General features: G+C 44.5%; 1 protein-coding gene across 1 annotated transcript; it reads left to right on the forward strand.

Annotated features, from left to right (window-relative positions):
* Positions 1-9,512: 9,512 nt before the first annotated feature.
* FBXO32 (F-box protein 32) lies at positions 9,513-45,112 on the forward strand. The gene is made up of 9 exons (XM_045453748.1): positions 9,513-10,119; positions 16,013-16,125; positions 17,000-17,049; positions 18,246-18,338; positions 30,411-30,504; positions 31,379-31,563; positions 37,348-37,530; positions 39,024-39,167; positions 39,616-45,112. Exons 1-9 carry the CDS (start codon positions 10,004-10,006, stop codon positions 39,703-39,705), a joined length of 1,068 nt encoding a protein of 355 aa, XP_045309704.1. The 5' UTR covers positions 9,513-10,003; the 3' UTR covers positions 39,706-45,112.
* Positions 45,113-72,089: the final 26,977 nt, after the last annotated feature.

Below are 72,089 nucleotides of genomic sequence, written 5' to 3' on the forward strand. Positions count from 1 at the left end.
GCCCAAGTCACATCCTGCCCCTGACTGAACCACAGCAGGGAGAGAAGTCCCTTTGGATCCCGGATTTAGAAGTCGGCACAACCTCCCACCATACTTGAGGCATCCCCTGTCCCCCACATCAGGGTGCTCACAGGCGGTACAAATTGGATGGTAAAAATATTTACATAAAACAAATTTTCAGCACCCACCCATTCACTTGTTGGTTTTAGGCAATTTCATTCTTATTTGTAGTGAGAATAGCACTATATATTCATAACATTTTTAAAGACAGGTGAAAAAGGAACATTTCATTTCATGGGACAGGACTGTGTACTATCACCACTGGTAGAAAAAACAATCTTATTCAAGATGGATCAGATAATGGAGGACAAAAAAGAAGATCCCTTTTGAATGTTGTTCCAAATGGAGCTCCTTCCTTTTCCCTGGGCAGGCCTTGGCAATTAGAAATAAGTCCCTTCCACAACACAGGCAACGTCCCCAGGGAAGAGGAAATGCAGAGTTTGTCCTGTTCACAGCCCTAAAATGAGTGAAAGTGAGGTCTCACTCAGAACAGTGAGACAGTCCTCAGACCCTCGCCCAACCGTTGGTTTATTCGTTCACCTAATGTAGAATCTGTCTTGATATTGAAGTTGTGAGTTCAAACCCCATGTTGAGCATAATAGAGCTTACTTAAAAAGAAGGAAGGGGGGTTCCTGGGTGGCTCAGTCAGTTGAGCATCTGACTTCAACTCAGGTCATGATCTCACAGTTCATGGGTTCGAGGTCACATCAGGCTCTGTGCTGACAGCTCGAAGCCTGGAGCCTGCTTCAGATTCTGTGTCTCCCTCTCTCTGCCCTCCCCCGCTTGCATTCTGTCTCTCTCAAAAAAAAAAAAAAAGAGAAAAAAAATTTAAAAAGAAGGAAAGAAGGGAGGGAGAAAGAAAGAGAGAGAAAGAAAAGAAAGAGAAGGAAGGGAGGGAGGAAAGAAGGAAGGAAGGAAGGAAGGAAGGAAGGAAGGGAGGAAGGAAGGGAGGAAGGAAGGAAGGAAGGAAGGAAGGAAGGAAGGAAGGAAGGAAGGAAGGAGAATCTGGAAAGCCTTCCTTCTTCCTTAGTGCTGTCCTTTCTTCATCCCTGATCAATCACCGAGTCCTGGGTGTTTGCCTCCTACAGGAGTCTCAAGTTCGTCTCCTCCTCACCGCCCCAGCTACTACCCTCCTGGCTCTGATGCTCATCAGCTGCTGCCTGCAAACAGTGACATCCTCCTGACTCCTGTCCGTTCTGTGTGCTTCTTCCGTCCTTCCCTCTGCCCTCCCCCACCAAGAGATATCTATTACAGCATAGCCTACCTGCGTCATTCCCTGTTTACAGCTCTCTGCGGCTCCTACTGCTTCAGATAAAGCCCAAGCTTTCTACCAGACCTCACAGAACCCTCTGCAATCTGCCTCCACCCCCTCCATCCCAGCCTTTCTCACTATCTGCTCACACTCTGTCCTTCGAGGCACCCCAGGCTCTTCCGCCCCTTTTGTCAGTGTTCCTGCCGTCTCCTCTACCTGGATGCTTTATCTCCATTCGCTTCATCAGTTCCTACTCATCCTTTAAGATCCAGCTCAGGAGCAACTCCTGGCAGCCTTGCCTGACCAGGCCAGGTTGAGTCACGTGATTTACCCTTGTGGGTAAAGTCCCAACAAACCCTGTGCAAATCCCAATCACTATACATGGCACATAGTTTTAGGAATACATATTTGTATATGTCTCTCTCCCTATGACCTATACATCCCCTGAGAGTAAATGCTCATTTTTGTGTTCCCAAAGTTGCTTCAGAAGAGCACCAGAACATAGCAGAGGCATGATATACCCCTGTTGAGACAGTGAATGAATGATATTCGACAACAGATTTGACAGCCTGTAAAATGATCAAAATCAGAACTGAAGATAACCACTCCTTTTGCTTAGTTGACAGAGGAGAGAAAAATCTAATTTATGCCCCATCTCTTCAACAGATACACAATTTGAAGACATTTAGCAAAAGCTTTTATGCAATACCATTTTTAGCAAAGCAGATGTTTAAAAGACTAAATTATTTCTTAAATTACTATCAACAGTAAACCCTGGTTGAAAATATTATGTCCCTTAAGGGACTGGATTTCTCAGGCTGTAGTCAGAATGGGAAAGAAGATGAACATTCTGTACTTATTTTTAAATTACATTCTTCTTCCTGAAATGAATGTACTGCTGTTTTAAAAAAAAAAAATCACAGGCTCATTTTATTTTTATTTTTATTGAATCATCTGAGACAAAGAGTAAAATGGTTTTCAGTTGATGGACCACAATTTCTAGGTGACGACTTAGAAATTCAGTCCCACCTACACTGAGACCTCCTTGGCACTTTGATCTTTGATATGCACCAGGCATCAGGCATACAACAGTGAGCAGAACACTTCTAGAGACTTTTGCTTTCTTTTTTTTAAAAATTTTTTTTTATTGTTTACTCCTTTTTTGACAGAGAGAGAGAGAGAAAGAGAGAGAGAGAGAGCATGAGCAGGGGAGGGGCAGAGAGAGAAGGAGACAGAATCGGAAGCAGGCTCCAGGCTCTGAGCTGCCCGCACAGAGTCTGACTCGGGGCTCAAACTCACAAACTGTGAGATCATGACCTGAGCCAAAGTCGGACGCTCAACTGACTGAGCCACCCAGGGACCCCTAGACTTTTCCTTTCTAATGGAGGTGACAGGCAGCCACCCAACAAGAAAGACAGGAGAGAGTTGTATTTTTCTATTTCCCAAAGAAAATCTGTAATCATGTTAATGATCACCCTTCAAACAAGGATGCCATAGAATCATACAACCATCTTTATAACGTGTGTACATAAATGTGAAAACTGAACACCAAACAGGTTAAGTGACTTCTCCAGGATTTGACAAGTCAGTAGTTAACTCACATGAGGAAACACACTTCATGACTCACCAACCATTCTAATCCCCAGGGCTGACCAGTCAAAACCTGCAGTGATTACCACAATCTGTCAAAAGGTAACAAGCAGTAAATCCACATTCAATCTGGTGGCCAGGTAAATGCTGATTTTTCAATTCTGTCGTTTCTCTAGGATCCTGGTTGACTTTGAAGAGGAGCATCTCTAGGGGATCGAATTGTTTTTCTTGTACCTTCTGGAACAAACTCACTGATGAGAAGCCCTAATAAGATCTGATCACTGGATCAAATCACAGAGGATTTGAATTTTACTTCAAAGTGTACATTTCTCAGGGACACTGATCAGCAAGATTAATGGAACATTCAAACACTGTGGGTTTGGTATCATGGTGCCCAAAGAAGAGAGTTTCTCTTCTTTGAGACTTAGCTTTTTCAAGGGTAAAAGGAGGGAATTGGATTAGGTAAACTCTCTAAAAGTTTGTTCTGATTTTTAAGCAGACCTTTGAGTAAATGTTTAACATATCTAAGCCTTAGTCTCTTCATCTATTAAATGGGGATAAAAATACTTACCTTGCAAAATTATATGAACATTAGTGATAATAACAAGTAACCATGAGATACAATGTCTAGATGAATTTCAGTCCAAGCTATTTTTGTATATGAGAAATCTCAGAACTAAAATTTGTTACTCAACTATTCAAGATACCATCTGAAAGGTTATAGATAGGATGATTTTAACCAATTTCAGGCACTAATAGTGTATTTAAAACTTGACATCCGTAACAAATTTAAGATCCTCATTTTAAAATGTGTTTTTAGGGGCACCTGGGTGGCTCAGTCAAACATCTGACTCTTCATTTCGGCTCAGGCCAAGATCTCTCAGTTCACAGGTTCAAGCCCTGTGTGGGGCTCTGTACTGACAGTGCAGAACCTACCTGGGATTCTGTCTCCCTCTCTCTCTCTCTCTGACCCTCCCCCACTCACTCTCTGTCTCTCTCTGTCTCTCTCTGTCTCTCTCTCTCTCTCAAAAGTAAATACACATTTGGGGCACCTGAGTGGCTCAGTTGGTTGAGAGTCTGGCTTCGGCTCAGGTCATGATCTCACAGTCTGTGAGTTCGAGCCCCGCATCGGAGTCTGCTGACAGCTCAGAGCCTGGAGTCTGCTTTGGATTCTGTGTCTCCCTCTCTCTCTGCCCCTCCCCTGCTCATGCTCTGTCTCTCTCAGTCTCAAAAATAAACAAGAACATTAAAAATATAAATAAGCATTTAAAAATAATAATGATAAATAAAAATAAAATGTGTTTTTATAAAAACACTGGAAGTCTGGACTATTCGTAAGTGTCGTTTCATTCATTTCTCTATATTGTACAAAAGTTAGCAGCCTTGCCTCCAAATCCTATTTGCTACTTATTAAAAGAAAAAAAAAAGAATTTTCATTAAAATTGAACAACTGGGCTATGAAAGAAGGAGGATTATAGCAAAATGCCCTTGACCCTCTCTCAAAAACAGAACCAGGCCCACATTTGAGGAATGCCAAATGATTCTCATTAAAGTAATGAGAATATTTTCAGTGACATGTGTCTGACCGACTTTAATTTAGTTGGCAGGACTCATGGCATCCAGAGACCCAAAAATACCACACAGCCAGCAGTTCCTGCTCAGACACACCTAACAGACGTATTTCACACTGTTTCAAGGATGCCCCACCCTAGACAGACAGGGTGTAGGGTCATATGCAGATTGTTGTGGCATTAAACACACAGTCCTGCGACAGCACTGACAGGTTGAATTTAATATCCTGAGTTCCTCTAGCTCCCCCTTTACAAAATGCACTCTAACTTGGACAGAGCGAGCCAACAGATTTGGTTGATCCCAGCCCCCGCCCCACCCAACAAGCTATTTTTAACTTACAACTACTGCTGATAAGTATTAAAAAAAAAAAACAAAAAACAAAAAACACAACCTTTCAGAAAGAGAAACTATGAAAAAACAAAACAGCATTGCATTTTAGTGAGAAGTAGTCAGTCCCTCAGCCAAAACCATAAACAAATGTCATTTGGGGCTGGAAACAACAGAGCACTTCATATTTATCAATCCTTTCCACAAACAATTTCTATAAACAGCCTTATGAGGCAGTGGGCAGGCTAAAATTATGCTGGGTTTGCCTTTGGAAATGTAGTCTTCTGAGCAGAATAAGACCCATTTCCATAGTTTAAGTGCAAGAAATTGCAGCTAGTAATAGGCAAGCTATCATTTCATTGTACAACTTGCTCCAGTATAGACGGTTTTTCCCACATCTGGAAATTAGCTGGGTGAGCTATGCTCCATGCCCTCGAAAGTTAAAATTCGGTGGGTAGACATGGACTTAAGCAAATAAAAGCTGGAGGTGCAAATTTTGCATAAAGATAATAATACTCTTTACCATTGGTGCTGGCACCTTTATGGATACTGTATGCACATTAACTCAATAAATCCTCACTACACTCTTTGAGGTGGGTACTATCATGATTCCCATTTTGCAAATGAGGAAACTGAGAGGATAAGTAACTTGTCCAAGGCCACACAGCTATTTAAGTGGGGAACTGTGATTCGAACCCAATCTGGCTCCCGTCGGGGTTGGAGACAGACCCGGGGACGAGCTTGGGTTTCACCCTACTGGCTGGCTGATCTTCAAGACAGGCTACCTAACTTTTCAGAGCCTCGGCTTCCTCATCTGTAAAACAGGGAACGATCACACCCATTTCACAGGCTTTTGTGAGGGGTATTAAACCGGATCACGTTTGCAAAGTGCTTGACACAGTGTCTTCAGCATGGCTAGCCTCTGCCATGGGGGAACAAGTGTTTAAACACTTAAAACGTTTTTTTCTAAGATGTCACCTTTTGACCTCCTTTCCTGTTTGCCTCACTAGCTGGTAAGGCCCGACTCGTGGAGGAATCAGCTATGCGGGCTAGGTTTCGGGGCTGCCCACCCTCCCTCCTCTCTACCCTGCTGTGTCCTTCGGAGGAATTAGGGGTCAACAGGAGAAGACAGGGGAATAACAGCATCCTGAGTACTTCAACACTTATTGAGTCACTTACTGATTGCGAGAGTCACATACTAAACACCATGACAAGCACTGTGGTGACTAAAACACTAAGACACGGCCCTACCAGCAAGGAGTTCACAGCCCCATAGAGGAGAAGCACACATTTTTTAAAAAAAATCAAATACCCAGGGGTGCCTGGGTGGCTCAGTTGGTTAAGCATTCGACTTCCACTCAGGTCATGATCTCACGGTTTGTGAGTTCGAGCCCCGTGTCAGGCTCACTGCTGTCAGTGCAGATCCTGCTTCAGATCCTCTGTTCCCTTCTCTCTCTGCCTCTCCCCCACTCTCACACGCCCTCTCTCTCTCAAAAATAAATATTTTTTAAAAAATCAAATACCCTTGGGGCCCCTGGGTGGCGCAGTCGGTTAAGCGTCCGACTTCAGCCAGGTCACGATCTCACGGTCCGTGAGTTCGAGCCCCGCGTCGGGCTCTGGGCTGATGGCTCAGAGCCTGGAGCCTGTTTCCGATTCTGTGTCTCCCTCTCTCTCTGCCCCTCCCCCATTCATGCTCTGTCTCTCTCTGTCCCAAAAAAAATAAATAAACGTTGAAAAAAAAATAATAATTAAAAAAAAAAAAATCAAATACCCAGCATGTCACATGGGCAATCTGTTGTAGGAAGCTGGTCAGGAGAGGCAGTGGCCCAGTGCCCATGCAAACGTACTCGCATTGTGTGCCCTGCTCAAACCAGGCCATGCGGGCGCTTCTGGTGCCTGCGGGGTGGGAGTGGAGAGCAGGGACAGTCCCCCACCCTACTCTCTCTCTCAGCACGCTAAGCATCTTCAGTCGGAAGCTAAGACACCTTAGCTGATACCTTGTCTTTGCGGTTCTCAAATGCTCAGTCGCGATATGGCCTCCAATCGCAAGACTTTGCAAAGTCCAGCCAGTATCTGATATGAAGCTAACTGTTCTAAAGATAGTCTAGCACTTTCTTTATCCTGAGGGGCTCAGCACTGAAAGGCTTCCTAGCAGAAACCATATGTTTGAAGAAGTGTCGAGTTAGATGTTTAATGGTGTGGGAAATCTAAAGCAGTCACTGACACTTCAGAAGAAGGCTGGGTTAGATAGGATAACCACAACTTTTTTTTCTTTTCTTTTCTTTCTTTTTTCTTTCTTTTTTTTTTTTAGAAGGAAGATAGAGCTGAAGTACAAGAAACAAACAGAGGCTCTCTGAGATTAATTCTTAGCAAAAAAAAAAAAAAGTGATTTCCTACATATGCTTGAATTTTAGAAGTGAAAAAAACTTTGACAAACTTTCAGCCACTCAATCCTTTGTCGCTACTGGCTGTGTAACAAAGACCACAATAATGTCAGTGGCATTCAAGAATAAACGTTTATTTCTTGCTGATGTATCTGTAGGGCAACTGAGGTGTCTGCTCCCTGTGTGCCATCCTGGGACCAAGGCTCTAGCCGTGGCCACCCAGGGTATACCCTTGCCACGGAGACACAAGAACACACAATCAACCAGACAAGCACGCACCCCATATCTCCTCATGTCATATCCGCCGGCATCCCACCGACCAAAGCAAGTCACCTAGCCAAGCCCAACATCAAGAATCAGAGAAGTACACATCACTAGAAGGCCATGGGCCCCGTGGATGTGTAACGTCATCAAAGAGGATGAAAGAACTAGTACGAATAATCCCATTTACAATGCTTTCAATCCAGAGAGGGATGCATTAGAGGCTCTGTTTTTTTCTTGATTGTTCAAAAAACTGAGCCTCCAGAATTTAAGTCATTCATCCACGTCAGACAGTAGTGTGTTGCCCTAGCAGAATTAGAATTCAAATCTTCTGCCTTCTTCGGTTTCTATAGTGATGTAGCTTAGGGACATGTAACTAGCAGGCATCTTTAATAATCACATCCCTCAATTACGCTTCCTTGCAGATATCAGTTCTGTCCAGCAAAAGCCAGACTCAACATTGTCTCATCTGTTAGCACGATCACTGTGTTTATCATTTGTTTAGGATCTTCTGCGCTGTTTTTACAAGCTATTTTTACTATTACCACACTAATAAATTATTTATGGTGGGAAACCTGAATCAGAAAACTCTGGCTACTTGAAAACAGACTTTATTAAAAACATCTCCTTCCCCCTCCACCATGCACCCCTCCCAAGGCTCACACGATCATTTTGCCTACTTTAAGCCTTAAAGATTGCACAGTCTGTGGAACAGAAAATACTTGTAGATGGCTGCAGAGGAAGGAATATTGAGGGGTCAAGTTTGAAACTAATTCTTGAGTGTGGAATTTTTACTTGCTGCAACTGCTATGTGCCTTCTCATTGCCAAACAGATCAGACTGTGAAGCATCATAACTAGAAGTCACGAAGGGTTTCCTGAGCTACCCCGAGCCAGCAGCCTCCCACATCCGATCGCCTATTCCTACAACAAATAGTTATTGAAAGGCTACTCTTGGCCTGGCAAGGTGCTGGGATATCCCTCCAACAAGACCTAGGAGCTCTCAAGGAGTTTATGTTCGGCAGAGAGGGATAGAGAGGAATGGATTATTACAAACAAACTAAAACTAAAACTGAACAGGGTGATTTCAGATGGTACTAAGGCTTGTGAAGAAGTTAGCCTTGCCATCCTGGGTAAGTCACCGGCTTAACTTTCCTCTGGGGCCCTTAGTGCCCTCATCTGGAAAACCCGTGTCGCTCCCACACTGGCTGCTTGCCCGAGGTTATGAAGACCGGGTTAACAAGCTAGTCCCTGAGGGTCTCGGCACCTGCACTGGGGCACTGCCAGCTCACCGCACTTCCTTTAACCCCCATCGGTCGGGTGGAAGGGCTTCTGCGTCCCTCGCCCTCAACGCACACCAAAACTAAAACATAACTCCTGGCCTAGTATTTCCCGGAGAGAAATTAACAGCCCTGAGGATGTTGAACAGCGGGAAGGAGAGGCGGGCACAGCCCCGGAGCTGGAGCGAGGCTCGGACACCTTTAACGTGCGGCCTGGTGCCCCAGAGGTCGGCGCTGCTCGCTTAGCGTGCTGAGAGAGAGAGTAGGGTGGGGGACTGTCCCTGCTCTCCACTCCCACCCCGCAGGCACCAGAAGCGCCCGGCCTCCCTGTCCTTGTCCTTTCTTTGGCACCCTCGGAGACAGGCCTGGCAGAGGACACATTGACGGCGGCTCGGGGGCAGGGTGGGGTGGGGGCTGCCCCTCCTCCCCACCGCCGCCCCGCAGGGGTTGCCCTCTTCCGTCCAAGAGCCGGGGCTGGGGCTGCGAGAGAGGCTCGGAGGCTGTAGTCTCCTCCCCCGCTCTGCTCCTGGCCGCGCTGTGCTCCCCCAGTTCCGGAAGAGCTGCTCTGATCGCGGGGCTCAGTGACAGCTCGGGGATGGGAGGGGAGCTCTCCCTCCTCCCCACCCCCGCCCAGCAGTGACCCAGACGCCGCTCGGGCCTCCTTTCTGCGCCGCGCCAGCCCGGGAGCCGCGGGAGGACGGGGCGCGGCTTCCCGAGGGCCGGGCCCCGCTCTCCCGGCGGCGGCGGCGGCGGCGGCGGCAGCTGCGCCCTGGGGGGCGGGGAGCGGGCGCCGGGGGGCCAGGGGCGGAGGGGCGGCGGGAGCCCCGGCCTGGCAGCGCGGCTTCAAGTTTCCACCGGCGCGCGGTTGTGCAACAGCCTCGGGAGCGGGAGCCGCGGGCGCCTCGGAAAACAAGCCGAGCCCATAAACAAAGCCACGTGGGCTCCGGCGGGGGGGCCGGGCTAAGAGCAGGCGGCTCTTCCGGCAACAAAGGGCCGGGGCCGGCGGCCCGCGATAAATACTGCGGCCGGGACGGCGGCGCGGCACACTGGCCAGCCCCGCGCGCCCTGCGGCCCTCCCCGGCGCCGCGCCCTCTCCGAGCCCAGGCGCTCGGCTCCGCGGCCCCCGAACCCGCAGCCCTCCACGCCGCCTCCCTGCAGCCGCCCCCGCGTCGGCCCCAGCACCCCTGAGGGTCCGTCCAGGGCAGCGCGTCCCCGAGGCCGCCCCGCCGGTCCTGTCCGTCAGTCCGCCGAGTCCGACCGTCGCGTCGCCCCCGGAGCCATGCCATTCCTCGGGCAGGACTGGCGGTCCCCCGGGCAGAGCTGGGTGAAGACGGCCGATGGCTGGAAGCGCTTCCTGGATGAGAAGAGCGGCAGCTTCGTGAGCGACCTCAGCAGGTGAGTGGATCCGCCACCAACTTGCAGCCCCGCGAAACAGACCTGGGCTGGTTTCGGGGGCGCAGGGGCGGGAGAGTGGGGGGCACGCAGGGCTGGAACAGGGTGAGGAGGAAGCCCCTGGACCAGGGCGGGGGGGGGGGGGGGCGGCGGGGTGCAGGGGAGGAGAGAGAAGTTGACGGGGTTTCTGCAGAGGTCGCTAGAGCACGGGATTCGGGGAATTTGGTTTCTCTTATTGTTCAGGGTCTGCGTCTCCAAGTGGGCACAACTCTTTACAGAGCCCCGGGTCCCTCTGGGAATCTGACGACAGACGCAGACCTTGTCCGCAAACGTTCAAACTCAAGCATACAACTTCAGGGGACTCCTGCCTTAAGGACACTGGAGTCGCGCCGTCCGCCTGGGCGGGGGCGCGGGCGAGTGGGCTTCGCACCTTTAAACCGCTGGGGGTGGCGGGGCTCGGAGCACCCTAGCGCCGTGGGCACAAGTCGGGTGACGCGATCGGACATGGGTGCAGCACCTCCAGGCTCTTCCCACGCACGGGCGACCGCAGAGTGGGCAGGGAGGATGAGTAACCAGGAAGGGGCGGCCAGATGGTCCCTGGGGCACCGGCGCTTGCGGGGCGGACTGGCGGAACCAGGGTGAAGACTCGCGACTGCGGAGCTGCGGAGGAGGGAAGGGAGGCGGGAAGGCCACCCACAAGCCTTCTGCTTCTGAAAGGACGAAGCGCTTGCACCTGTTTCTTCAGTGGCCCTTTCGGTCAGTTTTCTGGGCGAAATAATTTCAAGTGATGCCCGTCAGTTGCAGAAAGTACCCCGCGCCAGCCCCCCACCCTGAGCCCCGTCAGTCTGGTTGAAAACCCGAGGTCCGCTCCGTTTGGTTATAACACAGAAGCGCTGTCTAGTAAGTGAAGTGGTCTGGAATCTGTCAGTCCCGGATCGCAACAGTTGACTTCCAGATCCCTGACATTTGGAACAGGTGGGAAGGGCAATGAAAGCGGGTCCAGAGGCGATCAGTGCAGCCCAGTCACCCTTGGATGCCTGTTCGTGCAGCCTTTGGTTGAAACCACTGGCACCAGAACCCTTAAATTGATTCCGGTGATGAGTTCTGTAACCGGACCAGGTTCCCACTTACTGAGATTTACCAGTGGTTTTTTTGGCTGAGCCCCCTGGCACTCAATTTTAAGAAAACTGTCAAGAAAGTGTGGTTATTTTGACAGCTTGACCTCCAGAGCGCCCCCCCCCCCCATCTGATTGTTATTTGTAAAACATCAAACTCCTTTAGTCTTCCAATGGAAAAAGAAACAAAAGCATTTAATCCTGGGGGTCTGTCAGGAGAGACAAAAGCATATATAACCCTTATGTTAAAGATATTTTGAGGCAAACTGTAGAGTTTGGAGAGCAAATAAGAAGTCTTACTGCAAATCAGAGAATTTACTTAATAGAAAAATCAAAAGACCAATTGCTGTCACTAGACTCTTAACCTTTTAGGGATGCGAGTTACCAATTATGCCTAAAGTATTCTCCCTTGACTAGAAGCTTGCTTCTAGTAGAATAGAAGCTTCCTTCCTGCCTCCTCATTCCTAAGGAATGATGATCTTGATAGTTTGTTACTTTTATTTCTGTACAACAGTCCAGATGCTTTCTGGGGAAATACAGCAAGGATCTGCTGAATGATGTCCCAGCGGCTCACCCAAATATGATTATAGGTTGCTCGTTAGGAGGATGCATTCAGCAGGAGAGGATTCAAGATACTGAGCCTCTGGTTCATGTAAATATTCACACTGTATCTGCTCCAAGAGATAAGCTGGTATCACTCCCCTTTAGAAGCAGATAGTGGTGCCTCTCGCCACAGAGTGGGAGACCTTGAAGATGGTTTTAACTTACCACGAAAATTTAACCTAGGCTGGGATCAGGTAGCTTCACACCCCTCAGACCCCTTCATGAGCCTCCTTCTTTCCTCCCATTTCGTGCCTTCTGAGCCAGTGCTGTAGCACCGCCATAGTTACCACAAGTGGTGATCAATATAGTGGCCACCTGTGGCTCTTGGAGGAGTCAGAGTTTAGCAATCAGTTGGTAGCTCCTGGCAAAGCAGCTGGCTGTTTGTTTGCGGAGTATTTTTTTCCTCCACCAATTGTAAACAATCCCTTCCCTACTTAGCATGAGAAGTCTGCCAACTTCTTAAAAGCAGTTGGCCTTCTTGGACCTAGGTCTGGAGTCTCAAATATCCCCACTGTTTTTAGTCTTGGTCATGTTTCTCTGTGATGTAAGGTTTGGGCTGACCGCCTGCCTACACAGGTGAATGCCTCTCCTGTTAGGAGAAAACAAAAGGCCGACGGCCCTTTCCAAAGGGGGAGGGGAGGTAATAAAACAGAGGACAACAGAGGCCTGCTACACTTCTCTAATTCCACATCCAATTCTGTGAGCTGCCTGAACAAGAGTCGGGAATGAAGGGTACATTTGGTGTGTTCCGACCTGGGGAGAGTGTTTACAGTTGACCACAGCCCGTCTGGACAGCACGCCTTCTCTGGACTCTGCTGGCCATTCTATGTTCTGGGCCCTGTCCCCTTCCAACAGCAGAACCTTACAAAGCCCATCCCAGCCATGAACAGAGATCATGGCAGGCTTTAGGATAAGTTTAAAGCAGTACCCCTCATTTAAAAGGGGTACTTGCATAAGACAGCAGAGGAATGACCAGTTTAAATGTGGGTGGGCAGATGAAAAGTTCAGGGAAAGCGCTTGGCATGAATTGGGGGTGGTCCAAGAATGCTTCAAGGAAGTGGTAGTTGAGGTACCTCCAAGCCTCACCAACAACCCTCCAGCTTCCCCCACCCCCAGAATGAGTCATCTCAGCGATCTGAGCCTCAGGCCACTCTTCTCCAAGTCTACAGGCCTGCAGCTGAAAACTCCAATGTTGCTCTGCACATAGCTGAGGCTGAACCAGGAAGCAGGAAGCTTGGTGCCCTGGACGAGTAGTGCAGAAGACAAAAATAATACGTCAAATTTTTATGAGTGCTTACTGTGTGCAAGGCACTGTTCTACAAGCTTCATATAGTAGGCTGTTTGTTTCACCAGAACAATCTGGGTACGGAGTCTGACGATTTGCGTCTGTATTGGAGCAAATTAGCATAGAAATCTCACCAGCTTTAATCCACCACCAAACCCTTTAGGCCCTCCATAGCTTTCTTAAATGGCCTGTGATTGCGGAACAAAATGAGAAATAGGCCTTTCCCCCCACCGATGCCCTTATCTCCTCTGCCCAAACGGTCTTATTTTGAAATCTTTCCATCATTTCTAAAGTTGTCTTTAAATATCTAGGTACGTGTATATTGATAGTATAAGGCTGGGAGAGGTCTTTTTTCTTATTCTGTGCCTGTGCCTATAAAAATCAAGATTAGTAAAAACTAACCACCAAATGGCAACTTCAGTGGCTATTCTTGAATTTAATGAGGTAATTAGCATCCTTAAATAGTTCTACTTAAAAAAAAAAGTTAAATGTCATGGTTCCTAAATGGTGGTGGCTTTTCTTGTTAAAAATTTCAGTTGTAATTTTCTCTTGGCTTTGCATTTCCTTGAAATGGATGGACATAATTGAACTCTCAGAATAACCTCTAACTGAGTATGTTATTGCTTGAAAGAAAAGCTACAAGCAGACAACACAAATAAACCTCCTAGCCCTTCCTTCCAGGCCCCACCTCTGAAGTCCAAAACCTAATAATCAAGAGAAAAATGCAGGGTTTGTCTTTGGTTGAAGTGTTTCTACATTCTACAGTGGAAGAACATCATCAATGATGTCAAATTCTTCTTCAACTAACTTTGGAAATGAGTCGCTCGGACTTAAAGCAGATTATTGTCATTTCTATGAGGAAAGCAGGTGCTCAAATTCCTTTGAGTAATGTTCTCAATTAGAAGAGAGTAAGGTGAACTGTAAATATTTAAAATCTCTGGGGAATGGCCACAATCTAAGGTCCAGGCTCTGGAAACTTTCTGCCAAACCTCAAAAGTGTGACTGAGAATAAGACCGCTTCATTTTATGGTTCTCTACAGGTGGAATTTAAGCTCTAGGTTTTCGTTCATGGTGTAGGAGTGTGTTTTCTTTAAAAATAAGCCTTCGTGTGGTGTTTTTACATGAAAAACGTTCTTAACTTTGCTTTCTAAAGGCTGTTCTCAGCTTTGGTACACCATGGACCAGTCAAGTAACCTTCCATGTTTTCCCCTTCTCAACTTTGATTGAAATTCTTAAGTTGGCTTTAAGGACTCAGAGTCCAGCGCTCCCTTGTTCTCTCTTTTCTTGCTGACCTTGGAGCAGATCACTGACCAGTCGGTGGTTTTGTACACTACTGTCATGCAAGTAGACAAACACACACTCACGCGTGACACAGAGCCTGACCCCAAACACTCACCCTTGGCTCGTTTAAGAAACTGTCTCTAAGAGAAGACATTTCTGCGGTAATCTCTATGAAACCTAAAAATATCCAGTTTCCCCAAATGAAAAGAAGGCTAGAGATGTTAGAAATCTCAATAAGTGGTATTAAACATGGCCTTACAAGGGCAGATTTAACAAATGATAGATTATCCATCAAGCTTATTCCTCTGGGTCCAGAAACACTGAGCACGTTGTTGGTGATATCATGTGTAAGCATTTATGTAGCAAGATACTTATTGTACTTATCAAAGTGCTACTTGAGACGATTGTAGCAACAGGATACTGGAAATTGTTTCAAACCCTCTTTTCTCTTGTACCATTTACATAATGTCTGTGGAATAGAGAAGTGCAGGTGTACCTCATTTTATCCAACAGATGTATGTCCAAAGAAGATGTGAAGCAAACCACATTTTAAATTCAGCAAAGGAACTCAGAAAATTAAAGAGCTCTGATATATCGGTGATACAAGAAAAAGCCCCTGATTTATGTTTTACTAGTGGGAATTCTAAATCCTGCCTTGTACATACATCCCCATGGGGCTTGGGGGATCTACTCACTATACTTCAATATTTCTCCAGCATCCTTTCAATGAAAACTCTTCAGAGATTTACTGTGAAGTTATGTGGTATCACAGAATAGAACTCAGCTCCCCAAAATAACAGCTCAGCCTACTGGCAGAAATATGCACCTGACCCAAGTTGAATCTGTGCATCCTTCAGGGACCTGTGAATTGGGCAGTTCTGTTTTTTCAGCCCTTATAAATTTATGAATTGTGAAATCAGCTGGTTTCATTTAGGACCCAAGGTCTTCACCTCGCAGCGTGATGCTGAGTGTTAGTCACGGAATTCCATGAAATCTAAACAATTAGCACTGTATGCTCAACGTCTCCTAGAAATGGAGTGTGTAAGTCAGATTTTTGTTAATGTGATCATGTTTCAAAGGCATGATGGAAGCATGCTAGTTAAAAGAAGCTTGGGTACACTTTAAATGGGTGGATTGTATGGTATGTGAATTATATCTCCAAAAGGACGTTTTGTTGTGTTTTTTTTTTTTTTTTTCTTAGAAAGCAGCTTAGGGTGGATACTTTTGCAAAATGAAGGCATTGTGTACCACAGTGATAGCAGTAATCATCCCTCTCCCTCCCCCCTGAAGTCGTCATTTTTGCTTAAAGTAATATTGTAGTGCCCGGCATTGCCTTTAGTTAAAGGGTAAAGGGCTGTGTGTCAAACACAATGGCAAGCACTGTTGGGAATTCAAAAGCAGTAGAAGCCCCCATCCCTGCCTTCCACAGAGATGTGACAATATTTCATCCCCAAAGAGGGAGGTCTGTGCCTGAACAGACTTCTTTTGAGGGGGCTATTGTTTTGTTTGAGAAGATGTATGTTTGTGTTTTATAACCCGGTAAGTTATTTATAGAAACAGCTCTTATTAAAATATAGCTGCTATAGCTCATCCCCTCTCCTGTTATTCCTAGTTATTGCAACAAGGAAGTATACGATAAGGAGAATCTTTTCAACAGCCTGAACTATGATGTTGCAGCCAAGAAGAGAAAGAAGGACATGCTGAATAGCAAAACCAAAACCCAGTGTAAGCCATTTGTTTTGAACTTAAAAGAAAGCTGTTTGAAGATCACTAGGATTGGTTCTTTGCTGGGGGGGAGGGGAGAAAATCAGACCTCAAGTGTTAGACATCTGCTTTAATGTTTACTGTGTCACTGACAGAGGTCATTGGGAACTTTGCACTCAGAAACCCGGCCGTGCATTTTACAAGCAAGATCAATGTGTTCTTTATAGTCTTGTTTATAAGTCAGTTGCTAGTCAGAGTGGGGTTTTTTCCCCCCACTTGTCACTAATATTTGACGTAGTTAATTTAGTTATTATGCAGTGATATGATCAGCTGAATCAGTTCCAGCATGTGTTTTTATTTGGCACTGTGTTGTGAGGCTTTGAAAGTAGATTTGTTTCTCCCTCTTTCCTTGTCTAAATACTACTACATTTCTAGATGCTGGGTGTAAGAGGATAAAGTTCTAGAAATAAGCCAGAATCACAGATCTTTAGTTTAATCCACTCATACTACATGATCTCTTCATGTTATCTGCTTTATTTCTACTTTTTATGGCCTTGTATAAGTTGTAGGTTTGACATTTACAACAAACTTGTACTTGGGTATTTGATTTTTTTCAATTTGGAGCTTTGGTATACTAAATCTGATGATCAAAGATTTGGAGAGCTTCAGACCCGGTCAGCATAACTCCGATATGTATACACTGCAGAAACTAGGCATTTGCATTTCTTAGATTGTCAGTAGAGTCTCTGTCTTTTTTTGTTAAAACTTTTTTAACACTTTGGAGTATATGAAAAAGAAACAAGTTTAAAATTGGGGGCATGATGCAAATTTTAAAGCTGTGGGGTTTTTTGTTTTTAATTTTTTTTCTTTTTTTTTTTTTTTTTTGCCTCTGTAGATTTCCACCAAGAAAAATGGATTTATGTTCACAAAGGAAGTACTAAAGAGGTGAGCATCCATCTGTTCCTTAAAGCGTATGCTTAGCTTTATGCCTCTCCCAACAGGAAAGGGAGGGAAAGTGGGCAAGAATATGACTTCAAATCATGGCTGGGTGTGGGGGGTAGTGGCTAGCAGCTCACCACCTACCCAACCATCAGAGAGAGTGAGAAGCCAAAGTCACTAGGTGGACTCCCCAGTCATTCAGTGAGATCACGTATGTAAAAGTGCTTTATAAAGATTAGTATACCCATCTCAAATGTGTTGTTATAAAGCCTTGGCCTTGCCCGGAGAACAGTGCCTCTTTCTTGTTCTCAGATCTCTTCAGACTCCAACTTTGTTAAGTTTTAGCCCTGGAGGGGCTAATCACTAAACACAGCAGAAGTTTTCATGTCTGCTCAGTATGAGACACTGAGCTAGACCTAGAAGGGGACAAGGCACTGTAACAACTACATTTGCGTGGCACTTTATAAAACCCTTTTATGTACATCTTCTCCCTGCACAGGCATCTGCTCAGATATCTAGGTTATCAGGCAGTGTGGTAGAACGATGGAATTTCTACCACTGTCAGGGACCTTGGTGAATACATAAGTCCCTCTGCGGTTTGGAGCCCCACGGAGGTCAAGGGCACACCCGCCATTATCCAGATACTCAGAGCAGAGCTGAGACTGTGAGTCAGGGCTCTCTGCTCCCAGTGCTTGTGCGTTCATAGGTAAAAAATCAAAAGTTCTTTTGCCTCCTCATGAAGCCTTAATAAAAAAAAAAAAGTTTCTGATGATCCCAATGAGAAGAGCAGTAAAGATGCGAGGCAAGGTAGCAGGCAGGATTGACACAAGGAAGTCTAATTCTCCTCCCAGGAGATGCTACAGTGACCAGCTATCTTCATCTTCCATCCTATGTCCAACTCCTGACCTTTCCCGGATAAGCACCTACTTAGGATTTTCCCATTCAAGTTCATGTGGAGAACAAGGGTCCAAATGGCGCAAGTCATGAAGAGGGGTGTTTAACATGTGAGTCACAGACTAAAGCAGCTGCTAGCTGCACTGTCCGTCTTTGTGGCTCGCAGGGGGCTCCCAGAAAGAGCTTATCATGGCCCAGGAAAACAGCATATGGCCACAGGTTACCTAAGACAGGCATCCAGCTTGCCAGTAGAGTCCAGGTGGACCGTTCTGGAGAATGACCTCTGTGCCCCCCGTTTTCACATTCAGCGCCATGGCTATTGCACTCTGGGGGAAGCTTTCAACAGGCTGGACTTCTCAACTGCCATTCTGGACTCCAGAAGATTTAACTACGTCGTACGGGTAAGTCTCTATAGGTTCCCAGGGTCTCAGTTGAATTATCTTTTTCAGGTTCTCTTGAGATAGTTCCCCCCCAAAGAATAACTCTGTAGGACACTGGGAATTTTGAGGAAAGCAGAAAACAGACTTCTCAACTCCCTTCTGTCCAGATGTACTTCGAGTCCTTACGTGGATCCCGTGAGGATGTCCCTGAGATTGGCCGTGACAGACAGGAACGGCCATAGTCCTCATGTGAGCCACTTCCCGCCCCCCACCATAAATGGGAACACACTGCAGGCAGCAAGGGCTCTGGCAGCCACATTAGCAAGAGAGAATTCAGTAGTAAGAAAGCCAAAAAACACCATGTCTTATTTTAAAACCTTCTGTACCTCTGATTGTTCTCACTGTCCTCCTCCTTGTCCTGTTTTAGCAGACTCTAGGTGACCCCACAGCATTCTTGGTTTAGGCTACAACACCAGACAAGTTCAAAGCACCTCAGCGCATCTTTCCCGTGACTCCCTCCCACCCCACGTTCAGTCTTGTTCACCTAAAGCGTGAAACTAACTACCTGTTCAGGTCCGTTGCTTTCCATTTGAAACCCCATGTCGGGGAAAAAAAAATTTTAAGGAGCTGTGGCAAGATATTAATGATGAAGGTAGTAAAGCAAATAAGTCTAAACATGCCCTCCAAATCAGTGATTCTTTTTAATTGGTTTATTGTTGTTGTTTCCCCCCCACCCTTAGCTCTGTTGTGCATTTCTGTCAGTGGTTCAACCTGAGAGGTAGCAGCTGTTTGGGTTTTAGTCTCAGAAGTAGGAGGGACTAGGGGCTCCTGGGTGGTTCAGTCAGTTAAGCGGCTGACTTCAGCTCAGGTCATGATCTTACATTCACGGGTTCAGGCCCTGCATCAGGCTCCGTGCAGACAGCTCAGAGCCTGGAGCCTGCTTCAGATTCTGTGTCTCCCCCTCTCTCTGCCCCTCCCCTGCTTGCACTCTGTCTCTCTTTGTCTCTCAAAAACCAAAATAAAACATTAAAAACAAATTTTTAAAAAACGTAGGAGGGAATTTACCCCTTGTGGGTGTTGGGTGGCTGGGTTTTTATCTTCTTTTTCCTGGGTTGTTGTGCTTCTCAGTGCCCTGTCGCTGAGTCACATGATTGCCACGGCTCAGCCAGAGCAATGACATTCAAGGCCCCTTGAGGCCTGGATCATTCACCTGTCATCAGGGCAGATGCTGGCCTGGCCGTCCCAGCTGACCTGATAAAAACTCAAGCCTCCTTGTAGGTTAGAAGCTCTGAGCTGAGCCTGTGACCACATGAGTAAATCTGTCAGCTTTCAGCTGAGCCCTTATTCCAATCCAAAAGGGATGAAAATAAGAGACCTTCTTGATGAAATGTTCACGTCATTCAGTGTGACTCTGCCATTTCAGGGAGGTCACTGTGGCCTGCAACCCAGCCCAGGCTGGTTGGAGACAGGCCCAGCAAGAGCTGGAAACTCTGTTGCTAAGAATATGAATACTTTCCATCTTCTAGGTGTCAGAGGAGGACACCCAGTTCTGATGTCTTAATTACAAACTGATCAGCAAAACAGTCAGTTTGTAGATGGGTCTTCCTACTTGTTTTCCCTTTCACAAGAAATACAGCAAAGGAACAAGGTCGTAATAGCAAAACTCTATCTTCGTGCAATTATGTGCCTTCACCTTTATTCGTCCATTAACCCTATGAAGTGTGGGTACTTTTATTATCTGTTTCAATAAACGGAAATACGGCAAAGTAAAATGGCTTGTCCAAGGTCACAAAGCTACATAAGCGACAAAATCGGGATCTGAAACCTGGTCAGTCTTAGAGTCCACACTCTTCACTGCTACAGTAAGTTCTCTGCAAGCAGAGGACTGAAGGTACAATGGTCTGAGGTCAGGCCCCAGCCCCGCAACTTTCATACTGTTACAGCCTAAGGCTCAGCCGCCCCTTCCGTAAGAAGGATTAAGAACAACCTCAACTTCACAGGGTAGCTGTGAACTCAGTAATGTTATATATGAAGATACCCTGCAAATCGGAATCAATTATTCAGAGTCAGCTACTAATATTTATTATTGCCTACTCACCTAAATTATCATTGATTCTCCCTAATATACCTTTTCAATTCAGTTGATAAATGTTTTTCTACTTCCAAAAAAAAAGATTAATGGGAAATCTGCCACTTGATTAAGACTCAGCATAGAGGACTTGTATCTGATAGTATCTAATTATAAAATGTGAGCACTTTCCCTCAAATAATCTTGAAGTTAGAGAAACTGCTGAATGCTCTCAGAGCTGTCAGATTCAGCAATAGTGGAAAAGTGTTTCTATTTTGGAAAGAACAATCTTTTTTTTTTCCCCCTTTCACTGTTAAGAGTCCTCTATAATTTGAGAAATAATGTTATTTTTATAAAGAGCTTAAACATTTTAATGATAGGCACTGCGCTTTGAGGGTTTTCTTCTAAGGAAGTCAATGCACATCTCATATATTCTTACCCTTAAGCCAACTTTGCAAAGTAGCTTGCCAATATGTCCTCCCCATCTTACCACTTGGACATAATGGTCTAATATAGTACCATAGTGATTCCTTAGTTCCAGTGAACAACTGAACCAACTTTGAAGGCCTTTAAAAAATGTTCTTTAATCTCTTTAAAGCCAAGTACATTAAAAAAAAAAATGTTTTTATGTTTATTTTTGAGAGAGAGAGACAAAGTGCAAATGCGGAGGGGCAGAGAGAGAGGGAGACACAGAATCTGAAGCAGGCTCCAGGGTCTGCTCTGAGACATCAGCACAGAGCCCAATGTAGGGCTCGAATTCACGAACCACAAGATCATGACTTGGGCTAAAGTTGGACGCTTAACCGACTGACCCACCCAGGCGCCCCTAAAGCCAAGTACATTTTTTACAAAATGTGTTCATGCTGGCTTCCCTCTTCAGAAACAGACAACGCAGAGGGAATAAAAGAGGTGGCCAACACCACTATCTCAAAATTGTCTAATTTTTGTCTGTAAGCACAAAAGTTCTGTGGAATTTATGGAGTCAAAAGTTTTTAATATAAGCTGGGAAGGAAAGGTTTTCATATAGTATCTGTACCTTATTTAATAGGCTTCAGATTATACTCGCTGCCTTCATCCCCTTCTCTACACACACACACCCAATGGCTTAAATACAATTTTAACTGTGGTTTTTAAGGATGATCTAAAACCTTTAGAGGCAACAACTTACCCATTTATGAAAGGTCATTTTAAAAATTGGTTTACACCATGCCTGAAGACCAACACATTTTGGAAACTCCCTTGGGAAGTCGGTGAGCATTCCAGGGGCTGGGCTGGTGGTAGGGCTGGAATTTGGTCCCCATGAGGAGGTGAGTGCTAACTCAGCTAGGGCAAAGAAAGGCCAATGGTGAAAGTGGGTCTCCAGTAAGCTGGGAGAGGGTTTTGGAGACCACACATCAACTCACAGCTGTCTGAACTAAGCCTGCTGTGGCCCACTGGTTCTCATTTGAATTGGCTGCACATTAGAATCACCTGCAAAGCTGGTTTCTCTACAGAAGGCCACCTCTTGGGCATATGATTTAATTAACTGAAGGTGGTGTCCATGCATTGCTACTTAAATCTGCCCTTTGGTGACCCCTGTGTTTTTAAGTTTGGGAACCAGCTCAAAAAACTATTGGAAGCCCAAATGCTGGATTTTACACATTGCGTTTTTAAACAAGACACAGTAAGGCACACATGCAGGAAAGGGTTTTCATGCTTTAATGCCAGGATGCCCTTTGACTGGGTCTTCCAGCTCTCTTTGTGGGATGCAGATGCCACCTCTAGACCAGAAAGGTTCTGGAGAACCTTGAGGACCACCTCCTGACTGGAGAGAACTGGCCCATCTGTGCTAGCAGATCAGAAAGGACAAGCAAAAGCTTGCAACCCCACTCTCTATCCCTCTGCAGCCCAAAAGAAAATCACAACCTAAACCAATGCACGTTATTTTTTCCTGCGTTACCACCCTAAGTCCATTTGAATGTTTCCAGCAAGTTACTGCATTCCTACAACCCCTAAAAGTCTTTTCCAAAAACATGTTTTAGTTTAAGTTGACTGGCGGCTTGGCAAACAAAAGACTGAAATATGGCACTATGACTCAAATTCAAACCCAATGCCTTCAATTAAGGGCATGCTGTTGGTGGGTCGTGATGTGCAGGAGAAGCCTGGCTCCTTTGCTAGGTTCCTCTGCCGCAGTGACCTTGGATTAATTTAGCACTGCACATACTTGGCGCCTTCCTCTGATGGAGGGTGGCCCCTGCCACCTGGGTCTTAAAACCCGTGGTATCTTTTTCTGTTGGGAGAGAGAAGGTGGGTTGGAGGGAGGAAGGCCAGCCACCCCAATGGCCACAGAGTCAAAAGAACAGAGCCGTGAGCCTATTTGAAAATGACTCACAGAAATGGTTGGAATTGTGAGAATCTACTGTGGGGCATTAACATTTGAGGGCACAGGGTGGGTCCTTCAGTGAATGCTGATTAGGCTGCCAGGGATCTTACAGGAGAAAGTCTGTGCCGCTTAGAATTCCTGGTTTTCAGTCCTAACAAGCATTGAGGCAAGTAGATACTGTAATGTCTGAGTACCCACAGAAGAGGGAACACTCACAAACAGAAGCAGGGGAGCACACACAGAAGTGGGGACCTACCTGAAGAAATAGGGGTGCCTACATAACCCACAGAAGTAATGGGATACATTCAAAAGTAGAAAGGTACCCATCGAAGGGGGGGGGCACCTGAAAAAATGAGGAATGGCCAAGAGACCAAAACAGTGGTGTTTTTGACCATGGACTCCTAAACAAATAACATAAGTACGTACTCTCAATTTACGTATATTCATAAATTCATCTGTGAATCACATCCCTATAAAAGGTGCTAATAATGGTATCTGTCCCATCATGTTGCTCAGGGAATTAAAACTAAATTTAAGTGCTTTCCAACAGGACCTGGTATGTGGTAAGCACTCGATGAGAATCAGTTGTTGCCATTAATATCCTCATCTTTAGGGTCCTAATTACAGGCATTAGAAAACACACAAATAGATTATAGAAATAGACAATAGAGATTAAAGATGAAATAAAATGGAGAGATTGATGTTTTATGCTTTTTCTGCCAGATTTCCTTTCCTATCCCACTTTGAAGACCTCAAGATCAAATTTGTTTTGAGAACTCAGAATCTAAGCCTATCCCGCCATAGGCCAGAAATGTACAAAAATATACAAAAATTCTGTCTAGTTTCTACATTATCAGGTGCTTATTATGCAGAGGAATATGCTAAAATGGACAGGTGAGCTGAGTTTTAAATGCCATTTCAGCAGACTTTTCTCCCATACAAGGAGGTAAGCTCCTGAGAGCATTGGACACTGTACTCCAAGTGCTCTGGTTGAGGGTAAGGTTTGTTTTCAGGAACTGTGAGCTAGGATCCGAAGGCCCCTCCAGTCCACAGACAGAGGAGCTCCAAAGGCAAGGAGGTGACAGCATCCCCCTGCTAGGTCCCCATAGATCAAAGACTGCCTCCGGTGAATGCTTTCAAATTCCTAAATAGGTATTTCTGAATGAAATCCATAACATTTACCTAGTGTTGCCATAACCACTCAAGAATCAACGAAGACCTGGTCCCTGCTTATCAGGATCTTCTGGGCTACTTGGGGGACAAGGTACAACTACTGAAGTGGCAGACGGGGTTTTGGTCTTGTCTAGGAGACTGGAGGAGGGGCGGGCACCACAGACAGCCTGTTGGAAGAGGTAGAATCGCTGAAGAAGGACTGAAGAACCAATCCTTCCAGGAGCTGGCTAGGTGCTGAGGCAGAAGAAGGCTTTGCATGGATAAATGCTGTGAGCAGAAACCAGATGAGAAAGAATGGGAGGGGAGTGCTGGTCAACCAGAGGCCCAGGCAATGTGACATCTAGCCTCATGAAATCAGAGGGTAGAGGTTAGGAGTGCTAGGGTAGACGAGAAGCCCAATCTAAAAGCAGGATGATTGAAGCAAACAGAGCTGCTCAAATTGATGCAAACAGGGAGCGGGGCACCATTACAAGTTCAAAAATATCTGGGATGGATAGAAGACAGGCAAGTTTCTCTCAGATGAGAATACAATTAATTTGTGTAAACTTGGCCCTCCTTCTTAGGATTTTAACACTCCGTTAGAGAGAGATGTTTCACTTGCAAATAATATTTACCCAATCTTGACATGCCTGAAGATTATTAATGTAGCTGCAATGTTCTCTCTTCCAACCTGTCAGTGTTCAAGCTCAAAGTCAGGACAAAACTTTCCAGGTTTTTAATCTGTGTTATCCACTGAATAAATAAGGGTCTTGAAAGTACATGGCACTCGGTACAAGCAGAGGCACTGCCTGATGTAACCAAAGGTTTCTTGCAAAAGACATAATGTTCCTATAGGTACCCAGCTTGGGTATTGAACACGTGAGAAATGGCAGGGGCTTCTTGAAGCTTCTTTCCTGCCTTTGATAACCCTGAGGCATGTTTTCAATCGCACCTATAATTCAAACTTCAGAGCCCATAGTCACAGGAGATGGAAGAATTTAGAGATCAGTTATGTTCTTAACAATATCCTATGCAAGACAGAGTATGCTCCAGCAGCAGCCTTATTGTTAACCCCTGTGTGGTTTGGTCTGAAACAAACACACGGGGAAGCTACTGCTTTCTGTTGATGCTTCCGAAGCCCAGTTTATTTACCGTTCCTCTAGATGTCAGCTGCTTGCCTTCCTGGAAAGGGTGATCTGTTTGCACTATAAGTAATTTACTCCTGAAGCATTCGTCTGGGACCAGACCCCATATGAGTTCCAGCCTAACAGTTAAGATGCTCTAGCACTGACCGTGATTGTGTCATTTGACCATCATGAGCCTCCTGATCTAAAGAGGAGGAATTTGGGCATACTCTTTCCCAGGTCCCTTGCAGCTACAATGCTCATTGATTCTAAAAGACAAATGTGTTAGAAAATAAATATTGGTTGACTGCCTACAACGTGCCAGGCTGGGGATAGAGTGATTGGTAAACAAAACAACCCCTGCAGTCTTGAGGTTCATATCCCAATTAGACAGTCAACAAATAAGGAAACAAGATCATTTCAGAGAGTGTAAATGGAACAATGAAACCACAGTAAGATAAAAATGGCGACTGGGAGGTTTCCATAGAGGATGGTCACAGAAGGCCTCCCTGAGCAGGTGATATTTGAATGAGACCTGAGGGGTGGCTCAGAGCCAGCATGTGAAGCCGTGACAAGGGCAAAGGCTGGGAGGTGGGACTGAGCTGAGCCTGTTCAGGAAACCAAAGACGGCCCTTGTGGCTAGAACAGAATGAAGTTGGAGGAGGGGCACAGGCCAGATCAGGGAGGACCTTGCCAGTCACGGAAAGGAGGTTAGATCCTCTTCTAAGGGAAGCTGTTTGAGGGTTTCAAGCAGAGAAGTGACATAAGCTGATTTTTTTAAGTATGAATGCTATGACAAACCGAAGGTGAGAGGAGATAAGAAACCTGTCCTTTCTTCGGTTAAGTGAGATAGGAGGGGAATATCTCTCCTGCCCAGTCATGTTCCACATGCCACTTCAAACTGCAGTTGTAACCGCTCCAAGATTTGCTATACGATATTGCTTGCAACTAGATTTTTCCCCTACTCGACGTCTCCAAAATGAGCACGAGCCAAAGTTGAAGGGCAGGATGTGGTTTCGGCATGCGGTGACCACCATCCCTTCCTCTGGTAGCCCAGGCCCATTCCTGTCACTGCACAACCAGTCACTGCAAATCACTCCGGATACCCAGACTGCCCACGCGGCAATGATACCATGGAGTTCAGGAGGGGCCTGAGAGCTGTCTTGCTCCTCCTTTTCCTCCTCCTCCTTACCCTCCTGCCTCTCCTTAAACACAGCACAGATTACTGGCACCTGGGCTAAAATTTGCCCGGCCGAAAAGAAAGAGCCATTTCCAAACAGAACATTTTCCTTTGCTCTCTTGTGGCTGGGGGCAAAGAATCCAGCCAGCTAAGTCATCTTGGTAAAGAAATTGCTAGATGTAGTCCTGCTCCCCTCGGCACACAGCTCTCTTAACACAGAAGTAAAATTAATCAGTTTAAGTCCTCTTTACCACTAGCTCCACACCATACTACCTACTGGTTTGGGGCTTGCAGTGTTATGCTGATGTGGAAAGTAGACCTAAGTGGTTTACCCAAAGCAATGGCCCCATCCCAGTCATGTCGTTAACACTTTCTGCGGATTATTTCTCCCTTAGTAGTAAAAGCGGATTACCTGTCACAGTGTAATATTGATACGGCATTTCCAGACCCCGTCTCCCAGAATATAGCAATACGTGATATTGCTACTAGTTTTAAAGTTTGGCCGTAGAGGCAAATTTGATCGACCCTGAAAAGCTGAAGTCCTTAACATGTTTTCTGTTAAGACACATCTGGTTAGAGTCCACCACTTAACTACTGCTGGTGTGACTTTAGGTATTTGACTTAACTTCTCTGAGCCAGTGTCCTCTTTTTCAAATGGAGAGGCTAACTCCTCAGGTTACCATTGAGGACTAAGCGAGATCATACATGTGCGGTGCTTAGTGCAGTCACTGATGTGTAGTAAACCCCCATTTATCGTTAGCAAAATAAGACCTCACAGTAGATGCAACTATGTAAGTCGTAAAACGTATCAACGTTAACATTCATCAACAGATAGGGAGCTATTAAAATGTATCACAAACATAATAAAAATGACAGAAAGTGATATTAAAATTTGAAACCATTTAAGCATTTGGTTGACAATACATAAAATTGAAATACAAGGATTCTAAAGATCTTTAAACCATCTGTACTTTACTAATTCACTATGCCCTCCCTGGCATTAATTTTACCTAGTGATATTCTCTGTATTATGATAAAAACTAATAACAATTTGAGTATATTCTTTGTATCAGATACTATTCTGAATGCTTTATGAACACAATCTTCATTGCAACTCCGAAGTTGGTACTATTATTATGCATAGTTTACAGATGGGGAAACTGAGGCACGAAGTAAAGTTGGTAAACTATGGCCCAAGGACCAAATCTGGCCCCCCACCTGTTTTGGTAAATAAAGTTTTATTGGAACACAGCCACATCTATTCATTTACATGTTGCCTAAGGCTGCTTTTGCACTATAACTGCTAAACAGAGTAGTTGTGACAAAGAGCCTATAGCCCACAAAGCCCAAAATATTTACTCTCTGGCCCCTTACAGAAAGTTTGCTAAACCCTGATATCAGCTGTAAACTTCACTAAAAGATTGGGGTCTGGAATAGGAAGAAATAATATTTTATAATAGTAATAATGCCTTGAATTTGGTATTTAGAATGGGTTTTTACACATTTATCTCTTTAACTCTTATAACAACCCTGTAAAGTAGGTAGTCTTTTCATTGCCATTTTAGAAATGAAGAAAATGGGGCTCTGAGAGGTTAAATGACCTATGCCACAGGCTAGACAGTAAACTCCATGCGTCTAGCTATCATGTGACCCTACTGTCATATCCACGTCACCTGCCACAATGCTAGGACAGAGTGGGCACTCAGAAAATACTTGCTAACGAAAGGCAGTTGTAGAGGTCACCCAGCTAGAGAAGCTGGGTGTGCTCCTATTGCAGGGTTTTTTCTCCTGACCCCACAACTGCCTGGCAGTGAAAAGAGGGACTTTTTCTTGAGATCAGGTTAAACATAGCGTAGTTGACATGTCATCCTGATGTCGATGGAGGAATTTTCGCTGCCGTATTACTCTTCTTCCTTAGTCAAACATCATCTCAATCCGACCAAAGGGCTTTTTGTTTTCCCTCAGATGCATAGTCATAGCCTTGCGAGTTGCCTTCTCCGTGTGATTGGTGTGTTTTTAGACAAGATTAAAACTGACACCCTCAAGAGATGGTAGTCACGTGGAATCTGGGTTTTGGATGGATTTCAGGCAGAGCTCCGCCCGCCCTCCCCCATTCCACCACACGATGAGTCACAGTGCACAGCCAACTGCCGTTCCGAGAGCCACTCAAGGCTTTTGTTTTCTTTCATCTTGCTTTATGCTGGTCATGTGAGGCACAGTGTATTAATAGACCATCGGGCTGGCCTTCTCAATCTGGTTGTTGTTGGTCAGGGAGATAAATGCAAGGTCTGGCCGGTCCCTTGGTGCCATTTGTCACTCCTCTCTTGACTATCACGTGCTGGTTGGTGACAGAGCTGAACCAGACAAGCAGAGGTCATCGGGTGTGGTCACCACCCATGGATGTGGCCTCTACGGATGTACTGACTTCTCGCCTCTCTCAGTGGGCACTGGATCAGCTCCTACTTCCATCTTTGGATCAGCAGCACTAATCTTAACAAACCAGCCTCCGCCTTGCCTCACCTCCTTCTCCCTGCATGTGTGAGAGATACAGAAGCCGGGCAGGAAAAGGTTTTGGGGTGGTTTTTTTGTTTTGCTTTGTTTTACTTAAAAGTAAAATTATGTTCAGGAAATTAAAAGTCTGTATGTGGTTTGACAGGCTCCAAAAGGGCTCTGGGAGGACAGAAGTTTTAAACAAATGTCTTGGAAGCAGAGGTTCTTTCAATTGCCTAGGGCTTTGATCCAGAAGTTTCGGTTCTCCTCTGCAGCCTGCTTCTTAGAATGTCACTTTGCTAGTTCCCTCAGCCTTGATTCCAACGCTTCCAACAGTGTCACACTCGATGTTTATTGACCCAAAGTGAAGTTGGGCTGGGGCCTAGCCAGGAGATGAAACGCTCTTGAAAAGTTTCCTAGGAGCAGAAATTCAAGGTTTAATGTCAAAGAGGGGTCTTGGTTCTAAGTCTAAGGTGAGTGCGTTGGGGGCCTGCTGGGCTCTGGGGAGATTATTTTCATTTTACATCAACTTCTTTTGTTCGATAACTCCGTGAAAGCATCAAGTGTGTTGAGGTCTCTGCTGAGTCCTCTCCTTGCTCTCAGTAAATTGATAGTCTCTTGAGCCTCACTTTGTTCATCTGTTAAGTTGGTTGAACTACATGATCTCTAAGATGCCCTTCCAGTCTTCAGTTTCGTTTTTTTAACAATAGAATTTTTAATAGATTTTTTAAAAATATTGCCACATCTGTAAAGAATTTTGCTACCAAAGAAAGACCAGACTAGGGACGCACCAACTTAAATTATTACCTTCATTTCTTTGTGTTTGGCAATAATGGGGGTCGTGGGATTGGGACACAGTCTTTCAATAAACACCAACCTCTATTTTCCACCTAATTTGTGCCAGGCACTGTGCTTTATGGGCATTCCCTCATTCAAAGCTCTCAACAATCTTGACAACTCTGAGTATTATTAGTACAGATGATGAAACCAGGGCACCAAGAAATTTAGTAACTTGCCCATAGCCACAGGGCTAATAGGTGTTCAAATCAAAAATTGAACCCAAGGTTAGGAGCTATAAGGATCCTAGCCTCTAAGCAGAAATATGTAGATATACGATACAACCCTGAATTCCTCTCTTTTCCTGTGATTGGCCTCTTTCCACAGGAATTTAAGTGCAATGGAAGATTCTAATTAACAGACATTTTTACTGAATGCTGCAGGAGCAGGAGACTTCTGGATAAGAATCTCCCCTTCCTTGGAAAGTGTGCATCTTACTGACCATGAGGTTTAATGTGCCTTGAGAGTAGTTGGTGCCGGTGGGGAAGAAGTTCAAGTAGGGGTAGAAAAATTCTTGCTGGGAGTGATTGTGTACGACTACAACATTTGCAGGTCATTGGAAGTTTTGTTCCCTTTAGAGTTCCTCAGCTTCACTTGCTGAAGTAGGACAGGCAGAATGAATTCACCCTGGCTGAAGCAAGACTCTTTATATTGAAAAGAAAACAAAAGCAATTAAATATTCAGCCTGATTCCTGGGTTTTGAATTACCCCCCATTTGTCTTTCACTTTGAGCATCTGCTTTTTATTGCACTGTGGGCCCGCCTGCCATCTATCTCTCCCTGTCGATCTGTCTCTACGTGTCATGTGACCCGAAAGCAAAGATTAGAGGAGAAAAATGTCTCTGTGTTCTAAGCCTGGCAACTTCTATTTTTATCCACAGCTGTTGGAACTGATAGCAAAGTCACAGCTCACATCCTTGAGTGGCATCGCCCAAAAGAACTTCATGAACATTTTGGAAAAAGTGGTACTGAAAGGTGAGCGCTCTCTCTCGCTCTCTCTCTCTCTCTCTCTCTCTCACCCTCACCCCTTTTTATAGAGATGGGGATGGGCAGATGGGTTTTCTGATAGAGTGGACCTGTCATTAGATTTAAGGAAGAGTGAGTGGATGGAAGTGAATGACTCCAGATGCACTTCTGCCAAATTCCAGTTCAGAAAGGAGGGTCACTTGTGAAAAGGGGAGACACTATCACCCTCCCATCCTCTTATTAGGAGTATCCATTTGCCCTGCTATAAGCCTCTCAAACTTCTCAATGTGGGCACACATCCCAACCTTGGCTAACCAAGCCCTCTGGATTCTAAATTCCTAGAAAATTGAGCTATATACGAAGCAGAATAGACTCATAGACTATTTGATCTAAAAGAAACTTTAGATCTTTGGCTCATCTGAGTCGTTGTACACAGAGGGAAACTGAGGCCCATAAGAAAGAGTAATTTATCCATAATCACACAAAGACTCAGCCAGACAGGATCGGAACTCACATTCCTGACGAGTGACCACTTGCTGGGCAGGATGTCACTGCTGGGCAAAAGAAACTGCCTTCAAATCAGGTGAGCCATTGGTGCTGGCAAAACTGTGAAGGGAGAAAGAGTCTTTGTCGAAAACTAGGGAGAAGAGAACAAAGAAGGACCTAGATAATGGAAACTCTACCCAGTAACCTCAAGTGTAGAAGCTTGGCCAAGTGTAGAATAAATAACAGTGAGAAAGAAAACCACATCCCCGGAGGCAGTACCCACGTAACATGAGCAGAATCGAGAAGAAAGGCCCACTTATAAAATATACAGTGTTTCCAGTATCACAACTGTTAATACTTTTTTCTACCCGCACCCCCCCCCCCGCCCCCACTCCAGTCCTCGAAGACCAGCAAAATATCAGGCTAATAAGGGAACTACTCCAGACCCTCTACACGTCCTTATGTACGCTGGTCCAGAGAGTCGGCAAGTCTGTGCTGGTCGGGAACATCAACATGTGGGTGTACCGGATGGAGACCATTCTCCACTGGCAGCAGCAGCTGAACAATATCCAAATCACCAGGGTAAGCGGCAGCGCCCCGGCTTCCTTCTGGCAGTAAAGACGTTAGTCGGATCCTCCACGGCGAGGCAGGACTTTAAATCCATGGTGGTGGTGGAAGAGTCTCAACTATTCTAATCTGATGCTTTCTACTTGGGTGCTGGGAGCGGGCTAGAACTTCCCAGGAGAGGGAAGCAGAAGAACTTGGCAAAACAGGATCATAGTGTGGGAACTGAAACATGGTAGGAAAACTAGAGACTTCGATCTGGGGTGGGGGGCGGGAGGAATCTCTCCTCTTTGCCCATTTCCTCCTAAAAAACCTGTCCCTTATAGCTCTAGGAATGCTGCCTTGGATATGATAGAGCTACAATGGCAGTGGCTTGGAAAACTGGTGCCAACTTTTGAAAATTCTAGTTCCAATGAATAATTATGACAAGGAAGCCTTTGGTTAAAGACTGTGAACATACATGTAGGAAAGAGAAGAGTAATTCTCACTCAAAGCAAAAAAAAAAAAAAAAAAAAAAAACCCCAATATTACAACGAAACTACTATAAGTAGTGTCTTTTGACTTTTACAACATAATTTGGCCCCCAGCTCTTGTCTTCTTAATAGTGAGCAGCAGGACGAAGGCACACAAAAATGTGAGAAAGACACTGCTGTAATCTCTAACGCTCGCTAATGGACAGGCATACTTAGACCGCTCACATAGCGCTAGACTCCCGTATCTAATCACCCACCGCACTGTTCTAAGTGGTTCCGGGACCCAAGCTGATAAAGTTTGGGTCCGCCCCATCTCTCGAGACAGTAGCATGAAAAAAACCTGTTTGACCTCTTTTAAATAATTACTTTACTAACAAAGTTTTCAAAATGTAGCATCCTTGACTTTGCTGTTAACACCCTCTCTAAGACTTAGTTTCTCAAACCCTGAAACAAGGGGAATAATTAGAAGCCTCAGAATTATGTGACTTCCTTAGTCACGTAGGCTACAACTCCCGCACTTACACACACACACACACACACACACACAGCAGAGCTCAAGCCCAGATAATCTTTCAAAAGCTATCTCAATTATTTGACTATTTTAAGAGAGTACATTCTGAACCTTTACCTAGTTTATTCCAATAATTTACCCCAATCCCTTCTCTCAGGTATGGGCATAGTTTGACAACGTGAACTTGTGACCCAGATTCCCAGCTTATCTCTCCCAGAAAATTCACTTACACCTTCTACCTGATTTCTGGTATTCTGTGTAGCCTAGAGTTAATACTTTTTTTTTTTTTTTTTTTTTTTTTTTTTTTTTGGTCTAAGCCCAGGAGAGAATTACCCAGCCAGTGATCTAAATGAGCAAGTCCCATTTGTCTCAAGGGCATCTTCTCCTAGGGGAATTTGGGACACTGTTTAGATGATCACACTTGCCTAGAGCTTGCCTCTGTTCCCTCTGTCAACACCACAGGAGCCCCATGGGCTTACTTACCTAGAACCACCCCCTTAATTGACCCATGGACACTGGAAGGTAGCCATTGTAGTTACTCTAACCCTTCATGGAGTGAGAGGGGAGTGGGGACCAGAGAAGCCCAGGGACTTAGGCCAAAACTGGGATTCTCTATTCCTCACACGGCAAAGCTTTCTTAATGTCAGAGATTTCCAAACTTCTTTTCAATCCAGCTTTCTTCCAACTATTTATTCCATGATCCAGCTTTTCGCAACCTTTTAAATCCAGCGCAATCCTGTGCAGGACAGATCAGACACGGAAGTTCATCTCACTCGCCCCTCTGCTCCTGGCACTACAGCCAGGCCAAGCTATTCCCTGCCCCTTCCAAGCTTGGTCCCGCCTCCCCAGACCATCCGATCGACGGAAACCACTCTCCCCTCACCTTCTTCAGAGTGGTTATTGCTATGTGAAATTATCTCCTGCCTGGTTCCACTTCCCTGCCTCCATCCACTGGCTTCTGAGCACCGCAGGGAAAGACCCCACCATCTTGCTCCCTCTCTGTTCCCTCTTCCTTGCTCAGAGCAGAAGGCAGTCAGTAAATCTGAGACGAATGGATGAACAATTGAAGGGAAGTCCCCCACCACCTGCCTGAAATAACTCGTGCAGTGTTTGGGGGAATATAGATGGAAAATACTGCCCTGGGTTAGGGATGATGATAAACATTTACCAATTGCAGAATTTGGGGTGAGTTAGTCAGCATCTCCGGGCCCCGTTTGGAAAATAAAGGCAGTAATACTGATCTCCTAGCCCTAGTGTAGGATTTAATAACCTATAGAAAGTACTTGGAACAGTGCCTGACATGTAGTAAGTCTTTAAATGTGTCAGCTCTTATTATTACTAACGGCTCACTCTGCGGCCGGCTTTCTTCCAAGTCTTTCATATTGTATTAATTAATAATTGTAAGTAGGGGTCTTTACGATAGCTCATTTTCACTGGGCACTGGGCTAAGTACTTCTGTGCATTATCTCTTCCACCCTGCCTGGCAACACTATAAGATATGCTTTTCCTCATTTTATAAATGAGAAAAATTAGACTGCGTAGTTAAGAATAGCTGGCTGGTGCCTTGATACAGATCAGATGTCGCAGTATGGGGACTGACCCTCAGGCCTGGCTACAGAGACCGCGCCTCTACCCATACTCTCTGCTCCCCTCTGCCCTCCTTCCCAGCCCTCCTTGCTCTGAGCCAGTGATTTTGAGAGCAGTGATGGGAACCCATGGAGCCCTAAAGAGCTTGTCACACAAATGCCCAACTCTCCGGAGGAAAGAAAGAGAGAAGGGACTTCATTACTTCAGCGTGGACTGTATTTTAAAGCCAACTTTTTAACAGTTTGGACCAAAGAGAAGTATGTTATCACACAAAAACGTTAAGGTGACATTCGCACTAATTGCTTTCTATTTGCCAAAGTCCTAGCACTATCTTCCCGGCATATAATCTCGTTTCCCTTCAAAATTTCATCTCTAATTACATGGAGCCAATGTTGTTTGGCAAAAATAATTAATAGGATAAAGGATGAAGGAAAAAAAAAAAAGAGAACTGGTTTGGAGGGGAGAAAAATCAAATAGAGCCACAGAGTGCTGTGGGCAAGGCAGGGTTTGGGAGCAGGTAGAGGATATAGAGAATCCATAAAAGGATTTTTTTTTCCCAATGTTTGTTTATTTTTCAGAGAGAGAGAGAGAGAGAAAGAGAGAGAGAGAGGGTGTGCATGAGCAAGCATGGGTGGGGGAGGGGCAGAGAGAGAGGGAGACAGAATCTGAAGCAGGCTCCAGGCTCTGAGCTGTCAGCACAGAACCCTATGTGGGGCTCAAACCCACCAACCGCGAGATCATGACCTGAGCCGAAGTCAAATGCTTAACCGACTGAACCACCCAGGCACCCCTAAAAGGATTTTAGCCAAATGCTTGACTGGAAGAGCAAGAGTGACTTATTTTTCTTATATATTTACATTCAAAAAGAAGAAGGCATATAAGCAGTTAACCATTTATCAGGAGTAAGGGCTCAGCATGGGGTCTGGGCAAATATTTTGGAAAAGTTCAGGTTTGAAAATTTGAGAGTGAACTCTGCCAAGTGGACTTTAATAGGAGTTCATGTAATAATTGGCCTGGGAGTTTTAACCAAAAAAGTAGATGCTTTGAAGTGCTGGAAACAAAAAGAAAATTTCATGGCAGTTTTATTAGCTCACATGATCACCAGCAGATGATAAACGACAAATAGGTCTAGAGCCTTCAGCAGCCCGGCAAAGTCCTGAATTTTGCAAACAATTGAAAGTTCAGCCCAGCAGCCTGAACAATTTAAATTGTCAAGTCATAGACATTTCTGATGAGTTAAGAGGCTGAAGCCGATCCACATCGGAGATTGTCGGAGCTGGAAGGGATCTTCAGAGTCTTCTAAGCTCATTCATTTTGGACATGGGGAAACTGAGACCCAGAGTTCCCAAGGACACCTGGGATCCAGATCTGCTTGTCCATTCGGTGTATCTCCCATGTCACCTGCCATTCTTCTCCACAGTCCAACTTCCCAAGGCCCCCTGCCACTTCCCACCTTCCCTCTACACATCTCTCCTGCTTGGCAAGGGACACAGGTGGGAGTCAATAAGACTGCATACCCCCTGGACTCCTGGGCGGCGGGGGGGGGGGGCTTTGATGTCCCTCAAACAGAGTAGTTCCCTAAAAATTTGAGGAGGGGACTCAATACCCTTTGACAAGATAGTTTTCCCTGAGCTAAGGAAGGGCTTCTTCATCCTCTATTTTTTTCCCTTGAACGCGCCCCCCCCACCACCACCAGATGTGACAGAGCACTGAGCTAAAAATGTCCATAGTCCAAAATCAAGAGCACACCCAGGTCTAGCGTGAGAAGGACAAAGAACCACAATTTTGGATGATTTGTGCTGACTTTATATCCAAATGGCAGCATCCAGATGCTGTTCAAGACATATCAGCAAATACTACTGAGGACCTCCTCCATACAGACTGTTCCCAGAGCACTCTGTGCTTACTTCCTGGTCAGCACTTAACATACTGCTCTATAATTATTTGCTTATGTTTCTGAGTATCTTGCCAGCCTAAGGAACCCATTCCAACTCCAGTACCAGGCCACAGCAGGCCCTCAAAAGAGGTGGTTTGTGCTGGGCTAGTCTGCAAGGGATATGAAATTAGTCCCCGCCCTCCCCTTTAAGGTTCAAAGTATAGATGGGATAACATAAGCCCATCAAAATTTAAACAATAAATGTAAAATTAAACAGTAAATACAAAATTAAAGTTCAGGCTTATAGTAGAGGTTTCTGATTAATAGCCTGTGTATTATTATCCACAAAGAGTTTTTTAAATGTCCCATGGAGCCCTAGGTTTGAAGAGAGATGCTCTAATGGATGGAATGGATGGTGTCACTTAGGTCAGAAGGTTCTGGACAAGTTAGTCCCAAAGCGCACATGCATGTGCACATACACCCAGGCACAAGGTCTTTTTGTTGCTGTTTTTTGTTTTTTTTACCTCCTTAATTATTAAGGTTTTGTTCATCCCTCAGGTCCTTATTGGGTGCCACTCTATGCTAGGCACAAAGGAGACAGCAATGACAAAAGACAAAAAATCCGGCCCCCGTGGAGCTTACCTTCAGCAGGAACGTTCCATTAAGCTTTCTTTGGGAAAATGCCTTACATAACAAAAAGGCGCTGGTTCCAAAAGTACCCGAGAGAGACCATGGGAGTTCCAGGAAGATGCAGTGAAAGAGGGCTGGGGTAGTCACAAACGCAGAAAAGGCCTTTCGGAGGAAACAAGTAGACGCTGGATCTGAGGGAAAGTAATTGGGATGGGCAGAGAGGCCTGGGGAGAGCAGGGGCCCACAGGCAGCATGTTTGGGCACAGGTGAGAAAGCCCGCTTAGAGATGGGTTGTCAGGAGGGGCAGTGACAGAGCCAACTCAGGCGGCAGGGGCAGGTGGCGCCCTGTCCCAGGCACCCTGCCCTTTAAGAAGGTAGCGAATCTCGTAGCGGAGTGAATTGAGTGGAGCACCAGAATCGAACGTGTGCTGTGCTGTTCAGAGGATCGTTAAAAGTATAAAGCTTTGTCAATCTCAGGAAGATCCCTCTGGCACCATTCAGCTCGAGCTGTTCAGGGCTGTTCCTGTGGGTCTCGGCCACGGGTCCTGCATTTAGGGCATTTCTGCATTTAAAGCGGGGAGAATTGCTGCTTCTAATCTCTGATCAAAAAACCAACTCGAGGGTAGAGGACGAGGGGACAGCTGCATCCCTGGAGGGTGTCACCTGGTGATCCGCTGCCCTCCCGCCCTGCAACCCACAACTTAACATCATCCTTCTCCCCACAGCCTGCCTTCAAGGGCCTCACCTTCACCGACCTGCCTTTATGCTTACAACTGAACATCATGCAGAGGCTGAGTGATGGGCGGGACCTGGTCAGCCTGGGCCAGGTGGCTCCTGACCTGCACGTGCTCAGTGAGGACCGTCTGCTGTGGAAAAAGCTCTGCCAATACCACTTCTCTGAGCGGCAGGTCAGGGGGCCCAGCGGGCAGTCCTTCCTTCTCTCCCTTCTCTGTCCCCCACCCTCAGACGTCCTTGGCATTCTTCTCGCACTTTAGGCATGGGTGCCCACCCTCCAGGGCTTCTTGGCCAACTGGAAAGCAACAGTACAGGGAGTTTCTAAATAACATATGTGAGGGTTTCCCTTAAGGTGATTTTGATGAGAAAAAAAAAAAAAACTTACATTTTTTTTTAATGTTTATTTTTGAGATGGAGACAACATGCGAGCAGAGGAGGGGCAGAGAGAGAGAGAGAGAGAGAGACAGAATCTGAAGCAGGCTCTAGGCTCTGAGCCGTCAGCACAGAGCCCAATGCAGGGCTCGAACCCACGAACCGCGAGATCATGACCTGACCCGAAGTCGGATGCTGAACCGACTGAGCCACTCAGGCTCCCCCACCAACTTACATTTTTAACCTATATGCACACTTTGCAATTTGCTTTAAACAGTTCTTAAAGGGGGCGCCTGGGTGGCTCAGTCAGTTAAGCATCTGACTCTTGATTTGGGCTCATGTCCTGATGTCACAGTTCGTGGGATAGAGCCCGGCTTCAGGCTCTGCACTGCTTAGGATTCTCTCTCTCCCTCTCTCTCTCTGCCCCTCCCCTGCATTCATTCTCTCTCTCTCTCTCTCTCTCTCTCTCTCTCTGTCTCTCTCTCTCTCTCTCTCTCTCTCTCTCTCAAAAAGAAACATTTTTTAAAAGTTCCTAAAGTGGCATCAATCCTCCTTTTCTATAACAAAGTAACTTACAAAAAGTCACTTATTTTCATGATATTTTACAGCTGATATACTTTTACAGATATTATTTCATTTTAGTCTAATGACCCGGGGTGGAGTAGGTATCATTATGCTCACTTTAAACAGATGAGGGGGCTCAGACCACAGGTGGCTAAGTGACTGTCCAAACTAGGGGAATGGCTCTCGAGGTGAAGAAACCGACCTTGAATCTGAATTTGAACTGGGGCCTTCTGACACCCGAGGAGTCCTGTTTCCCCTCCTCGTGCTGCCTCAGATTTTTTTTTCCCCAACTTCTTTATATAGACGTGTGAGTTCAACAAGTTCTGTTCATGAAGCCACTAATATTTAGATCTAGATTAGGGGCACTATGCCAAGGAGTCACCGCATTTCCCGGGAAATAATCACTCAAGTCTACAGCTAAGAAAAGATTGAAGGTGTTTATGGAGATTACCTAAACTTTAAAGGACCATCCAAATATAATTTAGTAGAGGTCACTAGTAAGATGTCACCATCCACCTGTTTCTTTTAAAGACTGGTAAAAGCTACCGTTTAACTGGGTAGAGCTTAGAAGTTCCCTCTTTATATCTTGGCTATTTTTTCCCTGGAAATTGCAGGACACAGATGAAAAAGGGGGAAGGAGGGTGAGAACAGAACTTTTCAGAACCAGAAAACCACAAGCCATGTTCTTGATGAACTCTTCTGCAACTATCTGTATTTGTTTGCAATTTAGATCCGCAAGCGATTAATTTTGTCAGACAAAGGACAGCTGGATTGGAAGAAGATGTATTTTAAACTTGTGCGATGTTACCCACGGAAAGAGCAGTATGGAGACACCCTTCAGCTTTGCAGACACTGTCACATTCTCTCCTGGAAGGTATGTGTCTCCAGTGGCTGCCACAGACCCCCAGCCCAATCCCTAGGAGCCAGCAGCACTGCCAAAGCCTTTCCTACTCCTTTCCTGCTCTTCCCCTCTGCAGCCCCCAGCTGAAGGTGTAGGGAAACTGAGTCAGTGCCTGGGGAAAAAAACTTTCAAAGACATTCATTTCCTCCACCCCCTTACATATATATTTTTTTTATATTTATGTATGTATATTTTATGTGTGTATATATATATATTTTTTATGCATCCCACCCACCTGCAAATTCTCCCATCTCTTTGGGCATAGGCATACACACACACACACACAGCTCTCTAGTTTTGCATAACTCACGGCATTCTTGACAGAGGAATGTTGCTTTGAGGTTGGGAAATGACTCACGGTGCTAACAAGCCAGCAGGATGCTTCTGAGAACCTAAACCTACCCATGATGTTCCTTTCCAGGGCACTGACCACCCGTGCACAGCCAATAACCCAGAAAGCTGCTCCGTTTCCCTTTCACCCCAGGACTTTATCAACTTGTTCAAGTTCTGAATCCCAGCACATGACGACACTTCAGACGGGTTCCCCGGCTGATTGGATTCTTGGGAATACAGAGTTTGGACACTTCATTTGTAAATAGTGTACATTTGAAATGCTGGCTCAAAACTTCTGAGATAAGTCACTGAGAGGATGTTGGAAGGGGAGAGATGCAGTTGCTGGCTGGGAATTTAAGACTATGGACTTCTCATTAGAATTGGTATGGAAAATCAGAAATACTGTAAATAAATTTTTTCCCTATTTGCCGGCAAGACTATAAGGGCAGGAATTCAGTGTCATCGGTGAAAATGGAATTTCCTTGACGTTCACTGAAATGCCTTTGTAGTTCCCTAGGGATGTGGAAGAAAAGGGCAGAACTCGAATACAAGATAGAACACTCTCTGTTTACAATGTGAAATTTTGCTTAAAGAAAGGAAGAGAAGAAGAAAACTTCATTATATATGAGAAGTCCCCGCGCTTTGGTTTCGATTTTGGGGGGTTTGTTTTAAAAAGGCAAAGGAAGCACCACCCATCTTAACCCGTGTGGGCACAAGGCCTTATCTTGCAAATATATCACACAATAGTCTACCTCGGAAAGTATGCAATGCCCTCTCTGACAAAGCGCATTGTCCAGTAGGCAGTGTCTGTTTTTCTTGGTTTTTCATCACCTGAAAGTGGTTTCAATAGGAAAGGGATACTGGAGGCAATCCTCATCATGCCTGAGACTTCCTTTTTAGGCGAATAAGAACTTCAGAGTTGCCTCTTTTCTAGAACAGCCGCACAGCGCGTATGCCTCTTTCCCTTTCGTGCTGTAGCTCATTCAGGGCAACATAAGGCCAATTAAAAACAGTCCCAGAGGAAGTCCTACCGCAGAAGAGATAGAATTAGTCACCCAATAGCTGTGAAGACTTTCTATTCCTGTTTAACTTCTTGGTTTGTCTGGGCTTCCTGGAATATCTTCTCGGATAAGCATATCTGTGGACTGGTCGGAGCCGGAGTGCTGATAAAAGCTTGTAAAACAGGTTTTACATATCAGTTAAACGTGTTTCCAGCTGCTGTTCCTCATGACAGGGGATGAGTTGAGGGGCTTTGTTTTCTTTTTGCCCAACATCAAAATTCAGTCAACCTAAGCTAGCACTTCTTGCAAGGATGACAAGAGAAAGCCTGGAGTTCCAATCACAGGGAACAGAAGTACTGTGAGTTCATCCTACACTTGCTACATACCCCTGGGGATCTTGCGAGGCAAATATCAGCAGGTAGCTGTGTAGAGGAAAGGGAATCTCAGGACTTAATGAGTTCATTGTCAAATATTCCTGGGATGGGGTAGGGGATGTTTGGTTTTTTTTTACTTTTTATAGAACTTTGCTTTTCTACAACAATGTACATATCTTGGCCGTTGTATTTGCTTCATGCTTTTTTTTTTTTCCTCTCACGCAAATAAAGTTGCCACTCTGCATGGCCTTGGCGCATAGGTGAAGCAGAGATAGGAAACCTGCTCACATTCACATTGAAGAACAGGGTATCCTTAGGGATTGAACCTTGGGGTGACCAGATGAGGGGAGAGATGGTTAAGCACGTACAGAAACGAGGCAAGGGACCGGCCGGTGATGCGAAGTCCCTTCATGCCCATCCGTCAGTGCACAGTCCACGACTCAGCATCCCAAAGAGAAGTCAACCATTAGTCCCCTCACTTTGCAATGCCTGTGTCTACACCCCAGCATGTCTCCACATTTCCTTTCCTCATCACCCCTGACAGAAGAAAAAATTAAATTGAATTTAAATTCTCCCCACTGTGACAAATATTAAAGAATAAGATTTTGTTGGGTAAGGTTGAGCTTTAGGAACCCCTGTATTACCTGATGGGATTTTTGCTTCCCCTTCCCCCCTGAGTCAGAGTCACATTGAGGATGCAGGGCCTAAGTGGGGAATAAAAAGCTGGCACTTCTATAATTCAGAGACGTGCCCTCAAATGTCTCAGCTTCCTTAAAGATGTGGGGCAGAGCTGGGTTAATTGTTGCTCTAGATGCTGGAACCTTTAGCTCTGACATTTTTAGGTTTAGGCATCCATGGCCTTCCACATCTGCCCATCAACTCATGACCTCTGCCCCTTCATGCTGATCAGGGAGGTGGAAACTCCTGGGTACCCTCAGGTTTACAGTCCCGGAAATGTTGCCTGCTTTCGACTGTCAGCACAAAATTGCCAAACCAGTCTCATCTGGACTTTGTGCAATGCCCACGATTGCACATCCTATGCCAGGCAGCAAGGCACATCTGTGCAGGATGACTCCTACTGCCAAGCGGTGGGGTTATGGTTTTCTGAGATGTTTACCTTGATGGTGCCTCTGGGCTCTCCCCATCTCTGTTGGCATTTTTGGAGGTGGTGTGAAGCAGAGTCAAGGAAAAATTTTAAGGGAGAAAAGAAACCAACGCTCTTGGTTCTCTTTCATTGGGAGAGGAGAATAAGAAAGGAAATGGTAGGTGGAGAGGGACAGGGGAAGGAATAGAAATGGCCTATCTTTGATGTTGTGGTTTGTATGAAGGCATTGGAGAAGAACAAAGTGGGTGCAGGGCATCTGTGTTGGCACCACATGGCAGCTGTTAAGCATGGTCAGAGCCTCCCATGTAAGTAAAGTGAGTGAAAAAGAAAATACTTGTTCCCTGGGTACCAATCATCTAGAGAATTTCTATTGGCAAACCCTCTCGGGACAACCTAACCTCAAAACAAAACAAAACACACAAAGAATCCCTGTCTTCCAAACTACTGGTCTAAAAGCCAGAGGGACAGGACGATGGAAATTGCTGGAAGAAATAGAAAGCTCTCCTCTCTTTGCTGTACCTACCTACTACCCCCGACCCCAACCCTGTGATGTAGAATTTGAAATTGATGTCGACTATGAAGTAATGCGGACTTCCAGAGAAAGAAGGAGTGTGTCCAGGGCAGTGTGAGGAAGTCCACAGGGATGTTCTGTATGATGAGCTGGTCCAACATAAAGGTGTATGAGCAGTGAGCCTAGAGTCTCTTAAGAGTAAGGCACAATGTTTGGGGAAAGAATATGTGAGTGCTCACTTCATAGCAAGATCCGGAAGAAGGTCCAATGACATCTTAAGCCAGGTTGCATTATTAATGCTATTACTCTGAGGAGACAGATCAGTGGCGTGGGAGGGTAAGTGGCATAAAATACAAAGTGAAAAACATCCCCAGGGCATCGGGTATGAGATGACATTTGTTCAGTAATGATCAATTTTATATTGAAGTGGCTGGGAGGAGATACTTGAGATGCGCTGGGTTGACATTGCAGAACACTCAGCAACAGTGGGCCTTCCTTGAGGACATGACTTGGTAACAAGTTGTGTACTGTGTTACCACCATGATTCTCCGTGGATTCAAAAACTTTGCTCATAAGGAGCCTACGATTAACAGAGGCTCTGTTTTTCTGTTGTTTTCTATGTGGGAGAAGGGAGGGGGCTTAGAGTATCATTTGTCTAAGCAAGTGGAGTGATTCACAAGGTCAATCATTTCAAGGCATGTTCAACAATGTATCATTTGTAGCACTCAATACAATGTTTATCATAAAATATGCACCTGAGTTTATATTTTTCTGCCAGGCTATAGGGCAATAATGTTTTGCTATGCACTCTATTTTGTGTGATTTTTTTTAAACTGTAATTTTATGTGTGAATTTTTTTTAACTAAACTATATCAAACGTATTCTATGTGGACATCTGGGGTTTTTTTTTTTGTTTTTTGTTTTTATCTGTTTCCAACTATCTGAGTCTGTGAACCATCCTTCTGACTGGATGCTGGCCTAAAATCCTATTAGTGTTTAAACAGACCTCAGAAACACCCTGAACCTCTAGACAAACGCAAAGCCATGGCTCTTTGATATATCTTGGGCTCTTGATGTCTTCAGTAAACAAGATCATAACTCCTTTAAACTCCACGTTTTCTCTAGAGGCTTTCTTCTCTTTTTTTTTTTTTTAATTTTTTTAATTTTTTTTATTTTTAAGAAGAGTAAACCCTCTGTGGTTTTCCAAAGGAAGGAAACTCCTATCCCAGACTTTAATGCTAGAAGGGAAGTGAAAGATGGTGGAGTCTGGCATTCCTTCTGCCTTTCAGCATGAGGTAGTGGGTCCACAATATCCAGGGGACAAGTCTGAGCCCATCTGGTACTCAGTGGTAGACCTGAGTATAAACCTGGGACTTTCTGAGGTCTTTACTTTGTGCCCCCTACCCAGCATCTTTTGCTATGTCTGGAGACACGTGATACCTGACCTGAATCTTCTCAACACCTTTGCCGTGGAAGGCAAGCATGAGAGTCCAGTGTTAGGCATGTGGCCATTATCTTTTCCAAATATTTTAAGCCCCTGGTTCTCTATGGAGAAATTCACATTTCTCCCTGGAGCCACTTAACATTTTTACAAACCTCTGACTCTATTGTGAGGACAGCATTCTAGTGAGTACAACCTGCTCGCCATAAAGTAAGCAGCATGTTCTGACAAATCTACTTTTCCCTGGGTACTTGCATTTTAATTCCAAAAGTGGCCCTTAAGACAGAAAACGGCTGAGCGGCCAGCTTGCTTTCTAGAAACTGAGGTTCTGAAACCAAGCTTGGGAACCAAGCAGGTATTTCCTCTCTTAGACTAAGAGGTACATTTAATCCATACCCTCATCTCCCCATCTTCCGGCACCTGGCATGAGATCCAGTGAGCTTCTGTCCCAGTGCAGACCCTCCCACTCTCTGCTAAACCTCATCTTCACTAAGCAAAGAGGGATTATTCCAAGAGGCAGCAAAGAGCGAGGGACCACAGATACTTCTGACTTTGTCTGCTGGACATTTTTCAAAGTGTCTCTGAACTCAGCAAACAAAGCCTCCTGAGAAATCTCTCAAAACTCAGGTCCTGCTCCATTTGTCCCAAAATGGATAGCTGCTCCAAATCTCTGAACTTCTTAAAACTCCATCTGCTACAACATTACTTCTGGAGTCTGAACATGACTTTTTCTGTCTTTGAGTATAGCAATGTTTGTTTAATTAACGATGTACAAGTCTGTTAAACAGAAGGCTCCAAGTACTAGTCTATGCTTGCGAACTCTTGGCACTAGCTTTATTCTACCAAGTGCCAATAACCCTGGCTAAAGGGGGTGTATATTCAAGTCCACGTCCTAAGTCGAGAAGCTTTACTCCTTTCAATAAAAAAATGCTATAAGGGGTTGAACATTGTAACTAAAAGTATGAGGTTAGACTAATTACATACAAAAAATGTTTATTTAATATTGTGTGAGCTAAGCCCTCCTGTATAAATTATTTGCACACTTTTCTTGCATGATGAATTGATTTTTTTATAGTTGTTTGTACCAGACGGTGGCATATTTTTGTAAAGATTTTTTTGACACTGAATTGCAATAAATGTTTTTCCAACAACACGCTGGTGCATTTTGGTGCGTGCCAATTCAAGTTGGCTTTCTGAGCACGTGGACTACATTTATCTTTTGCCTCGTAAGGCTTATATGCCTTGTCCCAGAAACTTGTTACCGTTGTTGTAAAATTTCTAGGGATATGTAGAAAAATGACCTCGCTGCTGAGTACCAGCCTCAGTCAATAAGACAGAACTGTGCTTAAATGGGATATCTCCACTTACTTGGGTATAATAGAATGATTGGGGGCTAGTGAGATGTGAAATCAGTATCAGTTTTTTCATCAACATTTATTGAACAGCTACAATATGCTGGACCCTGTGCGAGGCACTGGGAATAGCATGGTGAACAAGACAGATACAGTCCCTGCCTTCATGGAATTTAGATTCTTGCAGGAAAAACAAAGGCAGACACACACAAAGCAAGTGGGAAAATATTTAATTCATAAGAAGTGCTATAAAGAGAATAAACAAGGGGCTGAGATGCAGAATGTCAAGGGGACCTGCTTTGGACCAGCTGTGCGGGGGGTGGGGGGGGTCTCTCCAACAAGAGATACTGAAGCTGAGGCCCAGAATGTGAGAAAGAGCCTCCTCCCGAAGAGTGAGGTCATGAGCACTTCAGAAAGAGGGAATGGCTTGTGCAGGATTCAGATCATGGTCCTGCCACTTACCTGCAGTGTGACCTTGGCCCCCTTGACTCCTCTAGCTCCCAATGTCCTAGACTCCAAAATGGTGAAAATAAATCTATGACTGGGGTTGGGAGGGTTATGTGAACTACCACAAGTAAATGTGTGGAGCCACACACACATTCAATAAATGCTCATTAAATGTTAACAGTCCCTGAGCGACAAGGGTCTGAGAATTAGGTTGGGAACTGCTCTGCATCTCTCTCCAGTTAGGTGTGATATGCTAGGGTGACCGACATGGTGACTGACTTAATAACACATTTACTCTGGAACACACACTGATCCTGCCTGCCACTAACTCTCCATCGGAAAACGACGTAAAAGGCGCATGGGAGTAATCAGAGATTTTTTTTTAATGTTTATTTGTTTTTGAGAGAGAGCGAGTAGGGGAGGGGCAGAGACACAGGGAGACAGAAGATTCAAAGCGGGCTCCACGCTGACAGCAGAGAGCCGGATGTGGGGCTCAAAGTCATGAACCAACTGGGAGATTGTGACCTGAGCCCAAGTCGGAGGCTCAACAGACTGAGCCACCCAGGCACGCCCCAAGAGATTTTTTTTTTCCTAATTTCCACCAGGATCACAAAAGCTCACCATTCGCAAAACATCCCATGCACTCTTTGCTCAGACTACTCCATCCACCTAGAATACTCTTCCCCTGCCTCTGACAGATAAGCATCTATTACTCCTTAGGGCCACCTCCTCCCTAAAGCCTCCCCAACTGAGTAAATCTCACCTCCCATAACCCTTCCCTGCATCTAGACTTTGCTACACTGTAGTCTAACGTGGGGGCTATATCATAGTCCCCAGCACAGTGCAGGGGCTGAATGAATTAACACACACATACATTCACAAAATGCTTTTGGAAGTCTCACTGGCCACATACTTACCCTCCACTCGAATAAGAATCAGTGTGAGTTGATGGACATAGAACTATTTACAGCTTCTCAGTTACAAATAATGGTAGTTGAAAAAATAACAAATGTAGAGACCTAGTTTTCATTAAGGTTTTTTTTTTTAAGTTCAACTAAATCTTTACAAGTCTAGTAAATTTTCATACAAAAGAAGAGGGGCTTTTATTACTGTTTGATAAACTCAAGTTGAACAGACCAAAGTCCTTTTACAAAACAAGTCCCAGGGTGCCTGGGTGGCTCAGTTGGCTGAGTGGCTGACTTCAGCTCAGGTCATGATTTCGCGGTATATGAGTTCGAGCCCTGCATCGGGCTCTGTGCTGAGCGCTCAGAGCCTGGAGCCTGCTTCAGATTCTGTGTCTCCCTCTCTCTCTGCCCCTCCCCAACTCATGTTCTGTCTCTCTCTGTCTCTCAAAAAATAAACATTAAAAAAGAAATTAAAAAAAAACAAGTTCCTTTCATACACTTAATGAAAATTCCTTTTAACATCTTAAAGCTACAATTATAAATCTAGCACATGTGAGATATATATATATGCACTTCACATTTTTGCTCAGGTAGGCATCAGCCCTAATAAGTAAAACACTCCCAAGTAAATTAATAAGTTATTACATTTAATAAATTAAGCATAAATATATCTCAAAAACCCTAACATTGTTAAAACTAGTGAAATCATTATACCTTTCCATTTAAAATCTTATCTTATACTAATTACTTATTTTAAATGGAAATCATAGGACTACTAAGGTAGGCAGAATAATGGATCCCCAAAGATGTCCACATCCTAATCCCCAGAACCTGTGACTATGTTACATGGCAAGGGAGAATTTGCAGGTGTGATTAAGGTAAGTGCTTTGAGATGGAGATTCTCCAGGATTACCTGGGTGGGCCCAGTCACAAGGGTCCTTAAAAGTGGAAAAAAGAGAAGAGCACTAGAGGACAGAGTGATGTGATGTACAAATGGCCCTCCCACCATTGCTGGCTTTGAAGATGGAGAATGGGGGCCATGAGCCAAGGAATGAGAGCACTGTATATCATCAAGGAAAGGCAAGGAAATTATTCTCCCCCAGAGCTTGCAGAAAGGAACACAGCCCTACCAACACCTTGAACTTAGCCCAGTGAGATCTGTGTCACACTTCTAAAATTCTGATGGATCTGCATTGTTTTAACCACTCAGTTTGTGGTGATTTGTGACAGCACTAACAGGAACTAACATAGTTAATCTGACAGATTTGCCAGCACGTCCAGCAGCCCGCCCTACAAAGCTATCAGTTACAGGGCGCCTGGGAGGCTCAATCGGTTAAGCGTCCAACTTCGGCTCAGGTCATGATTTCATGGTTTGTGGGTTTGAGCCACCCCCCCCCCCCGCCCTGCCCCGTTGTGCTTTGCACTAAAAGCGTGGACCTTGCTTCTGATTCTCTGTGTCCCTCTCTCTGCCCATCCTCTGTGCGCACTCTCTCTCTCTCTCAAAAATAAACATTAAAAAAAATTTTTTTAACTTTATAAAATAAAAAAAGCTACCAGTTCTGACCCTTCTGTGGCATGTCCCCCACCCCAAGCTGAGTGAAGGTCTTTCTGCAAATGAAAGGCACAGCTGTCTTTATAGCCTAATTCAGCAGCAAGAGTTATGTTGACTGCCCAGGTATATGACCTTCAAAGCCAAACAGGAGAGTTCTGCCTGTCAGTGTAGTAGGCATAAAGTTGTCTCCTGCCCTTCTTACACAGGCTTAATTGAGGTTAACACCAATCACATTCCTGCCCAAGAAACAACACAGACGATCAGCCTTTCAAAGTCTCTCCAATAAGCAATGTTTATGAAGCAACAGTGTCCCGGCACTAGAGCAGTCATTCAGAAGTATGAGCCCCACCCTTGCCTTCAAGAACTTTTACAGATCTGGTCGGGGGCCTAGGTGGGGCAAGAGAATGTACATCGACTACAACGCAAGATCCAAAGTTGCAGGTGCCCCGAGTGAGGTACAAAGCACCAGAGGAATTCAGAGGAGAGGAAGGGAGTTCACGCTTCTGAAAAGGAACAATGTGGGAGAAGACAAAAGCCCAGAACATACTCCTCCTGAATCTGGAAGCCAGGGGCTGTGGCTTAAAAGCCAGAGACCAAGACTTACCACCCCAGTCTGTTTGGTGGTGCCAATCGATTTTTTGAAGAAAACACTGAAGGGGGGGCAGATTTCCCTTTTGAGGGGAACTGAAGAAGCTCTTGGTGTTCCCCGGGGTCCCAGCGCCTGAGCCTTGTTGTTCTCAGAAATTAACAAAAGCGCAGTGAACTCCAGGTTGCTTCAAAGAACTCAGTAATGATCAATTCTGAGTCCACTTGACTAACCCATGGCACTCACTTGGTAGGTCAAACACCAATGTAGACGTTGCTGTGAAGGGAGGTTCTAGGTACGATTAACATTTAAATCAGCAGACCTTGAATAAAACAGATTAACCTCCTTGATGTAGGTGGGCCTTAGCCAGTTGGTGAAGGTCGTAAGAGAAAAAGGCTCATGTCCCCCATCCCCGAAAGAAGGAATTCTCTCTCCAGACTGCCTTCAGGCACAAGACTGCAACGTAGGCTCTTCTCTTCTCTGAAAGTCTGTCGGCTTTCCTCACCAATTACAACCTTGTCCGCTCCACAATTGTGTGAGCCAATTCCTTTAAGTAAAGATAGCTAGCTAGCTAGCTAAATGATAGATAGATAGATAGATAGATAGATAGATAGATAGATAGATAGATAGAAGATAGATTTTAAAGAATAAAATATATAGAATAAAAGAATAAAATATATGTATATCTATATAGAGCTAGAGAGAGACAGACAGAGAGAGACAGAGAGAGACAGAGATGCATCCTATTGGTTCTGTTTCTCTGGAGAGCCCTGACTCATACAAGCTCCTAGAAAGAGAACAAGGGTGAGGAAAGTCTACAGGAAGGCTTCAGAGGGCAGGAGGGAAAGGGAGAAAAACCAGAGATTGGAATCTAGTGGCTGAAGAGGCTGTCAGCCAATTACCACATCCTGAGAAATCCTATCTGGCAGATGCCAAAGAGGGCAGCAAAATAGTCCCTCTTACCCTACATAAAAGTGATGGCTCCCCTTTCTTTTACTTTTTAAACGTTCTTTTGTTTTAATTGTACTTTTACTTTTGTTTTAATTGTACTTTTGTTTTAAACATACTTTTAAAACATACTTTTTAAACGTTCAATTGTTTTAATTATATTTTCTTTTTTTTTTTTATGAAAGAAATGTGACCCTTTCCATATCAGCTAGCACCCAGTTGACCTGTCAGCTTTTATTTTTTTTCAAGCTTTTATTTAAATTCCAGTTGGTTAATATATAGCGTAAGACTAATTTCATATGTACAATATAGTGATTCAACACTTCCATACATCACCCGGTGCTCATCACAAGTGAACTCCTTAATCCTCATCGCCTATTTAATACCCCCACCCACCCCTCTCTGGTAACCATCAGTTTGTTCTCTATCGTTAAGAGTGTGTTTCTTGGTTTGCCTCCCCTATTTCTTTTTTTCCCTTTGCTTGTTTGTTTTTGTTTCTTAAATTCCACATGAGCGAAGTCATATGGTATTTGTCTTTCTCTGACTTTTTTCACTTAGCATAAAATGCTCTCTATGTCATTGCAAATGGCAAGATTTCGTCTTTTTCATGGCTGGGTAATATTCCAACCATGCACACATGCACGTGCACGCACACGCACACACACATCTTCTTTATCCATTCATCAATTGATGGAGACACTTGGGCTGTTTCCATAATTTGGCTATTGTAGATAATGCTACTATAAACATTGGGGTGCATATATCCCTCTGAATTAGTGTTTTTCTGTTCTTAATAGTACAGTTGCTAGATCATAGGGTAGTTCTATTTTTAACATTTTGAGAAAGCTTCATACTGTTTTCCACAGTAGCTGCACCAACTACATTCCCACCAACAGTGCATAAGGGTTCCCCTTTCTCCACACCCTCACCAACACCTATTGTTTCTTGTGTTGTTGATTTTTGCCATTCCTGTGACAGGTGTGAGGTGATAGGGTTTTTTTTTAATTAATTAATTAATTAATTTTGAGAGAGAGAGAGAAAGAGAGTGCGTGAGAGTGCAAGCAGGGGAGAGGCAGAGAGAGAGGGGGAGAGAAGATCCTAAGCAGGCTCCACGCTGTCTGCACAGAGCCCAACACAGGGCTCAATCTCACGAACCTAAGATCATGACTCGAGCGAAAGTCGGACGCTCCGACGTTATTGACTGAGCCACTCAAGCGGCTCCCATCAGTAAGCATTTTTAAAACAAACCCAATATATGTGTACTTATTAAGTACAGGCAGACATTGTTATCATTAATATTTCAAGCATAATGAACTCTTAGGGGGACAGTCATCATTAGTAATGATGGATATAAATCCACATTTCAAATAGTTGTGACCATTTCGAACGTTCTAGTCAATTTTTGGTCAGATTTCATTCGATTATCATTGTTTACACCTGATACTGCAGCCAGTGAAGAGGCCCTCCTAGGAAGGGCCATGTTAATGCTGACATTTTCTTGTTCCTTTATGTATGCAATCACAGTATCTTCACTCTGCTGTTTCTTTGCAAGAACCACCTTAAAGCATGTGTCCATTTTGTGAGGTTTGATTTAAAACTAGATACTATAATCCACGAATCCAGTTAGCCAGGCAGTCAGAAGTTGTAGTATGTCACAATACACCGAAAACAAAGGACTGACTGGCCTCCACTTTGCACTGGGACCAAGGCACCTTGGGTACGGACATGACACCTGATGTCTGATCGGTGGGCAGAGAGAACCAGTATCAATCTGGATATTAAATATTTGTAAAGCTTTTGCGCTGGTTGCTCTGTGTGTCCCCAGAGATCCATGCCCAGCTCTGTGCCCCGGGGGGCTGAACGAAAAGGGTTGCATCCGTGCGCCTGGGTGGCTCAGTCAGTTGAGCGTCCGACTTCGACTCAGGTCATGATCTCGCGGTCTGTGAGTTCGAGCCCCGTGTCGGGCTCTGTGCTGACAGCTCAGAGCCTGGAGCCTGTTTCGGATTCTGTGTCTCCCTCTCTCTCTCTCTCTGCCCCTCCCCCGCTCATTCTCTCTCTCTCTCTCTCTCTCTCTCTCTCTCTCTCTCTCTCTCTCAAATAAATAAACATTAAAAAAAATTTTTTAGGGGCGCCTGGGTGGCGCAGTCGGTTAAGCGTCCGACTTCAGCCAGGTCACGATCTCGCGGTCCGTGAGTTCGAGCCCCGCGTCAGGCTCTGGGCTGATGGCTCAGAGCCTGGAGCCTGTTTCTGATTCTGTGTCTCCCTCTCTCTCTGCCCCTCCCCCGTTCATGCTCTGTCTCTCTCTGTCCCAAAAATAAATAAACGTTGAAAAAAAATTTAAAAAAAAAAAAATTTTTTTTTTAAACAAAAGGGCTGTATCCCCCAGATTCTACTGCCTGGTTGGATTGGTGTGTGTTTGGGTTTGCCCAATGAGAGCTGCTGACGGAGGCCAGAGAACAGAGAGAGGGAGAGTTTGGGGTCTTTCTTACCACCTCCCTCCTGGCTGGCCTACTAGTCTCTCACAAGGGCGATATCCTTCCTCCACATAAAGCTTCCCCATGGCTCTGGCTCTCAAGGGCCTCCTCTCCAAGCCTGGGAGAAGTAATTCTTGTTGCTCACCTCTGGGGGCCTCAGCACCTTTGTGCTCCCTTAACCCTGCCCACACCTCTCCAAGCAGTCCCTTCGCTAATGTCCCTTCATTGGAACTGCATAAGGAGATCATTTCCCATCCAAAACCACTGATCACTGCTTTATTTCTTCCTCTTTAATAAAGAAATCAACAGAACTTTTCATTTTTTCCTTCCAGCACCTCACTTCAGAGACCACCAGTTTAAACAGCTATTCTGAAGATTAAGCCAAATAATTTTCCTGACCAGTGTGAGTATAAACCTTAGATTTCCCATTTCTCCCACTGCTCTTTGGGGAAAAGTTCTTGCTTGAGCCACTGAAGGCCTGCCAAAAAGGGCTGGGCTCACAGACTGACCCCTGGATAGATAGCCACCCTGCAGACCTTGCTGGCTTCTACTCAGGGTGCTGTCCTACCAGGCTGAAACTGTGGGAAGCCATTCCAGCTCTCTGACTCAGTTTCCTCATCTGTAACATGAAGGTATGTTAGATCAGCCACTCTCTAGGTCCTTTTTAGCTCAAATGTCCTTTTGTGATTTTAGAAAGTCATATAGAAGTTCAGATGAAACTATGTTATTTGGTATTTTTGTTTTCTTTTTTGTTTTTCTTCTTCAACACCATCTCCACAGCACACATACACCCTCCTTTGGTTAAAGTGTTTCTTGGGTGAAAATCCTTTAAATTTTATAAACTCCTAAGTGACAAGCAATAAGAAAGCCCAGACGTATTATCAATAATAAATTAAATCCAGGGTGCCTGGGTGGCTCAGTCAGTCAAGCATCTCACTTCAGCTCAGGTCACGATCTCACAGTTTGTGAGTTCGAGCCCTACCTCGGGCTCTATGCTGACAGCACAGAGCCTAGAGCCTGCTTCGGATTCTGTGTCTCCCTCTCACTCTGTCCCTTCCCCATTCGCACACTGTCTGTCTCTCTCAAAAATAAGTAAACATGAAAAAAAATTTTTTTAGGTGGCTCGTCGGTTAAGTGTCGGACTTTGGCTCAGGTCATGATCTCACAGTTCATGGATTCGAGCCCTGCATTGGACTCTGTGCTGACAGCTTGGAGCCTGGAGCCTGGAGCCGGCTTCGGATTCTGTGTCTCCCTCTCTCTCTGCCCCTCCCCTGCTCACACTCTGTCTCTTACTCTCAAAGATAGATAAAACATTAAAAATTTTATTTTAATTTTTCTAATAATAATAAATTGAATCCTATGTTTTCAAATACATTATTCTTTTTTAATTGTCATGGCACCCCTGTAAGGTATATGCTAATATCATCCCACTTCATAAATGTGGAAACTGAGGAGGCTCGGACAAATTAAATGATCTGTCCAAGATCACACGGTGCGGTGTGCTAGAGCTGGCTCATGAGAGCTGAGCTGCATGTGTTTGTCTGTTTCCAACTCCACATTCATTGGCATGTTAGTAACTTAAAATCGGCCCAGTGACAGCACAGAAATCAGAAAGAGCTACGAATCAGAGCTGCTGCTGCTGCTTCCTCTCCCCTCCTCCTCCTCGACCTCCCCCTCCTCCTTCTACAGAGCTGATTCTTAAACATTTACCATCATACTATGGTACTGTGTGACCATAGTTTGATGGTAAATGCTTAAGAAACCACAGAGCTACAGTTTAAACTCAAATCTGTCTCATCCTAAACCCAGGGTGCTTTTTACGACACTACAGCTGTCTTCCCTGAGCAGCACCTAATACAGTGACTTGGGAAAAGTCATTAAGAAACAGATGTTTCCTGTACCAGATTACCCAGAGGTCTCCAGAATAAATTTTCATTAGCCTTGCCACTCAAATGGGCTTTCTATTAGATGAAGACTTGCCGACAAATAACTTTGAAAGAATTTTTGGCTTGTGCTAATAGCCCTGACTCCGGTAGATGGGAGTAGATTATACACAGAGCACGGCTTTGTTTCCATTCCCTCATATGTGTGAGCACAATACTCTCTTCTCTCCTAGTTAAGACGGTCCCCCTTTCTAGGTCGGGCTTCACAACCAGGAAATGCATTGACATGACTGAGATTTTAACTTGAGTCAAAACAAAGGACAGAGAGGAGAAACCTTGAATTCAGGCAACCTAAAGCCATGAACTTCACAGATTTAAAGACATTAACCCTGACAGAGACCTCAAGAGGTGATCTGATCCAGCTTCTATCAATTTTCCTATAAGCACTCCCCATTTCACTGAGACAACTGAGACCTAGGAATGTTCAGTATCTGCCCCCAGAACAACAATTTGTAATTTGATAATTACTATAACAGGATATTGAGTGGGGTTTCCCTTGCCCCAGAATGTTGCTTTTGTTTTTTCCCATTATGTGTTGATTTTAACTAGTTCCACTAACATAGATCACCTAGTTCTATGTTAGGTGTTCTATGTTAGTTCTCATTTCCTAGTTCTGGGGACATCTGTGTCTTTGAAATACTTTTAACGTGCCACATTCCTAAGCTCAAAAATTGCCTGCGTATATAATTTGGAAGAACTTCCAATTACTCTTTCATTTCTGAAGACATATAACTCACAAAGTCATAGCTTCAGGCATGAAGAGAAAAGAGAATGACATACATTGACTTTATGGTCTGTTTCATAGAACCACTTACGAAATAAAGTGTTACGTCTCTTAAGTTATCTCTGGAAGATTTTTTAAGTTTGGAAATGCCCCTAGTTTTGTTTTCGGTTTTGTTCCAGCTTTATTGAGATGTAATGGGACATATAACGTGTAAGTTTAAGGTATACAACTTGATGACTGGATATACACATATACTGTAAAATGATTACCACAATGTTAAGGCTACTTAACATTTCTATCAACTCACATAATTACTGTGTATGTGTGTGTGTTGAGAATATTTAGGATCTCTAAGATTCTCTAAGATTCTAAGATATTCTTTAGGATTCTCTTAGCAATTTTCAAATATATAATATACTATTGTTAACTACAGTCAGCATGCTATACATTAGGTCTCATACATACGTATTCATCTTATAACTGGACATTTGTACCCTTTGACTAATAGCTCCCCATTTCCCTTGCCCCATGGCCCTGGCAACCAGCATTCTAGCCTCTGTTTATATGAGTTCAGCTTTTTCAGATTCCACATCTAGGTGAAATCATACAGTATTTGCCTTTCTCTGCCTGACGTATTTCATTCGGCATAATGCCCTCAAGTTTCAACAATGTTGTCACCAATGACAGGACCTCCTTTTTCATGTCTGAATAACATTCAATCACATGTATATATACACCACATTATATATATGTATATACACACACATACACACACACACACACACACACACACACACACACATCTACTGTATCCATTCATCCACCAGTGCATGTTCAGTTTGCTTCCACGTCTTAACTACTGTGAACAATGCTACAATGACATCCCAGAACTTTGGATAAAACCCAATGCAGAGGAGAAGTGGCACTGAGTATCCTGACATTCTAAGTCCAACAGTGGGAGCCAGCTACCTCCCTGCAGGGCTTGTGGAAAGGCCAGAATCTACCCTCCATCCCCTGAATCAATATAAAACAAGGAGTAAGAGGGAGGAGTTCAGGCAGGAAGGGAGGACTGTTCATGGAAAGAGCCTGTCTCCTCCTGGGAGTCACAGCAGGGACTCTAAGAGAATCACTCATAAAGCCCAGGAGTTCCAGCCACGTGGAATACTGGCATTTCATTCCCTATGGATGGCTGCTTGGGCAACAGGCTTGCAAATGTTGCCTGGGGCTAAGGAAAGGGGCCCAGGAGAGGACACTGGTCTGTGAGACAGAGGGGCATCAAGGCAGCTCGCACTATGCCCAGGGGCATGCCAGGGTGTGCAAGTTTTCCTTGGGTGGACTGCACACTAAGAAGGTAACTAGGCTCGAGCCACTTTTCCTGCATCTCATTAAGAGTGTGCCCCTCAGGTAAGTGGCCCCAGTAGCCACTGAAGGGGGTGAGGACGAAAGCAAAGTCGGGGGAAGAGGTTTTGCTGCAGCCAGGTCTCCATGCAGGGAAGTGTGTGGGGAGAGTCTCCAAGGGGGCCTTGGAAAGACTTGCTCCCACAGCCCACAGGAGAGCTGGCTTGAGAACCTGTCCCCGAGGGAACTGACCACAAACTGGTTAGCTAGAAAAGCAGCAACCCATGGGGAGAGGGTGGATACCTCTTCTTGGACTCTGTAAGGAAGAGCCTCTGCCCCCTCCCCATTCCCACCCTCCCACGCCCACCTCCCCCCCACCACACGTAAGCTCCAGGAAGAGGGACAGCCACGAGGAAACCAGCGGCCACGGCAGCCACCACCTCCTTCTGCCCTAGCGGCGTAGACAAGAGAACTCACATCTGGGAGAGACACTATACAGTTAACCAGACTGAGGCTCACACACTGGCATGAGACTGCTAATAACCAGCAGGAGCTGGAAAGCTGCAGGACTTGGCTTGAAGGTCACCAAGGGAGACATTCCCATGAAGCCTCAGGAAGAGGTTGGGAGCCAATATTGAAAAAAAAAAATCTTTTCATGGTGATACCCTCAAATGAGACCTCCGTGAAGCCAGTTCCAATTTACTCAATATTATTTACCTACTATGTGCCTGGTCCTAGGTCTGTCAAGTCAGAAAAGACAGCTGGAGTCATCCTGTTTCAGGAGCCCACATATTTATGGGGGAGACTGAGATGTATGAACCAATAATTTTAGTATTCTACGATCAGGTATACATGGGATTCAGCAGACACACAATAATACTTATACCAAATAGACTTTTCTATGTCTCAATGTCCTCATCCATAAAATGGGAATAACAATAGCACCTACCTCATAGGATGGTTGGTTGGATTGTGGATTAAATGAGCTATTGTAGGTAGAACAGCAGCTGGGACAGTAAACCGAACACGTTAGTGTCCAATATCGTAGTTATTACTGTTATTTTATGTTGAAAGGCGAGGCACGGTTCCAAGCCCCCTAAATGCTTGATAATCCCAACAATTCTTATGAAATAGGTGCTATTTATTATTCCCATTTTACAGAAGACAGAACTGAGGTACAGGAAGGATAAGCAGGTTGCCCGAGGACACACAGTAGAGCTGGGATTCAAACTTAGGCTGTCCACATCCAGGGCCTGCACTCACCATGTATCTCAGGGGTTTAGGGTGGCCAATTTTGTTGGGTACTTCCGGGAACAGAAGGGCTAAAGTAGTTTTTCCAAAACAGTGACCAATAAAACACAGTCCTAAAATAACTTGCAACAAAGAAGTCTGTGGCTCTGCCTGAACTTAAAAAAAAACAAAACAAAACACCATTTGCATGGATTCTTCAATCCTGTTTCAAGTTAGAAAAGGCAATAATTCACTCTGGGGTCCCGGGCATGCAGGTACAAGCTCCCCAGCCAGTATGACTGGGCCCACCCTGGCATGTTGATCCTTCAACCCTGCAGAAAGCTACATCCTGCCCCTCTGCCGGGTGCCCTGATTGATGTGGATGCCAGGCCCTCCAAAGGGGAATTTCAGGCCCTCGAAGTATAGCCTGGGCAAGCAATGCCTGCTCTTTGTGTTTATCTAACCATCCCAGCTCCAAAACAAGGGATGCTGATACTCTATAATTACAGGCGGGTAGCCTGTCGCTGGGGAGAGAAAAACAGGGATAATAGCTCCATCTGCCTGTGGAATCTAAATTCTCTCTAGAAGCCCAAGAAAGCTCCTGGAAAAGGACACAGGAGGCCAGATCCCCTAGCACTACCGTTCAAAACATCCATTTTTATTAAATAAACAGAATCTGGCTGCTTCTAAACTGAGCGTGACTGTGGCCTTGCAAATGACATCATCACATCTGGGTAGTATTTTGTGAAATTGAAAGCTCCTTTAAGTTCCCAATCCCATAAATTCCCCCTAAACATGTTCCTTAATCGAGAACAGCAAGAGTTCAACTTGAGAAGCATAAGACATGCTCATTAATCCATACCATGTATCAAGATTCCAGATATCAAAATCTTGCTTCTCTTTTACACACTAATAAATTGTGGGCTGGTGTTCGGTATTCCCGTGCGGAGTTGGTGGTCTCAGCTTTTAATTCTATGGCATTTCATCAATTCTAAGATGAACGCCCTTTTCATTCTTAGTATCTTTGAATTCAAGCTACATCATATAACCCATGGCATCTTAGAGTCAATGAAGCACAGACTCATGATTGGACCTCAACGTACCCCATCAATTCTACTCTTCAATCTCTCCCTGATGGCCCCCCTCCTTCTCCACTGCCTCCCCCAACTAGAGCTGTCAGCATTGCTTGCCTGGAAGTCTGCAAGAGGTACTTAACCTGTCTCCCCATCTCCAGCCTGAACCCCTTCAACACATTTATCTTGCTGCTTCTAGAACGCGTATCTAATCCTACTTAATTGTTGGATCTGGGTGATAGATAAATGAAGACCCTTTTCACTATTTCTTCTATTTTGGGCAGGTGTCTTGGCCTCAGGCTGCCATAACACGATACCCTAGACTGAGACCTTAAACAATAGAAATTCGTTTTTCCACAGGTCTGGCGGCTGGAAAGTCCAAGATCAAGGTCTGGCAGTGTCTGGTTTCTGGTGAGAGCTCTCTTCCGGACTTGCAGACAGCGGTCTTCTCACCACGGCCTCACGTGGCAGACACCTGACCTCATTTAATCTGAATTTCCTCCTGTCTCCAAATACGGTTGCACTGGAGGGGTTAAGGCTTCGACATATGAACTGCAGGGGGACACAGTTCAGTCCACAGCAGTAGGTTTGAAAATATACATAATAAAACTTGTAACACGACAGTGAGGATGCCCCAAGCTATTAACAAAAGCAAGCTCTGTGTTGGGGGCGTGGGGAGGCTGATTTGGATGGACATAGAAGAGAGCCATGAAAGGGGACTTTCATCCGTTTTGTTTGTCTGATTTTGGTTTCTTTCATTCATTAATTAAAATTTTATTCTTGAAAATAAATTCTATTTTTTATTTATTTTTATTTATTTATTTTTATTTTATTTTATTTTTTTAAATTTTATTTAAATCCAAATCAGTTAACATATAGTGTAATAATGGTTTCAGGACTAGAATTTAGTGATTCATCCCTTACATGTAACACCCAGAGCTCATCCCAACAAGTGCCCTCCTTAATGCCCATCCCCCATTTAGCCCATCCCCTCCCACCTCCCCTCCAGCAACCCTCAGTTTGTTCTCTGTATTTAAGAGTCTCTTATGGTTTGCCTCTCTCTCTGCTTTGATCTTATTTTTCTTTCCCTTCCCTTATGTTCATCTGTTTTGTTTCTTAAATTCCACATATGAGTGAAATCATAGGATAGTTGTCTTTCTCTGGGGACTTTCACCCTTCAACTGTAAAATAATCTGGGTTGTTTGTAAGTTTGGCAAGAGTTACTTTTGTCATTTTTATAACAATTTTTCAAATCACTTCAAGGCATCTCTTTTTTTTTTTAAGTTTATTTATTTTGAGAGAGAGAGAGAGAGAGAGAGAGAGAGAGAGAGAGAGAATGAGCAGGGAAGGGGCAGAGACAGACGGAGATAAAGAGAATCCCAAGGAGGCTCCACGCTGTCAGTGCAGAGCCTGATGAGGGGCTCAAACTCATGAATTGTGAGATCATGACGTGAGCCAAAACAAAGAGTCGGATGCTTAACTGATGGAGCCACGCAGGTGCCCCAAGGCATCTCTTTAATACTGGCCTAACACTCAAGCTCACTGTCATGGCCAGCACAAAGCCTCCCCAAAGCCTCATCAAAAGCCTTAGGCAACCATCCTTTGCTCCAGTTCCTCCAAACCCCATGCGGTTCCTGGAACTAGCCACCAGCCTCATGCCTCTGTTGCATGCACTGTTCCTGCTCTCTAGAATGCCATTCCCTGCCTTGTAAACTCCTACTCTCCCTACAAAGCCCAGCTCAAATGCTACCTCTTCTGTAAAGATTTCTTTGAGCATCACCACCCCCCCATACACACAATTCCTGAGACACTATGCTCATGATTCCATCATAACACTGATCTTGCTGTATTATAATTATTTGTCCGCAGAGCTATCCCTCCAAACAGATTAAAGCCTTGAAAATCCACATTATAATTCATTTGTTTTTGTATCCATAGTGTCTAATTCAGTGGCTGCCACATCTTGGTGGTTCATTTTATATACATACAGTGTGACTAATATTAATGAAACAGACTTCCTGTTCACAAAACTGCTTGGTGAATTTAATTCCAGTCACAATCCAGATGACTGGAAGCAGAACTGAGCAAGCTTTGAAGAAGGTAATTTGAAACTAAAAAAAGTTTAGAAGAGACTCATAAATATGGAGAACAAACTGAGGGTCACGGGAAGGATCGTGGGAGGGGGGGATGGGCTAAATGGGTAAGGGGCACTAAGGAATCTACTCCTGAATTCATTGTTGCACTATATGCTAACTAATTTGGATGTAAATTTTTAAAAATTAAAAATGAAACAAGTTAAACTAAAAAAAGTTTGCTTTTACACAATTTATAACTAAGTCTGTAGTCTTCTTGCCCTAAAAAATAATCTAACTCGAAGGTACCTTGTGCTCCTGATAATCTCTGGGAGCACATTTTAAAAAGAAAACAGATGGGGCACCTGGGTGGCTCAGCTAGTTAAGCGGCCAACTTCAGATCAAGTCATGATCTTGTGGTTTGTGAGTTCAACCCCACGTCAGGCTCTGTGCTGACATCTCAGAGCCTGGAGTCTGCTTCAGATTCTGTCTCCCCCTCTCTCTGTCACTCCCATGCTCATGCTCTGTCTCTGTCTCTCAATAATAAATAAACGTCAAAAAAAATTTTCTAAAGAAAACAGATCAGTGTTCTCACCCAGGCATACTAAATGAGAATTTCCAAGGATAGAATCCCCAAATCTGTAAAATCTTAAAACATCCCTGGGAATGCTGATGTAATCAGTCCCAGGAGAGAAGTTGGGGACCTCTGTTTTAGGGAAAAATACAAAAAAGTTTAGGCCAATTCATTCATGATACTGTGATATCAGTACTGTGTTTTGGTCTTGTATTTACAGTAAATGATGGACTAACTTTAATGTATAATTTACTTTGAGAACTTGCTGCATCACACTGAGGGGTGAATTAGATTATTAGAAACAGGTGCACTGACATCATTTATCTGCACTATAAAAATATGAGGAAAACCCATAGAAGTTAGAAGGCTATGTTAGAGAGAACTCGTGAAAGCGGAGGCCCAGGTAAGCGAGGGAACCACTCCAAACTTCCCACTTTGTTATAAGCTCCAGATAAGGGGCAAACCACTCAAACCACACCAGTCTGGGTATTTTCCATTTGCTGCTCCAGATCTACCCTTCTCCATCCTCTTTGTCACCTGAGAGGCTGACCCATGTGAACTGCATCTGTGGGTCCCCTGCCTGCAGCTCTGGTTAGATAAGCCCAGTGAAAGAAAGACAGAAAGATCTGGGGGGTGGGGCAGGGTGAAAGCAGAGTACTTATTCTCTCTGGCCCCTCCCCGCCAGGCCATGGGCTAGCTGCCTACCCCTCCTGAAGGCCACAGGGCTGTCAGGTGACCCTCTCCAGTAGCTTTCTCCCTGCATCTGGTCACGCCTCCCCCCCCCCCACCCCACTTATTCCTTTAGGCTTAGGAATAAAGTTTTCCTATTGCTGCTTTAACTAACTACCACCAACCTAGTGGCTTAAAGCAACAAATTTATTACAGTATAGTTTTGCAGGTCAGGAGTTAAAAATGGGTTGGCAGGGGTACATTCCTTCTGGAGGCCTTAGGTGGGAATCCATTTCTTTGCCTTTTCCAGTGTCTAGAGGTTGCCTGTGTTCCTTGACCCTTGACCCCACACTGCTCTGACTTCTGCTTCCATCACCCTATCTCCTTTTCTGTCTCTGACCATCCGCCCTCCCTCTTAATAGGGCTGCTTGGTCTCAGCCGCCACGGACTTTGGTCCAGCCCACCCCAGCAGAATTTTGATCCTGTCTAGTCCACAGCAGCAAATCCGATCACATCACTCATCTATTTAGGACCTGTTGGTGGGTTTCCATTATACTTCAAATAAAACCCAATTTCTTACTGAGAATGGATGAGGCCATCAGAGTCTGCTCCTGCCCATCCTTCTGGTCCCATCTCACCCCACTATACCCCATCCTCTTTGAGCCCCTTTACCTTTTCAAGCTCTTTCCTACCTCAAAGCCTTTGTCTGGATTGTTCCCCCTTCCTAGGCTCTTCGTATCATTGGGTCTTAAATGCCACCCACTCAAGGAAGCCTTTCTTTCCTACCCCATGCAAAGTCAGATCTGACCTCCCCTACCTTGCCCCAATTCCATTCTCCTCTGTCTCAATCCTTTGATTATTTTCTTGGTGGCACTTATTATTACAATTTGTAATGATTTCATTTGTTTCTTTGGGTTTTAATATATTCCCTACTAGATTACAAATTCCCTGAGCACAAGGATTATGTCTTGTCAAATATCGTATCCCTAGAGCTGTTGAGTCTCACAAAGCAGGCTCTTAATATCATATCTGTTGTATGTGGTACACGGTCATTTTTTAGACTCTCTAAGAGGCAATGGCTAATCAGGCCAAGATTGCAGACTTTGCTGCAGAGTTCCCTTTACTTGATTACAAACCCTCTCACTACACCACCACTCGCATTATATACATTGAGTAGAAATCCTTGCCACCACTATTCATTTCAATTCAATAGCTACCTAGAACACTAGGCATGGTGGGTCTTACATAGCAGAGATAAGTATATCACCTGCCTAATACAGCATCATGTTACTTATACATGTAAATACTATCAGGAATTCATTATGATGCTTATTTGGGGCCAGGAATTGTGATAAGTCTGTTACACACATCATCTCATTAATCCTCACAACAGCCCCACAATGGTATAGCATACCAGCAAAGAACATAGGTTCTAGAATCACATTGATGTGGGTTCAAATGACAGTTCTGCTACCTTGCAAATTTCCTTAACATCTCTGCTTCCATTTCTTCATGGGTGAAATGGGGATAATAGTAGTCACCACATCTTAGGGTTGTTGAGAGGATTAAACGAGATACCGTGTGTGTGATGTGCTTAGCTCAGTGCCTGGCACATTGAAAGCGTTCCATAGATGCCAGATGCTTCTTCTTAACTTGCTCTTCTGCAGGACATGTTATGGCTGGCAGCATCTAACTATGCAGCATGCACAGTGGGAGAATGAGTGATCCGGGCTGAGTTCCTGCCCTTCGGGAGCACACAGTCGGAGACAGCTGTGAGCACATACTTAGAATTCAAAAGCAGACAGTAAGCGTGTTCCTCTAAATGGCTGTATTCGTTTTACGGTGTGAGCACAGTAAACCCATGTTCTCATTTCCTTTTCCACCAAAATAGCTACCTCTGCTCCCTGAAGAGGCCCTGGATGATTATAGTCCCTTGAATGGCCTGAAATTCTCAGGAGAGAAGGAATGTTTTTTTAAAGCAGGGACAGCTTGGAGCTAGAAGACAAAAGGTTAAATTCTCTTAAGCTACGACAATGTAACTCATTTCCTGTTTTTCTCAACTGTCTAGACACAGATCTCATAAGCATTAGCCATGAATCCCACCATCATGTTAAAAATAGAAGGTTTAAATATGAAATCCTGTGGTGGAGGAAAGATTGTAGGTTTTACCTTCATCCACAAAATGACTACTTTGGAACAGGACTCTGTCTTTGTTGTTAGCTTTTCCCTAAATTCTGTAAAGCTGCATTTCAATGGCAGGAGTAGAGAACACCTTTTTTTCCCTAAAGAATATACTTGCCCCTCAATAAAGTGAATGCAATTTTTCCCTGTAGGTTTTAAAAGCCATTTGAAGGCTAACTTATGGCAGTTTCTCTTAATGAGGAATGTGGTCACACTTACTTAAAAGTTTTCAGGTTAGGGGTGCTGGGTGGCTCAGTTAAATATCTGACTTCAGCTCAGGTCATGATTTCACGGTTTGTGAGTTTGAGCCCCACATCGGGCTCTATGCTGACAGCTCGGAGCCTGGAGCCTGCTTCAGATTCTGTGTCTCCCCCTCTCTCTGCCCCTCCCTTGCTTGCACTCAGTCTCTCTCTCTCTCTCTCTCTCTCTCTCTCTCTCTCAAAAATAAATAAACATTAAAAAAATTCTTTTTTTCAGGTTATTGCACAGACCAACATTTACCCCCAAATAAATTTGTGCAATATAAAATCCATATGGATTTGACATGTTTACTTTTTCTTCTTATATCTTCCCCTTCCATAAAGTTGTCTGACAAATATTTTGTTTTGAACATATAATTTTTCTGGAAAACACATTTTTTTTAACTCCTGTAATGGGGTACCTGAGTGGCTCAGTCAGCTGACTGTCCGACTCTTGATTTCAGCTCAGGTCATGATCTCACAGTCATGAGTTCAAGCCCTGCATTGGGCTCCTTGCTGACAGTGCAGAGCCTGCTTGGGATTCTCTTCTCTCTCTTGCTCTTTTTTTCTCTCTCTCTCTCCCCTCCCCTGCTTGCTCGCTCTCTCAAGATTAATAAATAAACTAAAACAAAACAACAATAACAACAACAACAACAACAAAAACCTATACTCTGGGGGCACCTGGGTGGCTCAGTCAGTTGAGCGTCTGTCTTCGACTCAGGTCATGATCTCACAATTCGTGAGTTCGAGCCCCGTGTCAGGCTCTGTGCTGACAGCTCAGAGCCTGGAGCCTGCTTCAGATTCTGTGTCTCCCTCTCTCTCTGCCCCTCCCTTGCTTGCACTCAGTCTGTCTCTATCTCTCTCAAAAATAAATAAACATTGGGGCGCCTGGGTGGCTCAGTCGGTTAAGCGTCCGACTTCGGCTCAGGTCATAATCTCGCGGTTCATGGGTTTGAGCCCTGCGTCGGGCTCTGTGCTGACAGCTCAGAGCCTGGAGCCTGCTTCAGATTCTGTGTCTCCCTCTCTCTCTGACCCTCCCCCATTCGTGATCTGTCTCTCTCTGTCTCAAAAATAAATAAACATTAAAAAAAATTTTTTTAATAAAAAATAATAAATAAACATTAAAGAAAAAAAAATTTTTTTTAAACCAATACTCTGATAAAAGTAACATACTTTTTGGAAAAAGTTTGATACCAGGGTTGGGACAAGGAAAATACAAGGTGAGCCTATAAAAAACAAAAAGGAAGTGCCAAAAAGTAATAAGGTACTAACAAATGATGGAGCATGTTGAAAGGATACAGGACCAAACTAATTCAGCTCCTAATGGCAAAGCTGGGACAACTTGAGCAACAAAATAAATAATAATAGTATGAGACTGTAACCTATAAAATAAAATAAATATGCATAAGCCTATCCTAATATAAAATATAAATGAGTGAGGAGGAACAACTCTTCCTTACAGAGAAATTATAATTAATAAATGCAGAAGGCATTATGGATAGAGAAAATCCCCAATAAGCAAACCTCACAGTAATGTCTTCCCATCCCCCACGCCCAGCAGCTAACAATCCCAATCATTTTTTCCACTAAAATACCAGGGGTGCCTGGGTGGCTCAGTCAGTTGAGCATCCGACTCTTGATTTCAGGTCAGGTCACGATCTCACAGTTCGTGAGATCGAGCCCCACATCAGGCTCTGTGCTGAGTGTGGAGCCTGCTTAGGATTCTCTCTCCTTCTCTCCCCCTCTCTCTCTGCCCCTCCCCAGCCACTTGCACACGAGTTGCACTCTCTCCTTCAAAAATAAATAAACTTAAAAAAAAAAGATAAACCAATACCCAAAGTATCCCTGAATGAGCAAATAAGTAATGAAAACACAAATAAGTAATGAAAGTAACAGTGACAGCAAGGGGGCAGGCAGATGGGAAGAAAGACATTTGGCTAATTAATAATTAAGAATATGCACGTACCCTCAGCTCTGCACATTTCTAACTGAGCTGGGCGGCTTATTTTCTCTGACTTGTTCTCCTCAACTGAAAAAAATGAGTTTAAATAAGTGTAGTGGAAACGAATAGTGTACCCCCAAAGTCATGTCCACCCACAACTTCAGAATGTAACCTTTTTTGGAAATAGGGTTTTTGCAGATGTAAATAAATTATGATAAGGTCAGACTGGATTATACTGGGCCCTAACTCCTATGACTGGTGTCCTTATAAGAAGAGAGGACAGGGGCGCCTGGGTGACACGGTCGGTTAAGGCTCCAATTCTTCATCTCAGGTCATGATCTCACAGTTGCTGAGTTCAAGCCCCACATTGGGCTCTCTGCTGATGGTGCAGATGCTGCTTGGGATGCTGTCTCTCCTTTTCTCTGACCCTCTCTGAGCTTGTGCTCCCTCTCTCAAAATAAATAAATAAACTTAAAAAAAGAAAAAGGAGGGGGAGGAGGAGGGGGAAGGGGTGAGGGAGAGAGGGGGAGGAGAGGACAGACAGACAGACAGCACCACCAGAAGTCACCAAAAGCTAGGAAGAGGCAAAGAAGGATTTTTCCCTAGAGCCTTCAGAGGAAGTATGGCCTTGCTGACACCTTGATTTCAGACTTGTAGCTTCCAGAACTGTGAGAGAATAACTTTCTGTTGTTTTAAGCCACCGAGTTTGTGATCATTTATTTTGGCAGCTCTAGGAAACTCACAGAGTAAACAATACAGGAGACAATGTATGTAAAGGGACTAGCAGAGGGCAATTAATCATCTTTCAGCCACATCATGGCTCTGCTTTAGTCAGAGGAAGGAGAAGGAAGGTCAGGCTTGATTACACTGTTTCTTAGCTTTGGATATTTTAGCCCTAGTTGGCACACTCCCTGCCTTGTCCCTACCCACAAGTGCTCTGAGTCACTGCCCAACTACCAGGAACTCTAAAATTCTGGAAAACAGCCTCTGTTACCCATTTCAGGAGTGAGAGTGGGAAAAGACCCCTATCAAATAATAACACTACTGAGTAGTAAATACAGATTTGAATTGATCCTTCTATCGTCAGCTAAAAAACGTTCTCTGGGCATGAGTCCCTTAAAGATAGGCTGAAGTCCTAATAGGTTGAAGGTACTTCAGAATGTGACCTTATTTGGAAATAGGGTCACTGCAGATATGGTTAATTTAAGACGGGATCATACTGGAGTAGGGTGGGCCCTTAACCCAATGGCAGGTGTCCTTACACGAAGAAGAGGCAGAACACAAGGCGACGACAATGACATGACCATGGAGACAGAGACTGGAGTGATATATCTAGAAGCCAAGGAACGTAACCACCAGAAGCTAGAAAAGACAGGAAAAGATTCTCTCCCACCAGTACCAGAGGGAGCATGGCCCTGATGAGACCTTGATTTCAGACTTACAGCTTCCATAACCATGAGAATACATTTTGTTGTTTTGACCCAGTTTGTGGTACTTTGTTTTGCAGCCCAAGGAAATATATGTAATTGCTTTAGTAAGGCTAAGTTTTAAGAGGTGGTGTCCCTGTCCTCCAAAAGTTTGCATTACGATATAAGTGGATACAGTCAGCGTAAGTAGACCTGTAAGTGTCCCCCATGGCTGTTCTCTATTTACACATACCCTCCTCCATTTTCTACCTTCTCTGTGGCCTGCAGGGCTGATTCCCAAGGACTGCAGTATCCAGGCTCCCTTGTCCTTAGCTTCTGATTGGGTTTGGCCAGTGAGAGACAACAACGGGGAATTTGAGTATAGAAGGCATAAAGTTGGAGATTTCTTGCTCTCTCCCTGTCTCGGTGTTCTGGCAATGTCTCCATCTCTCTACGACTACAGCTCCCATTGGGCACCCCTGCCCACCGTCACCTCGTATCTTTAGCTCTCTCTGAGCTCCATGACACAACTTCTTCCCCTTGTTCCTTCATTCCTTGGAGTAAAAGAATTTCCCTCTGCTGCCAGTCCCTGAGAGCCTCAACATCCCTTTTGGTTCCCTCTATCCCTGCGTACTATGGAATACATGCTTTTATCACCCCAAAATTCATATTTTGAAGCTCTAACTCACAATGTGACGGTATTTGGAGGTGGAGCACTTGGGAGGTAAACAGGTGTAGACAAGGTCATGAGGGTGAGGCTCTCATGATGGAATGAGTGCCCATTTAAGAAAAAGAGAGACTAGGAGCACCTGGGTGACTCAGTCGTTTGATCATCCAACTTCAACTCACATCATGATCTCGTGGTCCATAAGTTCAAGCCCCGCATCGGGCTGTGCTGACAGCTTGGAGCCTAGAGCCTGCTTCTGATTCTGTGTCTCCCCTCTCTCTTTGTTCCTCTCCCACTTGTGCTCGCTCGCTCTCTCTCTCTCAAAAATAAACATTTTTTGGGGCGCCTGGGTGGCGCAGTCGGTTAAGCGTCCGACTTCAGCCAGGTCACGATCTCGCGGTCCCGGAGTTCGAGCCCCGCGTCGGGCTCTGGGCTGATGGCTCAGAGCCTGGAGCCTGTTTCCGATTCTGTGTCTCCCTCTCTCTCTGCCCCTCCCCCGTTCATGCTCTGTCTCTCTCTGTCCCAAAAATAAATAAACGTTGAAAAAAAAAAAAATTAAAAAAAATAAATAAATAAATAAATAAACATTTTTTTAATCATTAAAAAAAGAAGAAGAGAGACTAGAGTTATCTCTCTCCATTTGAGGACAAAGAGAGAAGACAGCCATCTACAAGTCAGGAAGAAAGCCCTCATCAAGAACCAGTTGGCCAACACCTTGATCTTGGACTTACCAGCCTCCAGAACTGTGAGAAATAAATGTCTATTGTTTACGCCACTGAATCTGTGGTATTTTTTCATTTAAAAAATTTTTTTAAATCTTTTTTTTTAAGTTTATTTATTTTGAGAAAGAGAGCACAAGCAGGGGAGGAACAGAGAGAGAGAGGGAGAGGGGGGGAGAGAGAGAGAGAGAGAGAGAGGGAGAGAGAGAGAATGAGCAAGCAGGCTCCATACTGTCAGCACAGAGCTCAATGCAGGGCTCGAACCCACAACCCTGGGATCATGATCTGAGCTGAAATCAAGTGTCGGCCGCTTAACCAACTGAGCCACCCAGACCACCATCTGTGGTATTTTTTTAGAGTAGCTCAATCTAAAACACTGTCCCACCTGGATATATAGGCCCTTCATTAAAATCCTCTTCAGGGGCACCTAGTTAATGGTAATGTACCAATGTTGGTTTCTTGGTTTTGACAAAAGTCCTGTGATGATATAAGATGTTAACGGCAAGGGAAATTGAAAGTGGGTAAGAGATATATGGGAACTCTACAACTATTCTGCAAATCCAAAATATCACAAAAGGAAAAAGTGTATTTTAAAAAATGATTAGACCTACATCATGAAGTGAGAACTATATGCAGGTCAAGGAACAGTTGAATAAGCATAAATAATTTGTTTACAGCAATAAATATTACAAGCTGGGATTCTTATATAAATTCGATAAACCTCGCCAATGATAATTAAAAAGTCTTCAAACAGAGCTGGGAAAGTACTGAGAGAACAGTCAATGCAAAAGATACTCCAGTCACACATGTGTGCCCACTCCATCAAGCAGAAGTAAAACACCCAGGCAAGTCATAGCAAAACAAAGCATTACCTGCACTCCTACACAATTGCCATTGTTCAGCCCAAATGAAGGCGCTATTGAATATCTCAGTGGCTTGCAAAAACAGTATCTCTTTATACCCTATTTTCTGTGCTTCTTGAATGGAGCACTCAGGTTACTGAAAGGACAAAACCTTTGGTTTCAACCAAAGTGGAATGCCCTTGGGGAGGCACTGAGGGACAGTCCTACAGAGAGCAGCTTCAGAGGGAACACTGACTCCTTCAGGCACCAGACATAAGCCTCAGTCTTTAAGGCCTCATCCCTTTCATTCTCTAAGCTATGAAGTGTCCATCTCATCAGGTATTAGCCCTTAGCAAAGAACAGAGAACACAAAGGGTCTCTGGGGCCATGGTAAGAAATAGCACACATGGGTCCTTGAGGACATGGAAAGCGTCTCACAGTCCCTTATGCCTCTCCAAACTCCTAGCAGAGGAAGGGCAGAAATACATATTTTTGTTGATGCTGCTAACAGAAAATAGGATTCTACACAGAAACACACATAGCAGGAACCTGTCTCTCTCTCTCTTTTTTTTAAGTTTACTTATTTATGTTGAGAGAGACAGAGACAGCATGACTGGGGGAGGAGCAGAAAGAGAGGGAGAGAGAATCCCAATCAAGCTCTGTGCTGTCAGTGCAGGGCCTGATGCGGGGCTTGAATCCATGATGCCATGAGATCATGACCTGAGCCAAAACCAAGAGTTGGATGCTCAACCGACTGAGTCACCCAAGTACCCCAGCAGGGACGTGTCTCTTATACACCTATATTCTTTTGGCCTGGTTAGTGCCTTCTATAGTAGACACTCAATAAACACTTATGTGGTAAACGAATTAGTCAATCAACGCCTACCCCTTAGCATTGATGACATCTTAAGAAAAAGTGTTACTGGGGCGCCTGGGTGGCGCAGTCAGTTAAGCGTCCGACTTCAGCCAGGTCACGATCTCGCGGTCCGTGAGTTCGAGCCCCGCGTCAGGCTCTGGGCTGATGGCTCAGAGCCTGGAGCCTCTTTCCGATTCTTTGTCTCCCTCTCTCTCTGCCCCTCCCCCGTTCATGCTCTGTCTCTCTCTGTCCCAAAAATAAATAAACGTTGAAAAATTTTAAAAAAAAGAAAAAGTGTTACTAAGTCCCCATCCAATAGTTTCATGGTTTTATTCACATTTTTGTATTTTTATTTTGGCCTTTCTACCTCACTCAAAAACTCATTATATATCCCCAAATCTGCCTTACAAAGAATAAATCTGTGACTTTATCATGTTTCCATCAATAAAAAATTATATTTGATGATCTTTGACAAGGTTGTCAATACCACTTAATGGGAAAAGAACCATCTCTTTAAAAATGGTGTTAGTTTGGGGCGCCTGGGTGGCTCAGTCGGTTGAGCGCCCAACTTAGGCTCGGGTCATGATCTCGTGGTTCATGAGTTCGAGCCCCGCGTTGGGCACTGTGATGACAGCTCAGAGCCTGCAGCCTGCTTCGGATTCTGTGTCTCCCTCTCTCTCTCTACCCCTCCCTCACTCACACTTTGTCTGTCTGTCTCTCTCTCTCTCAAAAATAAATAAACATTAAAAATTTTTTTTAAAAAATGATGTTAGTTTGGGGCGCCTGGGTGGCTCAGTCGGTTGAGCGTCTGACTTAGGCTCGGGTCATGATCTCGTGGTTCGTGAGTTCGAGCCCCGTGTTGGGCTCTGTGCTGGCAGCTTGGAGCCTGGAGCCTGCTTCAGATTCTGTGGCCCCCTCTCTCTCTGCCCTACCCCTGCTTGTGCTCTGTCTCTGTCTTTCAAAAATGAATAAACATTAAAAAAAATTTTTTTTAATGGTGTTAGTGTTGATGCCAGATATCTATAAGGAAAAGAATGAAATTGGGCCCTTATCCTACACCATGTACAAAAAATAACTTGAAGTAGAATAAAGACCTAAACATAAGACCTAATACTGTAAAACTCCTAGAAGAAAACACAGGAGAAAAACTTTATGGCATTGGACTTAGCAACGATTTCTTAGATACGAGAATAAAAGCACAGGACACAAAAGCAAGAACAGACAAATGGGACTACATCAAACTTAAAAATTCGTGTGCATCAAAAGACACAATCGACAGAGTAAAATTCAAACTGTGGAACAGAAGAAAATATATATCTGATAAGGAGTTAATATCCAGAATATATAAAGAACTCTAACAACTCAACAACAAAAAAATCAAATAACCTGAT

This window comes from Leopardus geoffroyi, chromosome C3, assembly GCF_018350155.1.
Source record: "Leopardus geoffroyi isolate Oge1 chromosome C3, O.geoffroyi_Oge1_pat1.0, whole genome shotgun sequence".
In the NCBI taxonomy this organism is placed as follows: Eukaryota; Metazoa; Chordata; class Mammalia; order Carnivora; family Felidae; genus Leopardus; species Leopardus geoffroyi.

What these genes read in the sequence shown, in the direction of transcription:
- FBXO32 (XM_045453748.1), top strand. Translation starts at nt 10,004, where the DNA reads ATGCCATTCCTCGGGCAGGACTGGCGGTCCCCCGGGCAGAGCTGGGTG. An exon ending in ACAAAGGAAGTACTAAAGAG is followed by an intron (nt 17,050 to 18,245) that starts GTGAGCATCCAT and finishes TTTCACATTCAG; the next exon opens with CGCCATGGCTATTGCACTCT. An exon ending in ACCACTTCTCTGAGCGGCAG is followed by an intron (nt 37,531 to 39,023) that starts GTCAGGGGGCCC and finishes TTTGCAATTTAG; the next exon opens with ATCCGCAAGCGATTAATTTT.